At 35.7% G+C, this 72,089-nt stretch overlaps 1 long non-coding RNA gene across 1 annotated transcript; it reads left to right on the top strand.

Moving 5' to 3' along the window:
• The first annotated feature begins 17,166 nt into the window (after nt 1-17,166).
• LOC119867012 lies at nt 17,167-70,524 on the top strand. Its single transcript, XR_005381991.1, has 3 exons — nt 17,167-17,273; nt 18,774-18,954; nt 70,474-70,524. It is a non-coding gene; the product is annotated as an uncharacterized LOC119867012 (long non-coding RNA).
• Nucleotides 70,525-72,089: the final 1,565 nt, after the last annotated feature.

The raw sequence follows: 72,089 nt of genomic DNA, 5'->3' as shown, positions 1-72,089 counted from the left end.
CTACTCATTAAGAAGTGGGAGAAAAGGAATTCTCATGTACTTTCCAGGGGAGGGTAAATCAGTGCAGCCATGGTGGAAAACAGTATGGAGGTTCTTCAGAAAATGAAAAATAAAAATACCATGTGATTTAATAATTCCACTACTGGGTATTTACTCAAAAAAAACAAAAGCACTAACTTGAGAAGATATATGTGCCTCTATGTTTATTGCAGTGTTATTTACAATAGGTAAGATATGAAAACAATCTGTGTCCATCAATAAGTGAATGGATAAAGATATGGTACATACATACACAATGTAATATTACTCAGCCATAAAAAAGGATGAGATCTTGACATTTGCAAGAACATGGATGTATATAGAGGGATGCTAAGTGAAATAAGTCAGACTGAAAAAAGACAAATGCCATCTGAGTTCACTCATATGTAGAATCTAAAAAACAAAACCAAACAAATAAAAAACAGAATCAGATCTATTAATAAAGAGAAAAAAAGTGATGACTCCCCTCCTAAAGGGGGTTAGGCAGATGGGAAAAATGGGTGAAGGTAAGAGGGAGATACAAGCTTCCAATTATGGAATGAGTAAGTTAACAGGAATGAGAAGTACAGCATGAAGAATACAGTCAATGATATTGTAATAGTGTTGTATTCTGACAGTAGCTACACTTGTGGTGAGCATAGCGTAATTTACAGAGATAGTGAATCACTAGGTTGTACACCTGAGACTAACGTAACATTATATGTCAACTATACTCAAACAAAATTTTTAAAAAAGGATGGATGGACAGATAGAAGAAAGGAAGAGAGAAAGAAAAAGAAAAAGGAAGTGAGGGGAATGCAATGGCAGAAAGGGATCTGAACCAGATGTCCTGAATGCTGGTTTCTGTTCTGCTATATATAAGCAAGTTATTGAACTCCTAGCACCTTAATTGTAAAGGATGTTCTCTTCTTTTAGATTGGCTAAATTGTTTATTTAGGAGTCAAATTTCTGGGACACCTGGTGACTCAGTAGGTTGGGCATCCAACTCTTGGTTCCATCTCAGGTCATGGTCTCAGGGTCATGGGATTGAGCCCCAGTGCAGGCTCCTCACTCAGCGGGGAGTCTGCTTGAAGATATTTCCTTCTGCCCCTCCCTCCACTCACATAAGCATTCCCAAACTCTCTCTCTCTAAAAAAAATGAATAAATCTTTAAAATGTTAAAAAAAAACAACAACCCAAAACAGTCAACTTTCCAAGATTATGTGGTAAGAGGGAGGGCTCACAAATTTACTAGACAGATATACACTCAAATGGACGAAAACTTAGTTCTCTTAATTTACTATAACTAATATGATCTTCCTCATTAACAGCTGCTTTATAAGTAGGAGGGGCTGAATTATAACTTGGAATTAATAGTATCACAGTCCCTTCCAGTTTTTTTTTTTAATTTTTATTTATTAATGATAGTCACAGAGAGAGAGAGAGAGAGAGAGGCAGAGACACAGACAGAGGGAGAAACAGGCTCCATGCAATGAGAGCCCGATGTGGGATTCGATCCCGGGTCTCCAGGATCACACCCTGGGCCAAAGGCAGGCGCTAACCTGCTGCGCCACCCAGGGATCCCAGTCCCTTCCAGTTTATATAGTACTTTTGGATGCATCAGTCTTCTTTGAACTAGGGCTTAGTAGTTCAGATTTTTCTTCTTTTCTCCTCTTCCTCTACATGTGCATATGGGAAGGAAGAACTTAGGTGGCAGCATTCTCTAATCTATCAGATGTCTTCTGAATCCTGCTGGTCTCTGTTAGCTAGGGGCTTTTACGATCTCTTCCTTGAACCAAGGACCAGTGAAGTGGTTGGTTCTGGTCCTATTTGCTATGTGGCCAGTATTCCTTTCCCCATTACTGAAGTCCATAGTCATGGACATTTGCCAGTGGCGGTGACATTTTTGGACATTGTGGCTTTTAGCCAAAGTCCCCCAAGACTCCTGCTTGTTAAGTTTCTCTGCTTTGTTACTGGGCACATGGAAACTTCTACATGCCATTTATTCTATGGTTATAAGGAGGGACCCTTGTAATTATTGATCTAGGTATCTTTCCCAGTCAAACATGGACATAGCTACTTGAAGTCTTTCCAAAGTACACTCCAGAAAGTACCAACTATACCTCCCAATGATACTGGGTTCTCTTCTCACTGAGCTGGGGTTTCTTTTACACCCTTTCTTCTGTTTACCCTCTGCCTTTTCACACCAGAAGGAAGAAAGTGAAGACATTCCCCCTTAACTCCCCTCTTTTTCTTCCTTTAGAGTTTTCCATGTTTTCTTACTACCTAGAAAGTTCCTTCCTTAGATAGATTTTGTCTGTACTTTGACAACCACTGGGCATATACTGATCTGTGGATCTAACCTGAAGTCTGAAGGATTAATATAGGTATGGAATGATGAGGTATAACTATTACATTAAGGAGAATAATGCAAAAATCATTTTACGAACATAAAAGAGGAAGAAGGAGAAGTTGGAAGGAAAAGGAGAGGGAGGAAAAATAATATTTGAGATTTGAAATCAGGACAACTCTTTGCCACCCTAAGGAAAATTATATTAAAGCTACTGTTTTATTTTAAGCCATCTCAGAAAGAATTCCTCCTTGTATTCAAGTAGTGAATAGTAGCCATTTGAAGGAATGTATAACTAGTATGAATCGACATTTATGTCCACAATTGTTTTATCTCTTTCTTTGTAATACTCATCAATTTCCTTCTTCATGATAAAAATTTACTCCTTTAAAACATAAAAGCAGTAGAAATAGGGCAGCTCAGGTGGCTCAGCGGTTTAGTGCTGCCTTCAGCCCAGGGCCTGATCCTGGAGACCCAGGATCGAGTCCCACATCAGGCTCCCTATGTGGGGCCTGCTTCTCCCTCTGCCTGTGTCTCTGCCTCTCTCTCTCTCTCTCTCTGTGTCTCTCATAAATAAATGAATAAATCTTTAAAAAAAAACAGCAGCAATATCTTTGGAACAATACTGATGTATGCTGAGCAAACCAGTAAATGATTGCAGTAAATTATATTTCCCATGCACTCTTATAGAACTTTGCCTCTCCTAATAAAGATGTAGAACTTATCTCTCATTCCCTTAAATCTTGGTGGTGCTTGTGACTACATTAGTAAACAGAATTCAGTGGAGGTAGCCTTGCATGACTTCCAAGGCTGCTTCTTGTTCTCTCCCAGAACACTACTCTCTGAAACCCACCCACTATTCTGTGAAGACTCACTTTAGCTGAGTGTAGGCAGCCCCAGATAAGAGCTCAACACATAGCTTACACCAGCTGTCAGGCATTGAGTGAACAAACTGTCAGATGATTTTCGGCTCTGGTTTTGAAGCCGTCCCAGTTCATTCTGAGTGGAGCAGAGACAAGCTATTCCCTCCAAGTGCTGTCTAAATGTAGATTCCTGAGCAAAATAAACAGGGTTTAAGAAGCTACTCTTTTTTGACCCAGTCCTATTCAATTGAAGAGAAGAGATGAGAATTGTGATCCAATAAATAGCCCCCAGCATGACATGGTACTAACTGAACACACAGAGAATGGTTTATGACCTCAGGTAAGAATGGAATTATGGAAGCTCCTTAGCTTTCTGTGATAACATTCCCTAAGCTTAGAGACAATTTACGATGAAATTAGCCCTTGAACTCATTAACTCACATTTTGTAAATTACACACATAATTACATATGAATTAATATAAAATATATAATTTACATATAATACTTTCAGTTGGAGAGAGGGTCATTCAAAATTACAGGCTTCATATTGCTGTGTACTTCTCTTTGCTCTCTTCCATGGCCCTTGAAAACTTTATGACTGTGATTACTGGCTAACTTTATCATCTCTCAGGTGAACCAAGACATATTACACCTAAAAACATGGCCTTTTCTACTACTTTTCCAACACTATGGTTTTCTATCACTATTTCCATTAGTAAAATATTATACCAGTTTCCTGTTTGAAACAAAATAAATATCAGAAGATCTAAGAAAGAGAGAAACATACCAAAACATAAAAAGCTTTTACAGTTGGTTGGTCCTGCATCTTTAGCATTTCCATTAATTTTAGGATTCCTATACATGCGTATTTAGGGACATCATTTTTGTTTTGTTATGGCAGAAAAAAAAGACAATTTATTGGCATTTTGCTGCACATTAGAGAATATTGACTCTCTTGGAATTACTCTGAGGTTGAGAATGATCTGGAAGGAACTAGCCTGAGCAGAAAGTAAGACTAGAGTACAGGCCCAGAAAATAGGGTCATGAGGTTATGTTTTTATATTTGGTCATTTGAATTAGAATGTGAGTCTGTAAAATATAAAACCAATTTAGAATTTAACCAATTTGAAGGAAAGGAAAAATGAGAAGTTCCCTTTTTTCTTTTTTCTTTCAGGCAAATCCACACAAATAGTAAATAAAAAGTAAAGCCTAGCCATGGTTGGCTTCAGCCAAAGGTATGGGCTCTCAAATTAACTAACATCTTTAAGGGATTTAGGCCAGTGCCTTCTACTTGATCCCAAAAGGATTTTACTTTGATACCTCTATCATCTTATGGTATCCATAGTTGTTTATCTCTTTTGGATGGTGAAACTGATCACCATTTACTTGGCTTCATCATATATCTTTTTTTTTCTTAAATAATTGACAGCTAAGAACAATTATAACAAATAATGTCTGTGTACTTCTATTCTTTCCCTAAGTAATTTCATCTGGTCTCATGGCTTTAATTAAAGCCTATCTAAAAATTGATGACTCTAAAATGTATACTTAAGTCCTAACTACTCCCCTGGGATGAAATCAGACTATCCAGTTGCCTGCATGTAGGTTATTTATTAGAATGCTAAAATCAATCTGTTTGAAACAAAACATTGCAGTAAATGGGCAAAATCTGTCTCTTATATAATGTGTAGAAGTATTAATGCCAATTGTCAGGTACAAAGAGATATTCCTTTTTTCCTTTCATAAAACAATTAAAATGTTGGTCTGATATTTTTCTTTTGCAATAATACACCAAATGTGGCAATAATTATTATACAAAACAGTTATGCATCACAGATTGGATACTTTTTTTTGTTTCCTGTTTTCCTGTCATTATTTGAACCAGACTTTATAACTAATTATAAGAAGAAACATTCACAAACTAAATCCAACTCCCACGAACTGAATGGATTTACCTGACACAAAATAAACTAGAAGCATTTGTTTCCAGATACCACAAACTTGTGGATTCTCCCATTGAAAAGTTATTTTTATCTATCAGCCTCTCCAACACCAACTTCATCTGCTGGCATGTTTTTTCTTCTGTTTTGAAAACTGGCTTCATTTTAAAACCAGATTTAGAAATGCAGTATTAAAACCATTAGAATGGGAGAAATCTTAAGAAAAAATGAAAAAAAAAAAAAAAGATGTAAGGGGCAAAGTACAAGCAAAAACGTAACTTGAAAAGAATAAACCTGGAAAAGGGGAATGGCTAGTTTAAAGTCATTCCCAGCATTGACAAGACTCTATTCGAGGGACAAAGACAGTCGCTTCAAATCCCCAGCAGTTGAAGTCACCCCAGAGTATGTAGAAACTCAATAATACACATAATATCATTATTGGAAATAATAACAATAACTCATGTTAATAGAAATATATCAACAATCACTTAAATGAGGGCAATGAGCTTATACCAGACATGTATGGCATGATATCAAAATTTGTCAGTTAAGTTTAAGAGACAGATATTATGTATATTTTACAAATGAGGAAATATATTCCCCCACTTTCTCCCTCCTTCCCACTCAGAGTGACTCCCACCACCATCAATTTTGTTCAACCCAATAAATATTTATCATATGCTTATGATGTAACACAATGAAAGATAACACAATTACTTTTAAAAGACAATAATTTAGTTCAGAGTGACAAAATAGCAAAGAAAGAGTGAAAAAAAAGGAAGGGAGGAAGAGAGGGAGGGACAGAGAGAGAAGAGAAGGGAAGGAAAAGGAAGGGAAAGAAGGGAAGATTTAAAAGACTTAAGTGATCATTGTGATAAAATGTGATAAAAACCCATTTACAAGATAGAGCTACAGCTCATGTAAGGTGTGATCAGCTGTTGGGTTGGTTTGGTTTGAAGGTTTGGTTTGGGGGCATTTGAGCAGTGATGATTGAGAATATAGTAATTGAACTGTGGCTAACTCTTAACAAGTAACTGAAGATGATAGCTCTTCCTTCTATTGTTTACATTTCTTAGCACTCCAACAGAGACATCCTGTGAGGTTCATCAGAGTCAGTGAGTAAATCGAACATTTGGCCATATGTTCCTAGGTCACATAATGATTCTTAGCTCTCCTGAGAATTGAGTAGTGCTGGAAGGCAAGGACTACTAAAGAAGAAAGAGAAGCCTCAGTGATGGTCTTCCCACAGATCTTGATTTCAATGGCCTTTGCCCTAATGACACCCCTAGACACAAATGCATTGATGGTTAAGTTCTGACTTCAAGCTTTGCCTTTCCCTACTCTATTGTGGAATTCTCCCCTCAAATCATGATGAGCTTACCAGCCCTGGAGTCATTTCCTTACTATACTATAATTGCCATGTAGTATAATTTCTTCATCCTCTTTTAAAGGATTTTAATATTGAAGGCTTATTTTCTCTTCTTTTTCTGGCAAAGTTTCTTTCCATTGCTTTCAGCTTTATTGTCTTTAGAAATCTTTTAAATTCTATGACAGAGCACTAGAGGAAATGAGGCAAGAAGCTGAGTATATACCACCGGAAACCAGCCCAAAGTTAATGCCTACATCATTTCTCTTGAGTGGATGTCTGATTTTATAGCTTCACCCAAAGCACAAGTGATGAAATGAGTTGTGACCGATTGGAAAGGAGAATTCCAGGAACCCAGCTCTCTGTCCATCTACAAAAGGTGGTGGGAAAAAGCTCTCTGTGGGAGCTGGATGCAACGGGGCAATGGCTGCATTTCCCAGACACTCAGGGGTTCTTGTAAGGGTTCCAAGAGGTCACCCTTATTCCTGGCTAACTGACTCACTGCAGTGCAAGTACACATCTAGCTGTGAATGAGGTAGGCAGTGGAATGAGAGAGAGCAGCCAAGCAAGGGCAAAGAAGAGTTATGGCTCAGGAGTGTGCTTTGATACCAAATCCAACAGAAATATCCTAGATTTTACCACTATCTCAGAGGACTCAGTTAATGCATGAGGATTGGAACAACCTGTGAGTTTTATTGGAAATCACAATACACATTATTTAACAAATGCCAATGTAGGTTCTTTTGCTCTCTGATTCTGAAATAAATAAGGAATTCTAAGTCCCTTTATACACCAACAACTGGAGGTAGAACCTATTGCTTTTGAAATAGAGGCAAATTTTAGTGTCATAGGCTTGCTCGTGTCTTATGAAGCATGCTAGTTAGCTACCAGTGTGGAAGATCTTAATCATCAGGTATATTTTTCTTTCACTAAGGGAGAATGATCTCTAACCAAAATGTTATCCTCTTCCTAAAAGGAGACTGATTGCAATCTTTTTTAGAAATCAGTTTCCTTTGGGATGCCTGGATGGCTCAGTGGTTGAGGGTCTGCCTTCGGCTCAGGGTGTGATCCTGGGGTCCTGGGATCAAGTCCTGCATCGGGCTCCCCACAGGAAAGCAGGCTTCCTGCTTCTCCCTCTGACTATCTCCCTGTCTCTCTGTGTGTCTCATGAATAAATAAATAAACATCTTTAAAAAAAAAGAAATCAATTACCTTTTATAACAACCATGGTAATTAGGAAATCCTGATTATCTAAATTATATTTCTTCTGCAGATGGTGTCATTTGAACCTATCTATTTCCATTCTATCTCCAGAAAATACAGAGAATGGTGGGTCATCATCTTTAAAAACAACAACAACAACAAAAACCTGACATAGTTCTTGGGGGTTATTAAGCCATTCATCAGCTTAGGTCTTTATTCTAAAATAGAATAATCATTATATATTCATATGAAATCATAGCTTTGAACACCAATCAAGAGCCTTAATTCATTTCTTTTCTCTCTCCACTCTAGCTGTTAGCATTTTCATCTTAAAGTAATAGAATCATAGGAGACCATGCAATTCCAGAAAAAGCAGGTAGTCTTTGACACTCCTTCTCCCTCCAACCCCACAAGTGCTCTCCTGCAGACATGAAATGAAAAAAATAAAACTGATATGTGGGGGGGGGGGGGAAGGGCAACCATCCCAAGACTTGAAGAAGCAACTTCACTTTTAAAGAGATAGCCTAGGCCTTGCCTGATATGTCTTGCTTGAGAAACAGCCATTAAAGTTAGCAGCAAGAATCTGAATTGAATTGCTCCCTGGGTGGGAAAATTTGACCCAGTTCAGGACAAGTTTGAAGAAAAAAGTCATTTTTTTTAAACATTTTTGGTGAATTAGATTGGTGAATGGTGCTGTATTTGAAGTTTTTAAAGGTAATTCTCTCTCTAGAATGGACATAATAGATGTCTATTATGCATTAATTAATTCTGTCTATATAATTATGTCTATTATTAATTATAAATAATTAATTATTCATGTCTATTATTAGGCATTATAATTAGAATAGACTAATCCAAGGATGGCAAAAATGGTGACCTCTGTAGCCTTAAATTGCTATTCATGGAGTTGCAGTGGTCTTGTTAACACTTTCTCTCTGGCTTCTGCTGAAACTGTAAATTACAACCCAAAGTCAGTCTAGCAGATGATTTTCAAGAGTCATGAGAGAAAGACTAACTTCCCAAATTTACATTGGTTTTATTCCTCATTATTATCTTCTCACTGGAGTGTTCTCTTCCCTGCCTTTGCCTCATGCTCACCATCATTGGACTATCCTTGACTTTCTCTACCAGGAACTCCTATACCACTTAAACATGATGAAGGACCACCCAAGCATTGCTCTACAACCCTAAGTTGTTCCTCTCCATATAGTATTCCATAAAGAGTTGGTAAAAAGAAAATAGAAGTTTGTCCAATAAATCATTTTTAGTTCTTTTATCTCTTGGATTCTGAATTGTTTTAACTCCTCATATCATTTCTTATTTATTTTTCGGTATTTTACTGTAAAGTCATTACACATTTCTTCTCAATATGAATTTGATAATCCTAATTCAATTCACTAAATGATATAGTTTTTGTTTTTGTTTTTGAGATTTAACCTTTAGGCTTTGGCTTTTAAATTTTTTTTGAGCATAATTGACACACTCAATTCACTAGTTTCAGGTACATAACAGTGATTTGACAAGTTTATATATTATGCTACATTCATCACAAGTGGAGTTACCATCTGTCACCGTACAGCACTATTTCAATATCTTTGACTTAAATGATATAGTTTTAGATTTGAAATGAGGCCATTATCAATAATGAGCAATCTGTAGTCAGTGCTTCTACAATATCATCCAGTGTATAATTTTGTTAGGATGCTAATGTTCACAAATATGATGGTAGTAGTAGCACTTTAAAAAAGATTTATTTATTTATTTATTTATTTATTTATTTATTTATTTGAGAAAGAAAGAGCTCCAGTATGAGTAAGGGGAGGCACAGAGGGAAAGAAAGAGAGAGAATCCCCAGGCAGACTCCCCTCTGAGCATGAGCCTGACATAAGGTTCGATCCCAGAACCTGAGATCATGACCTGAGCCGAAACCAAAGGTAGGACACTTAACTGAGTGAACCACCCATGTGCCCTCCCCCTATTTTTCAAAGCTTTATTTATATATTTTAGAGAAAGATTATCAGCATTTTTATCAAAGTTTTACAGAATCATAATTGTGGACAATGATTTCAATGCTAAAAAACACCCTAATAACAATGGTGCCAATTTTCAAATTGGTATCCTTTTAGTCATAAAATATTTCCATATACCTAAGGAAAATACTGTCTTTTCATATCAAAATAAATAACTTATAATAAGAAAAATGTGGTCTATGGGTACACTGATATTTAAAAAATTTCTTCCTTAAAAATGATTTCTCATGGTAGCTCAAAATGGAATTTTGAAACCTTATTAAACTTTAGTCAAGTAGAAGTTGGACTTGGTATATTTTATTATGTATTTTAAAAATTCCAGGTTCAAGATAGCATAAACATTCCCAGAATTTTGCAAACACAGTTACCGAAAGTTCAAAACAAATAAATAGAACAAAAAAAAAAGTCAAAAGATTATTGCCTAATTCTGGGGATAGTAGGCCAAAGGAGAAAAGCTTTATTTAGCCAATTTTTATACTTCATTGATTATATTCCTTTTATACAAAAGACTACTGATCAAACACTTATGTTTAATAAGGATCTATCAGAATTGAAGCAGGTAGAATGTCTCTCATGAGATTTGACCTACAAGGTTATTTAGTGATGGGAAGGATTCTGTGGCTTTGTTCTGAGACAGGCCCTTTTCAAGAGATGCTCAGCACCACAGGGATTCACTTGAAGCAGCTGCAGACCCTCTGCTTTCCCATCTGTTGGCTTGGACTTTTTGTATTTTGACCAATGTGTCAAATTCATGGCTTCTGCTGTCTTCCTAGACAAATCTTTCATGACAAAGGAAAAACATTGCTGTAGTATCTGAGATCTCTCTGATTGAGCTTCAAAGGGCAAACAGTTAAAAGCCACATGGCAAAGTCTGCTTTCCGTTAGATCTTGTTGGTCATTCCGCCTTCCAGCTCTAAATGAGCATAGTCCAAGATTCCGCTCAACAGCAAGCCACACTGAATTCCTGAGGATGTGATCAAATCAAAACCCTATCTATTGTGTCTGGAAAAAAAAGTGACATAGTGCTACTAGGGCTTGATTCTAATTCTAGGTCTGCAATCAAATAGTAACTGAAAGGCTCTTTTCCCTAGATATAATTTTAAAACATGTGTCTTGAGTTATTAGTAAATCAAGTATATGTATGATTCCAAATTATGTACTTTTTATTTCTCAAGGAAGTTCCTTCCCACTTAAGCTAGCAATTAGAAAATGTTTGAGAACAGGGCATGAGGAAATCTCAATTTCTTAAAATACTTGTTGGTCATATGTTTAAGATGGTAAATTTGAAATAATATGTCAGAATATTTGTAGATTTTGTACATGTATAATATTTGTTGATTATGCAACTTATAATTTATACCATTAATTGAAAGACTTGTTTATTTATAGCTTTAAAACTATCCTTCCTTTTGTACTTATGTCTACCTAAGACAAGTCAGTTATTCAAAATAGCACTTCAAATATCTATAATACAGTGTGTATATTATATAAGAAAGCAAAATGGATATTTTGTCAAATTTTCAGAACTTGAATTAATTTTTTTAGTGTTACCTTATAACTATTAAACTTTCCACCATTACAGATTTCAGTAACTTATTTGATGTCTTTCTTCTTACTATAGCTATAAAATTGTAAAATAAAAAGATTTTTTTACACGAGAAACTTCATACCTGGTAAATCTGGAGGAACACCTGGAGTTTCTCAAACTGTATCCTTGGAATTTATTTTGGAATAGCTAATTCAAGTGTAAATATGATACACGGGCTTAAAAAGCAGTGGAACCCACTCTTTCCCTCTTAATACTGAAAGAAATGCACCAAAGTCTATGCATGAAAGTGTGAAAGTGTGGAATCATCCAGTTAGAATGCCAGGAGAAAAAAAAAAAAAAAAAAAAAAAAAAAGAATGCCAGGAGAGTCCAGAAGAAAAGCATCCTACTTTTGCTTCCTGGAAGATGATGTCGAACAAAGTTCCTTTTGAACATATGCTATATTTGAATGTAGGCAACATTTGTCAACTGAAAGGCCATCTCTATTTCTTCCCTTTTTTTTTTTTTTACATTCTCTTATGATTTCTAGTTCCATCATTGCTTCCTAAACAAGGTTTTTGTGCCATCTTTATTGTCAATTAAGAACCAGTGGTCTAATGCCTTTTTAAAAAAATATTTTCTTTATTTATCCATTAGAGACACACACACACACAGAGAGAGAGAGAGAGAGAGAGAGAGAGGGAGGGAGAAGCAGGTTACATGCAGGAAGCTTGATGTGGGACTCGATTCCAGGACTCCGGAATCATACCCTGAGCCAAAGGCAGATAGATGCTCAACCACTGAGTCACCCAGGCATACCTCTAATGCCTTTTTTGAGGGAATTTTTCCTTACAGGAGTGGTTGTGTTGCCCAATGTAGGTTCAAATCTCTGATCTAAAAACCCTGAGACTAAATTTGGGGATTCAGAAATTTTAGAATTTTAGATTTAGATAGGTGATATATGTATCCCCCCAACCTTGCAATCAAATATACTAGTATTTTTTGCAGTGAAGTGTAGGAACTAGTTGAGATAAAGACTATAAATAAAGACTATACATAGCTTCAGTTCAGACTTTTTTCCCCAAAAGAATTAAGGGAAAAAAAAACCCCAAACTTTCAGTTACTTGGATTTCTGAATGGCCAATAAACATCTATGGACCTGTACAAACATCACAAGGAAATACAACCAATTGAATGATTGTGTGGGGAGTTGGAATGTTAAAGAGTGACACGTAGATTTGAGCTTTCCCCCTTCCAATGTTCTCTAAAACACATGTAGGTTTTTCACCTTATCCACAAGGGAAGTGGGTTCTGATAGGCACCCAATTTGCTCATTTCAGGGAGATCAAGATCCTGCTTCCTTTAAAAAAATTCTTAAAGCATGCTAATACACAGTCCAACCCCCAAATATGCATGTTTGCACATCCACACAGAATTACACATATGGAAATTAAGTGATAATAAGCCTATTTAACAGCAGATATATTCTTAGCAAATGACAATGATAGTTTAATTGTAGAATACAGATACTATAATAAAAGCCCAATTTTGTTGAAGCCTTTAAAACATATTCACATTTAAGAGTGAAAATATTTGCTCTCCTTACTATTTATTTTTTAAGATAAATATTAGTTAAGGAGAGAAGGGCTTTTTAAAAATTATTTTTATGGGTATAGTGAAGGAATCTTTCTTTGGTTCTTTTTGAAAGAAATTGATATTAGCTTTTGATACGACTACAGTCAGAAATGTATTGAGATCAATCAGGAAGAGCCAAACCCATGTCAACTTTAAAAGATGAAGAAGATTTGAGGTCATAAAATGTGCTTTTGGTAAATAAGTAACAACAATGAAATTTTCTTTAGAAACACAGGGTGGTTAAAAAATATCCATGTGCATTTAACTACTTTGGAATGAATAGGAGGCATTTTTAAACAAAAATCACTCCTTATCCCAACTTAAAAAAATCAGGGAAAAGTACAATTTTGCCATTCATGTTTATAATCATACATTTTAGTGAAGCAAATGTCCCATGGATACAGGCTTGTTCTGCATATTGATTTTATTGACTTCAGCATGGGAATAAAAGCCACTAAGAGCTCCATGGAAACTTAATGATGCTCCTGCCATCCTGGGAGAATTACTGCAGAGAAAATTGGGACTGCTACTTTTTTTCTCTCTAATATAGAGTAGGGTCAAAAGTTATTTCAGCCTCTTCAAGGTGCTATGGATGCAGAGAGCTTATCCAGAGGCAGAAAGTAATTGAGCTACCTTGCCTTGATTCTGGCCACTGGTCAGTGTGGGAGGTAGAAGGGTGGGCACTTTGGTTGTAACACTTTGTGGTGTTGCTCAATATAGCCTGGTCAAGCTGCAGGGAAAATAATCCCCAAATCCTCAAATTCCTGATAGAGAGTTTAAGAACTTCTCCTCTTTCCCCTCCTCCCCCTCTTTCTCCTTCTTCTTCTTTGCAAGGCTGATGTTCAGGGCCTTGTTACAAGGGAGGTCCTGATGGTGAGGAGGAAGTCTAGAGTAGTGTCAGCAATGACTTAAAGTTCACTGGGAGTCATATCAGTGGAAGGATGTAATAGGTTAACATTGGGGCTGCAAAGAGAAATTTCGAGAAAATTTCCAGCCAATGTCATTGGAAGGAGAAAGGATGCTGCAGCTGCAGAATCAGGTCATAAGGAAGTGGAGTGGAGAGCCCAACCACCACTGGAGGGAAAGAGCTGCAGAAATTGCCAAAGAGAACATCTACACTCTCAGTCTGGGGTGGCTGGGGAAGCGGGCACATAAACAGGCCCTTGGTGGCAGGAAATTGGTCTTTTAAGGTCTTTTCCAGCACCGTTTTTGTGATTTCTAAGCAAATTTTGGGGCGGATGTAACAAAATCAAGTTTCCACTGTTCGAAATGAAAGATTTTTATGCCTGAGCTCTTTTGTTATGTGATTACTGATTTTTCCGCTCCTGTGCTTTGTTTTCATTGGTCAAGGAGCATGAAGTGGAAGGAAACGTGGCTGTACAACCATCTATCAGTTCCTGCAGCTCTTCCTCTGGGATAGGCCTATCAGATGGGCAAACCCAGAACACTGCGGTGTCCCAACAACAGTTCTGCCAACTCACAGTACTAGGCTGCCTTTGAGCGAGAGATTCCAAAAAAAGGGAGAGGACACTGATCTCAGAGATGTTTGTTAATGGAAGAATGGTTCAGACTAGAGTCTTAAACCCTGGCGTGTTTTATTTTAACTGAGGCTCTTGCTGGAGATACATCTTAGATGCCTTGAGAAGTCCTATCTTGAATAGGAAACCAGTTGTGGGGTCAAAGACCGAGATAAAGGGTGAATTAATCCAGAAAATATGAATAATGTTTCTCAAAGGAAGGTTTTGACTTAAATACACCTGTCTCCACCATTCTCACGCCCCAGGTAAAAATATGAGGAATGTTTCTTCTGAGAAGATGATTTTATTTGTGCTTATTTTATTTATTTTTAAAGATTTTATTTATTTATTCATGAGAAACACACAAGGAGAGAGAGACAGAGAGGCAGAGACACAGGCAGAGGGAGAAGCAGGCTCCATGCAGGGAGCCCAATGTGGGACTCCATCCCAAGACTACAGGATCACGCCCTGAACCGAAGGTAGGAGCTAAACCGTTGAGCCACCCAGGGATCCCCCTATTTGTGCTTATTTTAATACTAATTATTGCCTCTTATTCTTTTAACTGTAGTGCTAAAGTATGACAGCAAATTCTACCTCTCTAGAAAAGCAGTTTGAAATCTTACAGAAAGCACTGAGTGATGCTCTGTGCACAAAGGTTACCAAATCAGTGTTCTGCTACTGCAAATCAGGTTCAAGATAAGTTTCTTAAGTCCCTTTCCAAGCAAGGAGCTACTTTAAGTTCCCTCTTATATAGAAATTCCGTGCTGGCTGGATAGACTCCCATAATATCTGCTACAATCTTTGTAAATTTTCCGGAGATAACTTTGTAGTAACAATACTGAGAAAGAAATTTAATATTTCATCCCTCCATTGTGCTCCAGAATACACTTACTACTCAGGACTGGTTGCCAGCTCTCTCCAAACATTCACTCATACAGTTGACAAGTTGATAATATTCAAAAATATATAAAGGGCCATGAGTGTGTGGAATTGGCAGGTTAACATTGGAACTTTTGTATTTTCTTCCTAATGTTTTATGATTAATCTTAATATTTCTTAGATTTCAGGGATATTTAAGGGCTAAAATCTCTTTCTGAACACTTACATACAGTAGTGAAATCAACACATATCAGTTTGGCCATACAGCTAGAAATCAGAAGGCTGAGAAAATTCTTTTGTTTTTATGCAATAGACATGAGCATTCTTTGTGTAGTTTCTTTTTTTTTTTCAAGTTGAAATGCATAAACTTTAGAAAGTTTTAAAGTTTGGCTTACGTTGGGTAAATATACAAAAACTTAGAGAAAATGCTAAGGCTTCGAAATTTGAAAATTCTTCACAGCATCCATAGTGATATCTTGCCTTCACCTGTAAAATGTTACTAATCTAGATGTCCTTTTGCATGGGATTCCTGCCAGTTTTAGTTTCTGCTCCAAGCATAAGAGCCATTTAAGAGTAAAACTTTTGAGGACAAATCTTTAATCATGAAAAGTCTAAGCTTTATGAAAACTTTTATGTTATGAAATTTTAGTGGTGTATTCAGTAAGGGATCCACAGACTGAAGTTCACTCTTTTTCTATGTTCCGTTCTTTACATTTGCAGAACCCTATAATGCTGTATTATGATGTTGAATTCTGTCTAGAAGAGCAGTTTGAGATCCATTGTTCCAACTAGCACTCTTGATGAAAACAGAGATACTAGCTAGACACAAGATGGCAGTAGCATACCATGTAAACTGTTATGATTTTCTCATAAGGCTTAGAGTTGTGGAAATTAGAGATATTTTTACAAGATTATTTTTGTACTTTTTTGGGGGGAGGGATCACGGACCCCTTTGATAATCAGATGAAATTAATGATTTCTCTCCACCTCAACCATCATATATATACGTTTTTGATAAAACCCTAGGTTTATCATTATCAATTTTTGATAATTCCAAGGTTAAAAATACTTGATTTTAAGTTTGGTCCTATGAAGACTAACTTATATCCTCCTTTTGAAAATAAATACATAAAAGAAGCAGAATAATACAAAGAGTTAAATAATTCAAGTATCAAAGGAAGAAAAGACTCAGAAGTCAACACCAACATTTGTGGCATTCCATCTTTCTTTCTAGGGAAGAATGATAAATTGGAGGCCTTGAAACAACTTATTGTTTCCCAGCACTTTACACTGTAAGAGTAGAGATACATCAACTAATTTAGTAATTATCTCTTTGTTATTGATGGGTTCTTTTTTGTTTGCTTTGTAATCCCATGAATGAAAATTTTACAAAAAATTGAAGGTTTACTTCACTTAATTATCTGAGTTCTAAAAACACCCACAATTTGTCCTAGATCCTGAAAGTTGCATTTTTTTTTGAAAAAAAAAAATAAACTTGTTTTCTTCTGTTGTTCTTATAATTATCTTTTTAAAAAATATAGTACAATATAATCACTATAGTTCAGAATATCAACTAGTAATTCAGCAATTCAGGTGTACAAATACATCCTAAATTAAAAAAAATATGTTTGAAATAAAATAAAATAAAATTTCAAGCAGAATAACATATGGTTTCAATTAAAGTTTTGTTATTTGGCTTTACAAATCTTAGTAAAAATCCTGAGGAATGAGTCCTAACTTTGGCACAAGTACAGATAAAGTTACCAGCTTCCGTGATTGGCTTGTGCAAACTTGGGGGGAGGGGGAGGGGAGGGGCACAGTTGATTATTCTAGAATTCTGATTCAGAGCTACAACTTTCAAGTTGGCAAGAAACTACTGGCGATTTCCCAGAAGCAAGCGGCAACTCCAGATTTTACAGGACACCAGATGGCAGACTTGCTCTTTGTAAGTCACTAATCTTTAGCTTCAAAATTTAGAAAATTTAGTAAAAAAAAAAAAAAGGAAAAAAAGAAAAAAAGAAAAAAAAAGTTGGCAATTGTCGAGACCTAAATATCTAAAAATTTTAAGGTGCTATTACGTGTAACAAAACAAAATATGGAATATGAAAAGCTCATTTGATACTTGCTTCTTGTAATTTATATGAAGAAAGAAAAGTGAATAAATTATGATTAGTTTTATCTTTAAAATGTGTTTAGTAGGTTACTAAAAAGGTGACTTAATGAATCTTTCTTATAATTTAATAGTGACTTGTGCTGTTTTTAGCAAGTTTCAATGGTTTTAATAATCAAATTTAGAAATGATAACTGAACAGGTGTCATTTTGGCAAATAATTTTATTTGAAATTTCATCTAAAGGCTAAAATGTATGCTGACACAGACTTTCCTACCTAAAAATAAAATAAATTTTGTTTATTAAACAAGTAGATCAAAATATCTTGTGATTATGGAAAAGATTGCAAAACTATGAAGGCTATACATTTTCAAAATGTCATCAAATTAATAATTATTAATTAGTAATGTTAATAAATGTTTGTCATTCTAATGGACATTGTTTTCTTACCTAAAAAAAGAAATTTTATTTATCAAATGAATGCATCAAAATACCATATTTTCTCACCTAAAAGTAATTTTTTTACTAAACAAATACATTAAAATATCTTATAATTATGGAAACGGTAGCAAGACAGTATATGTGAAGACTATACACCTTCAAAATGTCAATAATTGTGAATTATGCAACTTGTAGTAAATGTTAGTCATTCTTAGTAGATGTGACAAAAGGCATGGTTTGGAATGTATCTAAAAATGTTAAATCAATAAGATTGTTTATCAATAATGCCAGTAATAGTAATAATAATCAGTACTACCAGTAAAATAATTAAAAACTTTTATACTGTAGCAGAGATTGTCAAAGTTGTGTACTAGGATTAAAAGAACTTTGAAAAGTTCAATCCAATGATTGAGCAGATATAGACAGCCTCTATTTTATTTCCTCACTGAATATTTATGAAAATGTAATTGGAAGTATAATAGCTGGAAATCAAACAGTACACTTGGAATCTCTTAGGGGGTTTGATTTCTGAAACCTGAAAAATGCTCTCAGGTCTTTAATTTTGGAGTGTGACAAGGTAGTGTCCTTCAGGCCTGGGCAATCCTTTAGGTAGATGAGAGCCCCAGGGAGAACCAATGCCCTGGGTTCTGGGACAGGCTCAGATTTAGTCACATCGTCCATAGCCATATACCATTCACCTGACTGACTACTGGGGAAACCCAACTGGACATCTTCCCTTCCCACACGTCTGTAGCTACTTCTTGGCCTCCAGTCCCTCCAGGGGAACAGAGGTAATAATGTGGGCAGTTTTCAGTCTCTCACCTCAGCATTAGGTTATATACTTTACAATGAGGAAAGGTCATAGAAAGATCCTGTGTTTCTTTTACCCTGCAGCATGCTCAATGAGTTTGAGGCCTCATTTGTCTACCTTCTCACATGGCCAGGAGACTACTTGTGTCAATCCCTCTGCTTCCCACCATACTTCATGCTACTCTACTCTGATCCCAAAGAAAAGAGATGAGAGGGGATCAGGACTAAGAAAAAGGACACCGCCTCCCAGTGCCACACTGCACAAGTGAGTTTCAGGTGCTTTTGGGGTCCACATTGGCCCAGTGGAAAGGAAGTCTTTCTATTTGACACTAGTCTTTGTTCACAAGTACCCACTCCCATGCCCCAGCCTCTCAATCCAGCCACATGAGATAGAAGAGATATGTTTGTGTGAGTCTATCAATAAACAGATAATATCTGAAAAAAAAAACAATGTACTTTAAAGATAGGCTTAGTTTGTCAATGTACAATTTATATAGGAAAGAAAAGGTCAATATATCTGAAAGATAGATTTAGAGTAGACATTCCATGGCATCTGTATATGGAATATCACATATAAAGAAGTGGTACATTTTTTCTCTTAATAAAGGAAAATTTATATTTATATATACTGATGTCTTGGGCTGCCATTTTGGTGTTTGGGATGTGAAAGACGTGTGAGGAAGAAGAGAATTAGAATTTATTGAGGATATACCATGTTCTATACACTATGCTATTCATTTTATTCCCTTTACATTGTGATAGCCACTCAGTAATAACTCATCATGAAGTCTACAATGGCTTGGTCTCTGTAAGTAGGACTTGAACTTTTGCCTGTTAACTTTTCTATCTCTCTCCCATATTCAACTGTTATTTAAAAAACACTTAATGAGAGCCTACTTTATGGCCATTAGTGTTGACAGTATAAAAATCATGATCTTTTTTAAGAGTGCTGGGTCATACAGGAAAGAATATGTCTCCACTGGTAGAATTTCCAATCAGTGGCTGATGAGGAAATGGTTTTGGGTAAGAGGAGATAGCATGGGCCAGGATAACACTAATAAAACCAACAACTCTCTAGGCATAAGGTAGGTGCGTTGCAAAGAAAACCATCAACAAGATGAAAAGGCAACCCATGGAAGGAGGCAAAGTATTTGCGAATCATATATCTGAAAAAGTGTTAATATACAAAAGATATAAAGAACTCATAGCACTCAATAGCAAACAAACAGACAAACAAACAAAAACCAGCAACCCAAAGAATTCAATTAAAAAATAGGCAAAGGAACTGAATAGACATTTTTCCAAAGAAGACACACAAATGGTCAACAGGAACATGGAAAGCTGTCCAACATTACTAATCATTAAGGGGAATGCAAATCAAACCCCAGTGAGGTATCACCTTATACCTCTTAAAATGGCTCTTATCAAAAACAAGTGGTGGTGAGGATGTGAAGCAAAGGGAACCCTTCAGCACTGTTGGTGGGACTGTAAGTTGGTGTAGCCACTATGGAAAAGAGTAAGGAGATTTCCCAGGTTAAATATAGTTCTACCATAGGATCCAGCAATCTCATGTCTGGGTATATATTCCAAAAGAAATGAAAACAGAATCTTGAAGAGACATTGGCCCTTCCAGGTTCATTGCAGCATCATTCACAATATGGAAACACCCTGTGTCTGTCAACAGATAAATGGGTAAAGAAGATGTATATTATTCAGTCATGAGAAAGGACATACTGCCAGTTGCAGCAATGTGAAAGGAACTTGAAAGCAGTACATTAAGTGAAATAAGCCAGAGAGAGAAAGACAAATACTGATTGATCTCACACATGGAATCTAAAAAAAAAAAAAAAAAAAAAAAAAAAAATCTAATCATAGAAACAGAGAGTAAAATCATGGTTATCAGGGGCTGGCAGGTTGGAGAAAATGGAAGATCTTTGTCAAAAATTACAAACTTACAGTTATAAGATGAATAATTTTTTTATTTTTTTATTTTTTTAAGATGAATAAATTTTGAGAATATATTGTACAGCATACTGATTGTAGTTAATGACACTGTACTATGTATTCAAAAGTTGCTAAGAGTAGATCTTAAATGTTCTCACAGCAGAGAAGAAATAGTAATTAGGTGATACAATGGAGGCTTAGCTAATGCTATGGTGGTAATAATTTTGTATATAAAAGTATATTAAATCAACACATTGTACACCTTAAACTTGCACAATTTTAAATCATACTGATGTCAATTATATGTCAATTATGTCAATTATATCTCAATAAATCTGAAAAATAAAAAAATAATAAGGTAGGTATGTCATGTCCTCACATTAACTTTTAAAATACATTTCTAAGATCTTGCAGATCAGTAATTAATATGGTACAATTTTACCCATTCTTACGGTGCGTTTAAGTTAAAAGAAAATGTGTGTTGCTTTTTCTCTTTGAGATAGTGTTCACTCTTCAGTCTCTAAACTCTAAGTCTTTGAGGAATCTCTGTACATCCTAATTGTGCAACTCAAAATTCTCAGTTTCTCACTGTATCCCTGAGTTATTGTGAGTACAGCTGATGTACAAAACAACCATAATGGTTTAACAGAGCACAGAGCCCTATGAGATGAAAGAAGCAGACTAGTGTTTTATGGGTATTTTGTCTTGATTTATATTACCAAGAAGTCTCCAGTAAGAGATAGAAAGGTACTTTTTACATTTAATCCAGTTCAAAACTGTAACATCTCTGTTTAAGACTAAACATCTCCCTGAATTATGTTTGCCAGATTTTATAGTTTTAAGAAAGAAAAACAGTTACCAAAGATCCTTGGTAAACACTATTTAAGTCATTCAACTATAACTTATTCCCTGACATATTGCCAGAGTTTTCCTCCAAAACAAGTACGTGTTTCAAAACAAAAGAGAGTTACATTTTAAATTATCAATAAAAATAAGAACATTTGAAGCAAATGTCCTTAGGCCTGAACTCAAATATACTAATTAGTCTTTTATCAGTCCAGTATGTTTTGCCAAAACAATCTTCTGCCTGATTTTGGTGTTGTTTTTCAGTGAAGATCAGTTTTTGGATATCTTTCATGAAGAGTTAGAAGGAAGAATATGGAAAACAAAATTGAACACAGAGGTTTTTGTCTGATATGACAACGCAAAGGTTATTACTTCATTAAAAACATGATATATAGCTTTTTGTACAATTTGAAACGAAGAAGACTATACATGCTTATTTCTGCTTGAATTTTAATCAAACCCATTTTTATTATAATCCCACCACGGCAACGAAAGTCTATGGATTTTTTTTTATTTTATTTTATTTTATTTTATTTTATTTTATTTTATTTTATTTTATTTATTTATGATAGTCACAGAGAGAGAGAGAGAGGCAGAGACATAGGCAGAGGGAGAAGCAGGCTCCATGCACCGGGAGCCCGACGTGGGATTCCATCCCGGGTCTCCAGGATCGCGCCCTGGGCCAAAGGCAGGCACTAAACCGCTTCGCCACCCAGGGTTCCCTATGGATTCTTTTAAAACCTTCTGTTCTTTCTTATTAGGCCTCACCTACCACACTCAGAATACTGGTATGATTTATGGATGTGAACAAAACTAACCAAGTACAATATCTAGAGGAATTATGGAAAAGAAAAAAGGAAGCTCAGAGGTGGCAGGAGGGCAATTATATGAGAATGTCTTTGTTCCCCGGAAAAGCATACTAAAGTATTCAAGAAGTAGGGAAGTATGGTATCTGCAACTACTGTGAAAGCTTTAGATTTACAGATATATACTGCTATATTATTTACAAATATGTAAAAAGAAAAGGGAGGAAGAGAGAAAGAGCATGAGTAAGCAATTTTGGCAAAACATTAATTATTTAATGAAGCTGAAGGATTTAAGGGAGGTTTTTTTTTTGGTATGTTTTTAACAACTTTTCTGTAACTTAGAAGTTATTTTAAAATAAAATGTTAAATATAAAAATGGGAGCATGAAGGAAACCATTACGAGTTGAGAATAAAAAGAGAAGTCATTTGGCATTTAAGTGCTTTTGATATGTAGTTGCTTCAGGGTTGCCCCTTTGGTGAATTAGCATTCTTTTTCATTTTACCAGAAAAGCCCTGAAATCAGACATAATAAACAAGTATAAAGCAAATAAATGTTGAGCTAAGATGATTGAACTGGGACCAAGCTGGCATATCTATGTAAATAGTCTTTATAACAGTGTCAAGTTGTATGATATAATCATGTCTCCTTTTCTACAGTGCCACGGAGACAACTCCAGTGACACTCCTAGGAGAATGTTCAAATCAATTCTCATTTTTTATTATACTCCAAATGCTCAAAATAATGACCTATTTAGACTTCCTTCATAGTTTTTTCTTAAATTTTATGTATTCATGAGAGAGAGAGAGAGAGAGAGGGAAGGAGAGATATGAGTGAGAGGGAACAAGCTGGGGGAGGTTCAGAGGGAGATGGAGAAGCAGACTCCCCACCGAGCAGAGAGAGCCTGATAACCTGGGGCTCTCCCAGGACCCCAGGATAATGACCTGGGTTGAAGGCAGATGCTCAACAAACTGAGCCACCAAGTGCCCCCAGGTTTCCTTCATATTTTTATGAAGCTTTTTGTTACTATCTGGAGCTTCTAAATGCTTTTATTTTGTTTTGTCTTTCTTCTTAGGAAACAAACAAACATGTATTTTCTTTGTCATGTCCCTAAGATCATCTAACTTTTGTTCAGCCTATCTATTTTTTAAATATATTCTTTTTTTCCTCTAGAAGGCTACTGGATTCCTATTCTAATTTGGACCAGTAACTTGTTATGTGGGCCATAATTGCTTATGCAGATGTTTGTTTTATTTGGAGTTTCTGATTCATTTCTTTTTTTCCTCTTTTATTTCAGGTTTTGATCTACTGTTGTCTTTCATTTTGACATTCTCTCCCTCCTTTTGCTGCAATAGATTGTGTCAGTTAAGGTTCAATCAGAGAAGCAGAGCCACCATAGACTAGAGAATATATTATTGGGATCAGAACACACATAATTGTGGGAACTGGCAAAGGAGTTATGGAAGACTGTTGCTATGAGTGCCTTACAGTAGGAATAAGTACCTTTCACCTGGGAGAAAAGAACTCCTATCTGAAACTAAAGGAAGAGATAGAACAGGACCTGGAAGAGCCATGGGTCTGGCTTCTTCCACATGTCCACAAGGTGATCCAGTTGGGTCAATGACAATGTATATGAACTCCAGGGGTGTCTGGACTCCTGTAGGGGTAACTCTGACTTTCAGAGATTAACTGCCACTTCTTGGCTTCTGGTGTCCAAATTTTGTGCAATTTCCTTCTTGGCCTACCCAGATCTACAAATATATGAAAAACAGAATTGTGGAAGATCTAGTTCTAAATTAACTAAGTTGACATCATATGAAGCTCCCAGAGGCTTCCTCTTGTCAACTTGATATTCGTATATGACTTCTAACTCCCAAATAAAGACACAGAAAAATCATGTTTTGTCTAATGAATGAGCCCATGCCATCCATATAACTCATCTTCGGTTATCTTTGGGTGATGACCTTTCATTTTCTACATGTCACATTCCCTCTTGGATATCCCCTTGGAGGTTAAATACTGAGATAAAAGATTAATTACTGGAATGCCCGGGGGGCTCAGTGGTTGGGTGCCTGCCTTTGGCTCTGGTTGTGATCCCAGGATCTGGGATCGAGTCCCACATCGGGCTCCCTGAAAGGAACCTACTTCTCCCTTTGTCTGTGTCTCTGCCTCTCTCTCAGTCTGTGTCTCTCATGAATAAATAAGTAAATCTTTAAAAAAAGATTAATTACTATGAATACATTTGATATTAATACGGGAATGGAAGAAGAAAATTTTAAAAAAATTATGATATATATACTAATATATTTGTGTTAAAATAATGAAGAATATTCATAACAGTATAGTTCTTATTTCTGTAACTTGTCATGTTGTCACTACACATTTTTGGAAATACCAGTGTAATTACCTGTCTTCTTCACCAGAAGAAATGCTTTGCGAAAAGAGAGGCTATGTTGGACTTATTTATTCTTCAATTCCTGAGCACAACAGCTAATACAGAGCACACATTTAGATGGCTTTTAATTAGTGTAAAGTCAGTGTGTTTGTGTGTGTGTGTGTGTGTGTACATGTGCACATACATTCCTTGATGTCCCTGGGTGCTTTAATAAAAACATATTTCAAAATGAATGCAAACTGAATAAATTTACCTACTATGTAGATATAATTTCACATGCTATTTCCTACTATCCACACCTACAAATGACTGCTTTTGCTTTTTTGTGCCAGTTTAGAGTGGTAGCCACTTGAAGTTCTGCTGTCTAAGGGTTTTATGATCATGTTAGTGCGAATTTCTCTTCATAAACATTTTCTTTCTTTTTTTTTACTTGGAGTTATTCTAGGAGGTACTCAGAACAGCTATTATTGTTGTTGTTGTTGTTGTTGTTGTTGTTGTTTTTAGGAAAGATTCAGAAAAGACATAAGTTGTGTTATCAGTTCTAGTAAGAACTCAAATTCAGATCTTTGCAGTCTTAGTCCAGTCCTTCCTACCCCTACAGCATCCTAGTATTTCATGATTTAAAATGTTTACTAATGAACTGAACTTAAATAATATACTACTGGGAACATCATATGGATTTCCTTTCCTATAGCTGTGGTTTGAAATCACGTAACATTGCTCAAGGAATAAACTAAATGTAGATTTTTTTGCTCTAGTTCAGTCAGCTGACATGAGATTAGAGGCAAATAAAAATTACTAATAAAGATGGTTACTGAAAGTATTTCTAGACATTTGACATGACCCATTTTAGCACTGTAAACTATTTTTGAGTTTTGATCTTCATTGTACAAGATTTGGCTCTTTCTCGACCCTATGTCACTAATTTTGACTCTTTGGGTATATGCTTCATACCCCCACATCTCTGTGTTTTGGAAAACTGAAAGGAGCATCTCATTTTCTCTACTAAAGGACCTTCTTCATCATTTTGAAATGTTGATGACATTTATTGAACATAACCCTGAAAAAATAGCCATATGCTTTTAGTTTGCCAAATTCTTACCCAAAGCAAGTGCTCCGTATGCAAAAAGATACTTTTAAAATGCCAACACAGTCGTTTTTAATTAGTGGGCATTCTTTTGTCAGGAAGGTAAGTTTTCACATTCTTTTTAGGTGTGAAGTTATATGTTAATATGCTTTAGTTTCTACTTAGAAAACAAACAAAACATCTCCACTTTATGATTAGAGAGAGAGAACTTAAGCTTCAAATTCAAATATTTATATTGTTGTGTGGGAATAAGTCATCATTCTATTAAATCTGTTCCTCATTACAAAGGGGTATCTATTACCTGAATAAATATTTTCAAGGTCTTTTTCCATGTCACTTAAATCGTGCCTTTGCCATGAGCCAGGGCACCGTTGCATTGCACAATCCAGATTATTCAAAGGAACCCAGAAACAGAATTTTAATGACTTTTAAGACGAATCATAACACAGTGATGATTTTGTTTATTCTCAAATGTTATTTACCATCTTGAAAAGGGAGTACTAAGATTGACTTTGGCTTAATGTGTTTCTATATTTTTGAAATGACAGGAATAGATCCTTCTCACTGCTTAAACATCCAGAAGCAAAGATAGCAGCTCATGAAACAAATATGGGTCAAATAACCTAGTACTAAATCTTGCTGGGGTTATAAACCAGTATTAAGCAGGTGGCTTCCAGGAATTAGACTTCTCCTACTCATGATAGAATCCAGGAAGAGATACTGATTGTGTGGTTTTGCCCTTCCTGGCTCCAGAATTTTGACTTTAACAGCCAGGTAACTCTGTTTTCTGAAACTCACATAGTTCATACCGATCTAGTAAGCCTCCATCTTTTCTGTGGTTTGATCCTTTTTGTCTCAGTAAAATCATCATATTCTATTTGCCCTTATATGGGTCATTTGCTTAAGGTCCTTATTTTGAGTCATGCATACATTTGGTTAAAGTTTCCTCCAAGTATGCTTTTGAAAATTAGTCTTTCTCATAAAGATTTCTGCTCCTGGAAAGATGGAGTAGATGTACTCCTATGCCTACAGCTTAAAGCTCTTGACATTAAACATAAAGCAAAAATAAGAAGACTCTGAAAGATGGAGAGAAGAAGGCAAACTAGCTAAGAATGTTGAAACTCAAGAATGACATGGTGGTGAGTTCCCTGTGTTTTCTTTTTGCCTCATATATCTTAAACTTGGAGCTGAAGAAGCTGTAAACCCACATCTGCCAGAAGATGTAGAAGCAAAAATCCCCAACAAAAATCTGCTCTTTCTAGCCAAAGGGCCAGCAAAGAGGCATGCTATCAAAAACCAAACCAAATCAAAACAAAATTTTTGATAATAACTGCTCTATTCTGGCCAAACACTACAGAAAAAACCTGGCCTCACTCCCACCGCAACCAGCAAAGGATAAGTGTGGGAGGATAGATTTCCCCCCTGCAAGACTGTAGAGAGATACTACAAACTCTCTCTAGGGTGGTGTCTGAGAAGACTGAATAGGAAATTGTAACTTTAATCCATGCTAAGGGTAATTTGTCACCTTTACTTCTCCTGTGGTATCAGTGAAGATCACATGGGGAATTTGGGCTTTCATCCTGACCTAGCAATAAAGAAAATCTCTGCTTCCTTTCTGAAGTGATATAAGAGGAAGCCTGTAGGAGAGTGAGGACTTTCATCATTGCTCACATTAGTCTCTCTGTGGTGTCAATGAAATCCCCACAGGAAGCTCAATAAAGCACACCTACTCTTTCCAACTAGGCTGGTATCAGCAGATGTCTAGTGGGAAGGTAGAACTTCCACACTCATCCAGCAGTAACAAGCCCCTCTCCCCCTTAAGAGGTAATAGAATTTAAGTGGGAAATCTGGACTTCTATACCCACTTGGCAGTAACAAGGAAAACTACCTCCTGTCCCTGCAGAAGGAACCAGATAAAACAATTTTAAATAAGATCCATAGTCTCCTAATATAATACCCAAAATGTCTAGGTTTAATAAAATATCACTCACCATGCCAAGAACCAGGAACATCTCTAACTGAATGAAAGAAGACAAATTATAGGTGCCAATACCAAGACAATGAAGATGCTATAACTATCTAACAAAAATTTCAAGGTAATCAGCATTTACATGCTTTGACAAGCAATTACAAACATACTAGAAGCAAATAAAAAAGTAAAAAAAAAACCTCTCAGCAAAGAAACAAAAGATATGAAATATCTATAATAAGAACAGAAGATGTAAAAATTTTAAAACTGAAGAACAGAATAATCAAAATAAAAAACCCAACGTATGGCTTAACAGCAGCATGGTGAGAACAGGGGTAAGAATCCACGCACTGGAAGAAAGACCAATAGAAATTATCTAATGTGGGATTATAAAAAAGATTGAATATTTGTCTCATCAGAGTCCCAGATTGAGAGGAAGAAGAAGGTGGAACAAAAAATATCCAAAGAAAAATAACTAAAAACTTTCCAAATTTGGCAAAAGACAAACCTTATTATAAATATATAATTAAGACACTTATGGGGCACTTGGGTGCTTTAGTCAGTTTAGCGTTCCACTCTTGGTTTCAGCTCAGGTCATGATCTCAGGGTCTTGGGATTGAGCCATGCTCAGCGGGGAGTCTGCTTCAGCATTCTCTCTCCCTTTGCCCCTCTCCCTGCTTGCTCTTGTGCTCTCTCTCTCTAAAATAAATAAATTAACAAAACATCTTTTTTAAAAGAAGCTTAGAAAATTCCAAACAGGATAAACTCAGAAAAATCCATACCAAGACACATCACAGTCAAATTTCTGAAAACTAAAGGCAAACACAAATCCTAAAAGCAGCTAAGGAGAATTTACATCTTGCCTTTAGGAGAAAAAAATATGAACATTAGCTTTCTTAACAGAAATCAGTGGCATATCATTATTCCAGTACTGAAAGAAAAGAATTATCAGCTCAGAATTCTATATATAGTGAACATTTCCATCAGGAATGGAGGAAAAATTATGTCATTTCCCAATGAAACAAAATTAAGATAATTTATCACCAGCAGACCTACCCTAAAAATAAAATGGTTTAAAGAAGTTCTCTGTATTAATTAACTTGGGCTGCTATAACAAAATACCATAGAATGGGTGACTTAAATATCAGACATTAATTTTTGTATAGTTTTAGAGGCTTCAAGTCTGAGATCAGAGTGCCAGCTTGGCTAGTTTCTGGTGAGGTCTCTGTTCTTGGCTTGTAGGAGGTGGCTGCGGTCTCACTGTATGCTCCCATGACCCTTCTTCTGCGGGCAGAGGGAGTAAGAGAATGCAAAAGAGTCAGCACTAGCTCTCTGGTATTTTTACTTATAAAGGACAAATCCTATCATATCAGGTCCCCACCCTTGGGACTTCACTTAACCTTAATTACCTCCTTAGAGGCTCCATCTTCAGATACAATCACACTGTGTGTTAGGGCTTTAACATATGAATTTTGGAAGGATGCATTTCAGTCCATAGCATTCTCTAAACAGGAAGGAAATGATAAAAGAAGAAATTTATAACATCAAAAAGGAAGACAAAAAATGGTCAAACAAAAATATGATAAATAAAATATACTTTACTTCTCCTGTTTAATTTTCTAAGTCATGATTAATGGTTGAAGCAAAAATTATAATACCTCCTGATGTTATCCTAATGTATAAGAATTATTAAGACAATTATAAGGGGGAAAAGGGAAGTGATATAAAGGGAAGTAAGTGATCATATCCTTCAACACTTCATTTGAACTGGTAAATGTTCAAAATTAATAGAATATAATAAGTTATGTATATATAATGTAATATCTGGAGCAACTACTAATAGAGTTATACCAAGATATATACCAAAAATCCTGATAGCTAAATCAAGAATAAATTATTTCAATATGTCACATTACCTAAAGGAAGACAGGTAAAAGAAAACACAGAAAACAAAATAAGACTTAGATAGCAGACTTAAGCTCCAACATATTAATAATTACATTAAATATAGATCGTCTAAATACATCAATTAAAAGACAGAGATTCATAGGGTAGATTAAAAAACATGAGATAAATATGCTGTTCATAAAAATTCACTTCAAATATAATGCTATAGGTAGATGGAAAGTAAAATAATGGAAAATATATGTCATATAAATATTAATCAAAGAAAGCAGGGCTGGCTATAATATTATCACATAAAGGAGATTTCAATTCAAAGAACATTAGCAGAGAGAGAGAGAAAACATTATATAATGATAAAAGGGTCAATACATCAGTATGTTTCAGCAATACTAAGCATACATATATGCTTGAAACAATAAAGGTGCAAAATATGTGAAACAAGAGATGATAGAACTGAAAAGATTAATAGACAAATTCACAGTATTGTAGGGGACTTCAGCACCCTTTTCTCAATAATTGACAGACTAACTAGACAGAAAATCAGCAAGGGTATAGAAGAACTCAACATTAATTTTTAAGACCCATAATTTCTGTTTATAGACTTATAGAACATTTTGCACCACAACAAGAGAATAAACATTTGTCGTAAGTGCCCATCGAACATATACCAAGTTAGATCTTATCCTGGCTATGAAGCAAACCTAGAAAAAAAATTTAAGATAATTAAAATCATACAGTATGTTTTCAGTTTATAATGGAATCAAACTAGGAACCCAGATGAAAAATTCAATAGAAAATCTCCAAGTACTTGAAAACTAACCAGTGCATTTCTAAAAAAAAAAAAAAAAAAAAAAAAAAAATTCCATGGGTTAAAGAGAAAGTCTCAAGGAAAGTGATAAAATAATAAAATACATGAAATGCAAAGAAACGAAAGTATATCAAGTTTTATGGGGCACAAAGAAATTTAGTGCTGACAAACTTGTAGCACTAAATACATATATGAGATAAGAGGAAAATCTCAAATTAATAATCTAAGCCCTTACTTCATGAACCTAGGAAAAGAAAAGCAAAATAAGCCCAAAGCAAACATAAAGAAGAAAATAATAAAGGTAAAAGTATGAATTAATAGAATTAGAAAAGTAATAGAGAAGAAAAATGAAACAAAAGTTGATTCTTTCAAAAATAAATACAATTGAAACCTCTAACAAGATTGACAAAAAAAGAGAAAAAAATTGTCAGTATCAGGAATGAAACAAGGATATCACTACTGACCCTGTAGACATTAAAATGATACTAAAGGAACACTATTAAAAACTACTTACATAAGTTTGCCAATTTAGATGAAATGAGCCAATTACTCAAAAGGCATAAACTGCCACAACTCACCCAATATATAGTAGATCATTTGAGTAGCCGTAAAATTATTAAGGAAATTGAAATGTAATGAAGTCACATTTGTAACTAAACTCCAAAAAAAAAAAAAAAGAAATCTTCAAGAATGGATGGTTGCCCATAGAATTCTACTAAATGCTTAGAGAACTAACACCAATGCTACACACTTTCATCCAAAAGAAGAATAATGAACATTTAAAAATTCATTTTATGAAGTGTGTATTACCCTGATACCAAAAATACACAACTACCAACAACAAAAACTACAAACCAATATTTCTAATGAATGGATGTAAGAATCTTTATCAAAGTATAATTAAAACATAATTCAGCCATGTAGAAAAATAATTGTATACCATGACTAAGTGGGATTTATTTCCATGCTTGGAGACTCATTTGAATATTCAGAAGCCAGTCAGTGTAATTTTGCATATTAATAGGCTAAATGAAAAAAATCACAAGATCATCCTCCTAAGGCTGCTGGTTTTCAGGACTGCTGTACAGCTATGGGGTTATAAAGAGGTAAGACAAAGTACAGACACGACAAACTTCAATTGTTTTTACACAGATCCACTTCTTTTTTTCATCAACAGGTTATAGATTATTGAATACTTTTGATTATTTCCAGAGTTGTGAATATGTTGATTTTGAAAATTTCTGCCGGTGTTCTCATAGTTTTTATGGAGAAATGAATTTTCAGAGGTCTTTATGCTGCTGAAAGTGTTTCTGCTTTTCAAATCTTAATTACCCATGAAAATCAATTCCAGGGTTTTCCAACATTTACATAAAATACATGTCAATTTTGCATCATAGGAATTAATTCATCAAATACAAAGATTTTGTTTGCAAGTGTTAGAACAATGATGAGATATGTGGTAAAATCTTATGTCATAAATGCAAGTTGGCATCAGTAATAATTAATTGGTAAAGTGATCTGAGGTTAATTTCTTCTATGGGTATTGGAACTATCAGTGTCTGTACTGCAATGTGTTTATAGATGCCAAGATGTCTACAGACCTAGCATGGGAAAGTGTGAGAATAACAAATAGACTTACCCGAAGTAGACATTTTTTAGAATGAATATTAGTTCTTGTACAAAATCATAGATTATAGGAATGCCCTTTAAAAAGACTTAGCTTCCACGTTTTGGTCTATTCTTTCCTTCAAATGCATCCCCAACCATATAAAAGTTATGTATAGTAAAGCACTCAAAGACTATGCCAGAAAAGTCCATCTCCCTCTAAGCCCAGATTAAGTGTCTCCTTTCATATATAAACACCTATAATACTTGATTATTCACTTTAGAAAAAAATGAAAAACAATTGTTGATTCCTGATATGAACTACTTGGTTCACTTCCTTTAGCTTCTCATCTTCTCTCCTTTACCCATGTTTGGCATCAAGTTTAAAAATAATTTTGGACTATTTTAAACATTCTGGAAGATGCGGAGACTATTCTAACAAGCACAATGTACTCAAACGTTTATTTGTAGAGTTTGTGTCAAATATGTATTTTAGCCTCACTACTCTGTCTTTTCCTCCCCCTTGCTTGCCAACTGTGAGCCTGATGCCTCAGAAATTCCATTAGGAAGAGAGGCCCCCACTGCTTCAGCAGCTCTCCTTGTCTGGCCTGTGGTTATCTTGACCTGTTTCGTTTGTTGACTCATTTCTTTACATTTTCTGACTTCTACATAGTGGTTGACACCTTTTATTGATTGGAGATGTTTCTAGTTATCTTCACTTTTATTGTTAGTGTTTATTTTCCCTTTCTACTTTGAACTTCATTCATTTTAGTGAGATTTCAAAAGAAGAAGAAAAAGACATATATGCTGCCCTATGGTCTTCTTTTTAACAAATGAAATGAGGTCATTCTATTCAAATTTGTTTAACTGGCATATATGCTTATTATAAGGTCCTTGTACATCAGGATTTTAAAAATTTGTCTTCTTGTGTTCTATCTTTTGGTATATTTATATAATAGTTTTTCATCTTTTTTCCTCTTTAGTGTTTTGGAAGGTATAAATCTGGCCATAGTCCTTCTCAATTGAAATAATATTTATCTGTCTATGATCAGTGACACTCAAATAGTTTGATAGTCACTCATGATTAGTGAAAGGGTCAGGGTTCAGCACCGGGAAGAGTACAGGAAAGGGGAAACACGCTAGGTGTTTCAAACAGAATGGAATTTAATCTGGGGAATTTGATTCTTAAAAAAATGTAGAAATGTCTGGAAAAATAGAAGGGCATATTACTTTTCAGGAACATGTTTTTGCACTTATAAAGCTGATGACCAGGGAATATGACTTGAAGTCAGGACACTGAGAATACTTATTTGTTCAATAATGGGAAGGTGGCTTCCTTCTCAGGCTGACTTCTAAATTACCTTTGGCAGAATCTTGTATCCAAAACCAGTCTGGAAAATATAGTTTTTAGTTTTCAGTCTCTCTAAATAGAATTAAGGAGAAATGAGTAGACTGAGAGCCAATTCGTAGTCACCAGGTGGATGCTGGGCCAGCATCTAGGTCTTTTGAGTTCTAACTCATTCCTTCTACAAACTGTACTGTGGCTTCTCTCTTGATTTTCAAGGCACTCATGTATCACTCATCGCCTTGTTTTATCTTTCCCCCATCACTTATGTGGTGTCTGCTCCATTTTTTCCAAAGGCCAAATAAAATACTAAAAATGTGTAAAGCTTACATTATCCTATAATCATGTATTAACTATCTATCATATAACTGAAATTCAGGTATTTCATCCTAAATACAATTGCCTGCCTCTTTTGAATTTCCTTCATTCATATGGATACTAGAATATTGATTTCTTAAATTATATCTCAACCTCTATCTTTCTATCTTATTCTTTTTAAAAAATCTATTATGCTGAGTGAAATAAGTCAATCGGAGAAGGACAAACATTATATGGTCTCATTCATTTGGGGAATATAAATAATAGTGAAAGGGAATAGAGGGGAAGGGAGAAGAAATGGGTAGGAAATATCAGAAAGGGAGACAGAACATGGAAGACTCCTAACTCTGGGAAACGAACTATGGGTGGTGAAAGGGGAGGAAGGTGAGGGGGTGGGGGTGACTGGGTGGCTGGCACTGAGGGAGGCACTTGACGGGATGAGCACTGGGTGTTGTTCTGTATGTTGGCAAATTGAACACCAATAAAAAATAAATTTATTATTTAAAAAAATCTATCTTCTATCCATCATCTATCATTTTTCCATGGGAAAGCTTTTATTTGTGAAGGGAGACAGAATTTTTCTTTTTTCTTTCTACATACCCATGTCTTATATTGTCTAATAATGATGTAAGATTTCAAAATGTTTTCTTTAGACAAGACAATGTAATCATGCAATTTGTTATTGTCTAAGGTTTAGGTCAATGCCTGGAACACAAAACAGTCTGAAACATGAATGATATGGTTACTATTAAATTAGCAAAATACTCTTCTGAAACTTTATTTCTCCATCAAAGTGAAAGAAAGATAGTCTTTTTTTTTGAAGAAAAGCTATTATTTTCACATTTAAAAAGAGTGCACCCACCATTCTTAAAGATGACTTATTTGTAGGAAATTTTATTGCTTCCTTAAGTTGAATTTGAAACTGCTTTTAGTGTCACAGTAAGTATAAGACACTTCTTAAGTAAAAAGTCAATCCTCTATTGTACATTTTTTCCAGTTTTAGTTTCTTTTCTTTTTTTAAATCTCTCCATTGTAGACTAATAGAATATATAACCCAACTTTTCTAAAAAACCCTCCAGATTTCATATATTTAAAAATATTCAGACAAAAATATTTTCTTAATTTTGGAGTTTTTACCTTGGAAGTGATTTTAGAGATTATTTTGAGAGGAGAGTAAACAGATAGCTCATAGATAATATGTCATTTAGGACAAAAATTGAGATATCAGGAAAAATGCAGTCATGTTCTTGAGTCATAAATTCTTTAAAAATATTTTGCTAGTTTATATATGAAAAAATTCATTGTAATTTGATGAGACATTGTAAAAAAGTGACACATTGGATATATCATCACATTTTAACTTTAGCTTAAATAATAAATCATCTGTTTTCATGTTAACCTGTTTCGATGACTGACGAATTTGTAAATACTGCAAGTGTATTTAAGGACATGCAGATTTTGCATCAAATCAGAGATTTAAAAGAATCAATTACAAAATGAAAAATGAAACTTGATTTTAGGACCTAAGAGATATAATTACCAGGGTGCTAAAATTGTACTTCTGAGTGGAAATTCATCAAGAAATCAGAATGCCTAAAATAACATTTAAAATAATAGGGAAAAGTTATATGTAACCATGACAAGTGTCCTAGTCTATTTAGGCTACCATAACAAAAATTCCCTAGACTGGGTGGTTTAAGAACACTTATTTCTCTCAGTTCTAGGAGGCTGGGAAGTCCAAGATCAAGGTATTTGCAGATTTAGCAACTGGTGAGGACCCATTGTTTGGTCCATAGACAATTACATTCTTGCTGTATCCTCACCTAGCTGAAGGGAACATAGCTGAGGGAGTTATCTGGAGTCCCTTTCATAAAGATGCTAATCCCATTCATGAGGGTCTACCCTCATGACCTAATCACTTCCCAAGTGCCTCACCCCCCAATATTATCACATTGGGCTTTAGTATTTAACACATTAATTTAGGGGAGACACAAACAGTCTATGGCATGATAAATGAAATTCCATCCATATATAATATTGACTTTTCATATCTACAATTGTTCTCAATTAGTATTTTGATATTCAGTGACAATATTTATATGAAATTAAAAGATATCTCACTCTCTAAGATACTACAAGTCTCTTCATAGTATACATTGGAAATTACCACAATTATACATAATTTTCACCTCCTCTTTCAAAAGCAAAAATCCCCCAAATGTGCATCATATTCCATAGTTCATTGCATATTTGTTTCCTCTTAAGAGACATTTACAAAGAATTTGTTAACATCATGCTTTACTTTGAATAAATAACATCCTCAAATGATGAAACTATAATTTGGATGATAGCAGTAAACTTTGATAACAGACACTAAAATGATATAAATGGCTCAAATACAATACAACTTTATTTCTAGCTCATAAAATAATTCAAGATGGCTCTTTTCCATGGAGTAACTCATGGTGCCAGGTTCCTTCTGGATTGTGGCTCTACCTGGCATTGTATACTTGTATACATTATATACAAGTACAAGAGGAAGGGGAATGTTCAAGAGGGAAATCGATTTATTGAATTCTTTGCCTAGAATCATTGTCTTCATTTTTTGTTCATATTATTTAATGAGAACTGATCACATAACCACATATAGATTTATGCAGGGTAAGTAAATGTTTTTCTGAACTGGATAACTGCTTCCCAGCTGCAAGTGGATAGTTAAGGATAGGGGAGAAACAGCTACTCCCACAGTCCAGTTTTCTGACTACCAAACTTACCCTTAGTTCTTTGGGTGGGAAATGTGTATCTTTCCTCCTACCTGAAGTACACACCTATTCTGTTCCTAAGGAAAATATCCCAAATTCTGATTAAGAATTTGTATCTGGCTCAAAATTAATATTAAGAACTGTATCTAGCTCAAAATCCAGAGTCTCTGGGTGATGTACAGTCCTCTTTGTGGTCCAGATGTGGCTTCATTACCCTTCACTAGCCTGTTAGCTAATTGCACCTGTCTTCCCCCTTACCAAATACACAATGGTGTAAGAAAGGTAGACCATTATTGTCAAAAATCCCACAGTAGGCACTACTTCTTGTCATAGTCTGCTGACTAGGCATTAAAATATCCCTGATAACAGATTATGGATTAGATTTGTATTCTTCTTGAGAGGGATTTTCTTGTTATTGTTCTACATGGTCCCTGATTTAATCTCTAGAATTTCTTTCCTCATCCATATCCTCCATGGCATCATTTGAAATGGACCTTGGAGATTCTGTGCCTTTGAGGGCTAAACAGCTTTCATAGCTGATTTCTTGTTCATCCACACTGGATGAGTCCAAGTGTTAAGGCTTGCCCATTAGTCACTGGCTCTTAGAGGGCAAGTTCATACTTTCTTTGTCAATATAATTTTTTCAAAATCTTGAAAGACTTCAGAAATATTTGTTTCTAGTTCGTTTGTTTGGCCTCGCATCATACCTCAAATTCTTTCCTGGACATTATTCTTAAGTCTCTCTTATAATTTTACTTTCTTTCTCCTATGCCTGTTTCTCTAAACTTAATATGTGCTTCATAAAACCATCTACAACAATAAGCTTGGGCGGGAAAGCAATGTTTTTAATCTGACCTTTGCCACATGGCTGAGTTCTTTTTTTCTAAAAAGTCTTAACAGAATCTGGAGAGCAAATATTCTGTGGGCTCCAACAGCCACTAACTTTTCCAGCCCTGCTACTTTTTGGTCAGTCATATATGAGCTAATTTTGTTCTTGAAATACTTTGCTAAAAACAGCATGTAAAGCCAACACACTCTAGTGCTCAGGCTTCTTCCAACAATTTCCTTAGAACTACACTTTTATGTATTCTGCTTTCCAAGTCATCTCCAGCAACAGCTTAACTAAATAATTTGACACTGAATATCATAGGTCCCCAACTTCCTACCCTATACTATCTTTTTTCCCCCACTGCCTAACTGCTAACTAAGCCCATACCATATATCCTAATGGGTATTTTCCTCCTAAATAGGAGCACTTCATTTCAAGGTATCAATTTCTGTATTAGAAAGAGTATGCTAAACAGTGATAAAATATATGTGGAAAATTTATAATACAATGGCTCAATGTTGTAATAGTCTTAGATGTGTATTCCTGATTTGTGGGCAATTCTTTTCTATATTGTTATTCAGAGACTCAAACTCTTCCCATTTTCTGTCAGTTCCTGGGGCCATAATCATTTTTATCTAGTTTGTAGGAAGAGGAAAAGAGAGCAGGGAGGATGTGTATGTTATTACCTTGGTCAGAAAATGGCACCTGTAATTTTCATTCCCCTGATATAAACTAGTCACAAGGCTGTAGCTAGGTTCAGGGCGGCCTTGGTAATGGAAACCCTGCTTTCATTAAGCAGTTCCAGCTGTATACAACAGAAGTGAAAGTGAAAAGGCAATTTTGATGGACAACAGCTGTCTCTACCTCATTATTTAATTAACATTTTTATATGCCTGTCTAGATTATAAAGCACTATAAATATAACATTGTATAATGTGAATTATCTTAGCAATTCTATAATATAAGAAAGATTATCCATAGAGAAATTAGTGGTTTGCCTAAGATCATAAACTTTGTAAAAGTTAAAGCTTGGATGTGAACCCAGAACTTCTCTTTCCAAATCTTATGCTCTTTCTGAGAAATTGGTTAGGGGAAAGAAAGGGAAAGAAAAGAAAAAGAAGTGAGTCTTCAATATGATATAAATTTTGAAATTAATACCTTCAAATCACCTAATAGCTAATGAATTTTTGATTAGTAACACATGGCCATAAATCTCAGATAGTTTAATATTATATTTTCCTTATAATAATATAGAATCTAATCCCATTAGTGAATTTAACATGGGTGTATTTTTTCTTTCATGACCTTAAAATTGACCAGTTTTCAACTAACCTTTTTTTCTTAAATGAAAGGAATAGAATGACTTTTTTTGTGAATGGGAACTCACAGTTCATATTTGCCAATCTCTGAATAATAGATATATTTAGAGGTTCATTTAAGACTTCAAAATCAATTTTCCTAATGTGTAGTATATATTAGGAAATTGTTTCTTATTAGTCATTTATTTCTCTCCTATTTTTTTTAAGTCATTGAGAAATAACTGCTTGGAAGGAGGCTATGTACTAACTGTTCCAATATTGAAAATACATAAAAAGTCAATGAAGATAAATTTTCCTCTTTTTTTGTATTTTTCAAAAATCAAATATAGTCAGCATTATGGAAGGAGTTTTATTTGTTTTTATCCCCCTCTCTTATCTATATTATACTCTAAATCTATTTGACATTCACAGCATGAGAAAATTTAAAGTTGGAAAAGAGTTGTGAGATCATCTTTTCTGACCTCTCATTCAACTTCAGCAGAACTTAATATAGTTATAATAGTCTTAACATAGTCTAAAGAAATTAACTAATAGCATACAGACTTTTTTCTCTCATAGATTATGCAATTTGAGCTTATTTCTCTGGCCAAATGATTATTGATGATAACTTTCTAATTTTCTTGGCAGGACAAGGAAAGTTCTAATGGTCTGCCCTTCCATTGGACAATACTTTTGCCAACTGACTTTTTTTTGCATGTGGGAAAGGTCTTATGAATTCTGTGACTTTTCTTAGTGTTTATTATTGCAAAGGATCTGAATATATCCTTTATGTGGAAATGATATTTTCTAATTTATTAAAAGCAAAATGTATTTAATGATCTGCATAAGGGAATCCTTTTTGATGGTGTTATCATAGCTCAAGGATTCCCTGCTGACTAAAGAAAAGATGAAAAATTCAGCACTTTCTTTGTACAATCTTGTTGACATAAAGACATTTGCATTCACTATTAAAAATTACTTGTTTTTAGACCAAAACTTGCTATCTGTTTGTAAAGTTAGAATTCTCCAATGAGTAACTATGACTTCTCTAGATTAACCTAGCTTTTCTTAGATATTGTGGATTTGCCTATACAACAATGTGGACTTGGTAAATAGTCAATTAACAAATGCTGTGTAATAATGTTTTTACGAGCTTGACAGGTTACTGTATGGTAAGATTCATCTTAGATTTTTAATATCAAAGATGCATTGAATTTGGCTATCTGTCATTTTATGTGATTATAGATAAGTGTTATTTGACATGAGTTCCAACTTTGTTAGAGATTTATTATTCATGCATTTTTCTTCAATGACTTTGGGAGAAGAAATTTATTAAAGTTATGTAACTACAGAATAGCCTCTACATTGGGATTTGTGGCTCACTGTCTGGAGCATGGTCTAGACAATAGCAAATTCCTCAGTTCTGAACAGGCTGCATATTGCCAACTTGAACATTGATTTAGCTGAAACATTGCATTTCATATTTCAATGTTGCATTCCATTTCATTATACTAAAATGTTGGACACAGAAGTAGAATTCTGGTGTTCTGATCCCATGGTCTTTCTACGAGTTTGTGCTGCTTGGATACAGCCCAGAAAACCTTGAAGACTGCCCAGAACACTGAACACACCAACTGCTTGACTGCAGGCACTAGACTGTGTATGCTTCTTTCCTGTTTGTTCCATGTGAAACACCAAAGTGAAAAGCCCAGTACACAATGAATCACATTCTTCCAGTGTGTCAGTCATATCCTAGAAGCTAGGCAGGCCATCTTGGTAATTGAGTGAGTTCTCACCAAGGATATTAAAAAGTTCATTTATTGAGAGATATGGCTCCCAAAGTTATATACTTTTCTCTCCAAAAAATTTATACTAAGAAACTAAAGTCATGTAGGACCTGAAGCAGTATCTTCTTCAAAACAAGATTTTGATATAATATGTCAAATTCTTGTAATTCAATCAAAGAATAACTTTAAATGACTTTTGTATATCAAATTAGGACTGCTGCTTAAGGAATATATTATCACGTTTATCTTTCTTTCTGATTTCTAATGAATGCATTAAAAGAGATAAAATCCATGTAGTCAGAAAGAATAGGAAAGGAGCCATCACTGCAAGTGAGATTTCAATATAGATCTTCCTTTTCTTACAATGGGGTCACATCCTGATAAACCCATTGTAATTTGAAAATGTAAGAAGTCAAAAATGCATTGAATACACCTAACCTACCGAACATCATAACTCAGATAACCTACATTAAATGTGCTTGCTTATAACACTTACATTAACCTACAATTGGGCAAAATCATCTAACATGAAGCTTGCTTTATGATAAACTATTGAAATCTCATGTAATTTATTTTCACAGTAGTGAAAGTAAAAAAAAAACAGGATGATTGTATGGGTACAGATTGGTTGTCAGTGTATTGCTTGTTTCCCCTTGTGATTGGTTGCCTGGGAGCTGCTGGTGGCCGCTGCTAATCACATCACAAGAGTATTAAATGAAATATTACTAGCTTAGAAAAGAATCAAAATTCAAAATTTGATGTAGAATTTTTACTGAATGCATATCACTTTAGTAGCATTGAAAAGTAAAAAAAAAAAAAAGTAATTTGAACCATCAAAAATCAGGGACCATATATAATCCTTAACTACTCACATAAGTGAGACCATAGAAAGTGAGGTAGTTTGTTTCACATAGAACAGGATATGGAGTCACCATATCTTTAGCGAGTCAGGGTCAGACAGGGTGCTCATTATAGGAGAATTGGCTGAAAATCTGCATACAAATGGATTTTTTTGGTATCCTCTCTAATTCCTGGCCCCACACAAACCCACCCAAGAATGCTGTGTAATGTAGAATATCTCAAGTCGATTCTGCAGACAAACTGAGCCTGAGGTCATATAGAAAGTGTCTTAGCTCAAGCTACCAAAACAAAATCCATAGACTGGATGGCTTAAACAATAGAAATTAATTTTCTTAGTTCTGGAGGCTGGGAGTTCAAGATCAGGGTGCCAGCACTGGTGTGGGGAGAGCTCTCTTCCTGGCTGCAGCAGCCACCTTCTCACTTTGTGAGCACAATGACAGAGCACTCGTTTTTCTCTCTCTCTGTTCTTAGAAGGTCATGGTGTGGTCATTTTAGGGCCCTGCACTTATGACTTCCCTTAGCCTTAATTATGTCCTATAGACACTATCTTCAGATACAGTCACATTACGGGGCTAATCCGTAATTCAACATGTGAATTGGGGGTGGGAGCACAATTCAGTCCATAGAAGAATGCTAAGTACGTAACCAGTGTAGACAACTCTTGAGTCTATATGTGCTCATTATGTGTGCAACCTTGTCACTGTGTAATAATACACCTTATTTTTAGAGGTTTCAAAAATGCATAATTTCTTTTAAGTCCCTTGCCTTTCATTCTGAGAACTGTTGAGAGGAACACACAGATTTTACCCATGGAATGTGAAAATGTGGTTTATTTTATAAGAATAATCACTTGATTTTTAATCAAACACATGTATCCTTTAGAGTTCTGCCTATAAACAGGAGAACTAAAAGTTTATTCTAAAAAATAAAGCTTATAAACATGTAAAAGGAGCTGGGCATGTGAAGGTCTGGAACAGGGAAGTGAAATTCGGCAAAAGTCACTAACCAAGGGAGCTTGTTATGGATGAGCAGGTCAGAGATGTAGAAAAATTCCAGAAAATGTGCATGTCTGGCCGCTGAATTGGAGTTTTAGCAGGGATGTTTGAGGAGAGGTCTGTGAAAGCTATCACCTTGGTACAGCTCAATCTTTGCCCCAGAGGGAGCATTATCTTTAAAATGCTGGACATAAAATAAATCTACCATCTACTTTGGAAAGATACACTATCTTTCTCCTCCAACTCTGTTTGCTATATAAACATCCTTGAAAAGATAGTCTGGTAAAAAGGCTGTCAATGTTTCTTCTCAGGAGACTTGAAAAAACATGAGACACCTAAAGAGAATTGTCTCCTAAGATCTAGATAGTGTCTAGTACATAGGAGGTTCTCAACAAACACTTCATTAAATGGAGTGTATACATGTACATATATATTTGAATACAATATTTTCATATCATCTTCTATTGATACCAAGAAGTTAACAAATCCTGAGGATGATGGAAGTTTCATGTTTGATATCCTTCCAGACTTTGTGCTATGTGTCTTTGTCTATGACTGGTTCTAATTTGTATCCTTGGCTATAAAAAATGTGACTGTGATTATAACTGTTTTCAGTGAGTTCTGTGAGTCTTTCTAGTTGAATTATTGAACCCAAGAGTAGTTGTGGTAACCCTGGAATTTGTAGCCAGCTGGTCTGAAATGAGGGTGGCCCTAGGGACCTTCAAAGTTACAGCTGGTGCCTGAAGTGAGAGATGTCTTATGAGGACTGTGCCCTCAGATCATGCAGTTTGCCTAACTCTGGATAACTCAACTCTTTAAAGTAGGATTAAAGGCATTTGTATTTATTTGATAGGCTATAGAGTGTGTTGAATTTTTAACATGGTAGTCCTACTACTAAATTATTTACTTATTTTATTTATTACTTTATTTATTATAGTGATTCTAATTAATTGAAACTTTTGCCAAAATGTGACAGCAGACACAGTATGCCTCATTTGGCTAGCAGTTATTCTTGCACACCTGTTCCCACACACAGATGGTATAAACTCCTCATCAACTGAAGCAAATCCAGTCTTGCTCAGTTAATGTTTCCAACCAATCTGATGATCCAGTACTCTCTAAACTTAAAATACAACTTATCTGCCTCCAACTCAGTCAATACAATTGTGGAGTAGAAAAGGAAAATGACAATAACATTTCTCTTTTAAAAAGTACAATAGTTGGAAGGACACAGCAGTCACTGGTCCAGACTATGTTCATCCAGTGTTGGGCCGAAATAGGGAAGAAAATAGCAGAAAGATTTCCTTGTGGGGAGAAGAAAGTTAACCCATCTGAAATCTATAATAAAGGAGAAAGTCCTTTATTGGTTGCTTTCCTGGCTCACTATCTTCTGTGGTGACTCTGAGGAGGACATTGGAAAATTTTAACTATTTGGGGTGGTATAGCTCTTGACCCCACGTTCATTTTGTGATTTGGAGATTACTGTAGGGGTTAAATGGCTGATGCTAATTAGATTTTAAGGTTACCTTAGTTATAAAATTTCCTAAAAACTTATTTTAAATCCTCTTGTCTTTCACCTCAAGACAAATCCATATCTGAGTACACAGACTTAAAGACCTCATTCTGGCATAGTTTTTAAGCATGAAGATTTCAATCTTTTTCTTACTGCATTCCGTGCTTTACCCATCTCTCTTTCTCTAAACTTAGTGTTATTCCTAGAAAATAGTTGAGACAATATGCTTGGGTTGGAAAACAGATGTTGATCATGGTTTTGTCAGCAGAATTACTGTTCATGTTATCAATTGCTTTGTAACAAATTATTCCAAAATTTGGTGGCATTCACATCATTATTCAAAAGATTTAATTCCTTGTGGGCTGTTGAAGTAAAGTCCTCCTTTCATTGCCGTGTCAGCCTCTCCAACATGGCGTTTGGTTCCTCAAAGACATGATGATCTTTCTTTTCTTTTCTTTTCTTTTTTTTTCTTTTCTTTTCTTTTCTTTTCTTTTCTTTTCTTTTCTTTTCTTTTTTTCTTTCTTTTCTTTTCTTTTCTTTTCTTTTTTTTCTTTTCTTTTCTTTTTTCCTTTCTTTCTTTTCCTTTCTTTTCTTTTCTTTCTTTTCTTTCTTTCTTTCTTTCTTTCTTTCTTTCTTTCTTTCTTTCTTTCTTCTTTCTTTTCTTTTCTTTTCTTTTCTTTTCTTTTCTTTTCTTTTCTTTTTTCTTTTCTTTTCTTTTCTTTTCTTTTCTTTTCTTTTCTTTTCTTTTCTTTTTTCTTTTCTTTTCTTTTCTTTTCTTTCTTTTCTTTCTTTCTTCTCTTCTCTCCTCTTTTCTCCTTTCCTCTCCTTTTCTCTTCTTTTCTTTTTGTAATACCAAACCAATGTTTTCGATATTAACAGTATTGAGAAATATGAAATAAAGCTAAGATTAAAACTTAGATTCACATGAAGAAGGTGAATCTGTATTTTCTGGCTGGATCTCATTTATTCATTTCATTTTGGTTTTGTGTCCAATCACTGCTTCAAACTGAAAATTCTGTACATGATTTATAGCTGCCAAATCACAATCAGGAAGAAATCTGTCTAGTATCATATAGATATTGAATATGGTAGAACATATTTTGAATCTTTGGTAACCTATTCACAGGTGTGACACTATATAATGTTTGTTGTATGCTATTCATTAGAAGCAAGTAACTAGGTTTTGTCCATAATTAAGGGGAGGGGATTATACAAGAGTATGAATATCAGGAGGCAGAGATCATTGAGCACCATTTGGACATCTACCTACCATACGGCTTCTATTTTATTGGTTAGAGCTTTAGTACAAGGCTGCATCTAGCTGTAAGAGAGGCTGGGAACTTTCATGTTTATTATAGGCTGCCATGTATTTAGCTAAAAAATGAGAGATTTGTTAAGAGAAAGAGAGAAAAGGAAAATTTCATATGACTAGAAGTTTCTGCAATCATGGCCTTGGCAATTTACTTTCATTTTCTAAGGCTTAGTAAATATTAATAACATTAGGAAAGTAACATATCAGGAAATGCAAAGTGCACAGCACATGGGAAGCAGCACATAAGTTGAGTTTCTTTCTCTTCTTAGTTTCTCATTTCTGACCTGACTTAACCTCCCCAATATGAGAATTCCCTTTCCTATATTCTTGAATATAAGCAGTTGTTTATATCATGATTCCAATGATAAAAAGTCTATTTTATTATAAATTGAATCACTCCGTTGTTTAAAATCTCCTATGTTTGGATTGTGCAATGCATATTGAACTTAAATTAGTTTTCAGTAACTTTTACCAATTGATTTCTTCTATACATACTTAACAATGAATTTTATTTACTTATGTTTATTCCCCTAATGGTACAAATAGTTACAAAAAATGTATATCTGGTTTCTTAAATATAAACCATTAACATATTTTTACTTGGTTTGTTACTTTGGATTTTATCTTAATTAATAAATGCAATACCACAAAGTTAGGAGGTTCTTCACAATCACATTAGGAAATGAGCTGTTTCTGGAAGGTTTCAGCTTTTTCCCCCCTCCTTATTTAAGAGTTTCTTTTGTCATTAAAGGTTGTACTTGTTCTCATCCTTTCTTCTTAAATGGTACCTCTTCTACAAAGTATGATCAAACCTCTGGTTCTGGAAGAAATGCCTTGTAACCAGTTCTTTTTGTTTCTCTCCATACCTGTCACAATGCTGGACTGGTGCAGGAAGCACTCACAGCCTTTTCAGTCTGCAGGGTTTATAGTCTGTTACTCCAGACTCAGAGCTACTCTCTCACTGTCACTTCTTAACCAAGACCACCTGCTCTAAACTCTGTAAGACAGTTCCTCTAGAACAAACCCTGTTCCCTCCTCAGGGTCTTTCTTCTATCCTCAAGCAGCAAGAGACTGCCTCCTGCCTTTGCTGCCTTTCTTCAAACCTTACAGCAGCCCTCAAGGTTTTGTTTTGAGAGCAGACACTGTCTTGTACACTCAATCACTTGTAACATAAAGACAACCACTAATCTTGTCTTATTAATGTACTCCTTATTCACCAAACTAAAGGCATCTGCCCTACCTTGTACTTGCTCTGGACTTCTTCAACTGTGACCTCCCTCCCCATTCGTGATGCTATCTGCTGTTGACTTGTAATTTGACTGTGAATAAACTCTCCAACATCCTTGGGTTTTCTGAGAATGTCCCTTTATCCTTCCTCCTCCTTCCACATGAAACCTGAGACTTCCCTGAGGACAATGCAAAGACCCTGTTTGTGAAAGTTGATCATTGTTATATACCTGACAAACCAAGTAGTAAGGTGAGCTAGTCAGCACTCCTCTGGCTTCTGAAAGCTTCTGTCAGAATATCACTCCTTCCACCCTGAGACCTTTGACTAGCCTCTGTCTTTTCCCTTTACGATCATCTATGGATCTTCTGGACACTTCTCCTCAAATGCATGGATATTGGAGAACCAATCTCTTACAAACTTGCTCTTCATCCCCCTTTCTGCCAAAATCTTCAGGGATTTCCACAAGTGAACATCTCACATTAAGTAGCATCAGACTTCTGGGCTTTCTCTTCATCTCCGTGGGACCTTCACTCCACTTCATTTCAACTACAACCCTTAAGAGAGCAAAGAAGAAACTGATTACAATTTGAGTAATGTTTTAACTTTTTAAAATTTGAAACAGAATCATAGAGATTGAGAAAAATAAGCACATCAATTGCATGCTCTTGCTCCTTTTGAGATGGATATCAAACCAGAATTTCCATTCCATCCCTGTGCCCTGATCCACATTTGTAGTTGAAATGCAGGTGGTGTTCATAGTCATTTTAGATGACTCAGTTCCCTAAATCTGGTCAATCCTATTTTTTCTTTACTGACTTTTATTCCAAATTTCTTCAGAGTCATACAGAAAGGCTTTTATATGCCAAGAATAATAAAAATCAGAAGAAGGAATAAGCCAGGATGTCAACTGTCATGCAATATTTAAAATAAGTGACAATTTGACTTCTATATTTTTGCTAAATATTTATGATGCATTTTTAGAATGACTGGCTTCAGGAGGCTTCACAAAGCACGTAAGAAATTGAAAGGAGACAAATATTTTGTAACAAAGCTTTTTTTTTTTAATTTTGGGGGATGAGTTAGTTTTTTTGTCATAAAAGCTTTGGTTTATAATCAGGAGAACTCATGCCATAAAAATTTCAAAACCTAGAATTTGTTTTCATAACATTTTTGTTGTCCTGATAACAAGAGCTTGACACTTCAGTTTGGCTTTTGTTTTTAAACTTTCCTGTATATTGCCTGCCAGAGAAAAAACTGGAAGTGCCAGGTATAATTTTTTTACTTTTGAAATAAAGTCTTCTTTGGGGAAATTTTTATTTTTTTGAGAATGAACAAGCATCTACTCTGCTACTAATGAGTCTAAGGAAGAGATTCTGATTCAAACAATGATAGTGCATAGCATGGCCAAAAGAAGCAAAACTCCAGTCTTTTGATAATAGGCATTCTAGCAGATGTGAGGCGATAATCACATTGTGGTTTTGATTTGCGTTTTCCTGATGATTAGTGATGATGAGCAGCTTTTCATGTGCCTCTTGGTCACTTGATTTATTCTTTGGAAAATTGGCTATTCAGGTCCTTTACACATTTTTTAATTGCGTTTTTTTTTTTTTTTTTCTATTGAGTTGTATATAGTCCTTGAATATTTTGAATATTAACTGTTTATTGGATGTATTGTTTGCAAATATTTTCTCCCATTCCATAGGTTGCCTTTTCATTTTGTCGATTGCTTTGTTTATGTGCAAAAGCTTTGAGGTTTGATGTTGTCCCACTTGTTTATTTTACTTGTGTAGTTTTTGCTTTTGTTGTCAAATTAAAAAAAAAAAAATCATTGCCAAGACCAACTTCAAGAACCTATCTTCTATTTTTTTTTCTAGCAGTCTTATAGATTTTAGTCTTACATTTAAGTCCTTAATCCATTTTTAGTTGACTTTTTTTGTGTGTATGGCATAAGATAGGACATGGTTTTATTCTTTTCTTTGTGGATATCTAGTTTCCCCAGCACCAAGGAATTAGACTATCTGTTACTCATTGTACATTCTTGGCTGTTTTGTTGACAATTAATTGACTACATATATGTGGGTTTATTTCTGGGCTCTTTATTCTGTTCTGTGGATCTATGTGTCTGTTTTTGTGTCAATACCACACTGCTTTGACTACCGTAGCTTTGTAATATAGTTTGAAATCACGAAGTGTGATGCCTCCTGCCTTGTTCTCCTTTTCCAAGATTTCTTTGGCTTTCCAGGGTCTTTGTGGTTTCTGAGAAATTTTAGGACCTTTTTCTATATTTTTGAGAAAACTGCCATTTTATTTTCAAGAAGGATTACTTTGAATCTGTACATCACTTTGGGTAGTATGGACATTTTAACAATATTTCTTCTAATCCATGAACACAAGATATATTTACATTTATTTTTGTCTTCAATTTCTTTCATCAATGTCTTTTAATTTTCAGTATAATGGTCTTGAACCTCCTTGGTTAAATTTATTTCTAGGTATTTTATTCTTTTTCATGCTATCATAAATAAGATTAGTTTCTTTCTTTTTTTTTTTTTTATGATAGTCACAGAGACAGAGAGAGAGGCAGAGACATAGGCAGAGGGAGAAGCAGGCTCCATGCACCGGGAGCCTGATGTGGGATTCGATCCCGGGTCTCCAGGATCGTGCCCTGAGCCAAAGACAAGCTCCAAACCACTGCGCCACCCAGGGATCCCTAAGATTAGTTTCTTAATTTCTTTCTCTGATAGTTCATTATTAGTGTATAGAAACACAACTAATTTTTGTGTATCTATTTTGTATCTTGCAACTTCATTGAGTTCATTTATAAGTTGTAGCAATTTTTTTTTTTTTGTGGAGTCTTCGAGTTTTCTATATGTTAAGATCATATTATCTGCAGATAAAGTTTTCTTTCTTTCTTTCTTTCTGATTTGTATGCCTTTATATCTTTTATTGCTTAACTAGTCTGGTTAAGACTTCCAACATTATTTGAATAAAAGTGCAAGAGTAAGCATCTTTGCCTTGCTTTTTAGAGGAAAAAGCCTTGAGTTGGTCACCATTGAGTCTGATACTAGCTGTGGGTTTGTCATATATGGCTTTTATTATGTTAAGTTACATTTCTTCTATAACTAGTTTGTTGAGAATTTTTATCATGACGGAAAACTGAATTTAGTCAGATGTTTTTCTGCATTAGAGTTAATCATATGATTTTTATACTTTGGTTTGTAATGTGGTGTATCATATTCATTGACTTGCTTATGTTGAAACAGACTTGTATTTCTAAAATAAATCCCACTTGATACTGTTAATTTGCTTTGCTAATGTTTTGTTCAGGAATTTTGCATTTATGTTCATCATGGATATTGGCTTATCATTTTCTATTCTTATAGTGTTCTTGTCTGCCTTTGGTAATAAGGTAATGCTGGCTTTGTAAAATATATTTGAAAACATCTTATTTTATTTTCTTAGAATAGCTTAAGAGAGATTGGTATTAATACTTTCTTTAAATGTTTGATAGAATTTACTAGGAAGCCAGCTGGTCCTGGATTTTTTTTTTTTTGTTAGGAAGTTTTTGATTACTGATTCAATCTCCATACTAATCATGGTCTCTTTAGATTTTCTATTTCATTCTATTTCTTTATGATTAAATCTTGGTAGATTGTGTGTTTCTAGGAATTTATCTTTTCTTCTATGTTATTGAATTTGGTGGTGTATATTTGCTCACAGTAGTTTCTTATGATCTTCAATATTTCTGTGTTACCTGTTGTAATGTCTCTTTTTTCATTTCTAATTTTGTAATTTGGGCTTCCTTCCCTCCCCTCTTCTTTTTTTTTTTTTAATATTTTTTTCTTTATTTATTTATGATAGTCACACAGAGAGAGAGAGGGGCAGAGACACAGGCAGAGGGAGATGCAGGCTTCATGCACCGGGAACCCGACATGGGATTCGATCCTGGGTCTCCAGGATCACGCCCTGGGCCAAAGGCAGACGCTAAACCGCTGTGCCACCCAGGGATCCCTTTTTTTTTTTTTTTTTTTGTATTTGGAAATGCTGCTTTCTTTTGGTTTCCATTTGCATGGGATAGCTTTTTTCATCCCTTTATTTTCAATGAACGTGTGTTCTTAATGCAGCATCTAGGGAAGTCAGATGTGCAATGTGCAGATTAGCCCCTATCAGGAAGAAGCTGAGGCTGAGTGTTTTTGCTTACTCACTCTGTGGTGAACCAAAAGAAATAGTTACTGGGAGTGCTTCTGAGCCCTAATAGAACCTCTTTGTTTTGTATGGTCTGTGAGGATCATGAATGCCAAGCTAGGTAGGCTCCCAGAGCAAGGTGATTTGGGGGGCCAGCTCTGTGAGTGACAGCCGTAGCAGCTGGTGTGCTAGGTATATGGACAGATTCATTTTGAAGGTGTTCTGACTCTCAGTTTTATTTTTGGCACAAGCCAGATTGAAAAGTGGGAGGAAGTGCCCTCTGGCAATTTCAGATTCTAGGGTGAATCACAGTCAGCACCTAGATAAGTGCTAACTAGAAGTCAAACCCTGGGGCATTAGTTTATAAAATATGCAGTCAAGTCTCTTCCAGGGAAAGACTAGGAGATGGGGGACATTTTTGCCTGCTCCCTCCACACTGGGTCTTGGTGTATAGCCATGATGAGTGTATTGTGCTCATTAACGACTGCTTCCTTGTTTGCTATAGTCCTGTGGGACTTGTAAACTAAGTCCTGTTGGCTTTCAGAGCTAGGTGATTTGGGGCCCTGTCCCTCAGGTGGCAGTCTTAAATGTTGAGGTGCATCAAACCCTTTGATTCTTAGAGAGAAGCTGGGAGTTGGGGTTCCCTCCTAATTGTACAGCACTGTGCTGAGGGTATAGTTTATGGTGTAAGAGAGCTTCTCAGTCCTTCCTCTGCATTTCAAAGGAGATATTTTCTCTATCACCTAATATATAGTAGTCACTCAGCTAGTTTTGGATTTCTCTCTGATAGAATTGCTCTGTGTGTGACTGTTCATTGCAGGAGTGTGTTGTGTTCATTGGAGGAGTAAATTTCGGAGAGCCTCCTGTGTTGTAATTAATATTGGTGACCAGAAAATACAGTGCTAACACAGACAAGAAAAATAGACAAGAGAAGCAACTAAACTCGGAAAATGATGATCTAGTCATAAAGAAAGAGATTACTGACTCATCTCTTATAACTTATATGTAATTTAAGCCCCTAGACCCAATCTGGCCATCAGTATCTGTCTAGTTCTGATGGATATAATTTTCTTATGGCCAAGTTAGTGGAGGTAAATTTTTTGTTGCCATGTAGTGGCACATAGTTGTGAAGTGAATTGTATGATATTTTGTTTAGATTAGATTAGAATTTGTGTCAATTTTAGAATAAGGAAATGAATCTGAAGAGTAAGATAAGTGAGCATTTCCAAATATTAAAAAAAAAATAGAAAGCAAAAATGTGATTTGGACTTTACTTGATCTTCTATTGTCATCATATGAAGAATTCTTCAAGTTCTTCTGAAGAAAGGGAAAATGAGTAAACATGTTTCTTATACTTAATGAATTTTGGCCCCAAATTGACAAATGTTTTTGAAAATCAATTCAAAGCTATATGACTGCCAGCAATTGGCAATTGCACATTGTAAAATGAGTTTCAGTGGTCTGAAGGGAAATTCCAAGACTCACAGTTAGTGTACTAAATTCAAGCTATGTCCATAAAGCAAGACAAACACTACCTTGGAATAACAAACTGTCTGGTATTCCTCACCATTTTAAAAACACATTGGAATATTTAAAAAAAAAGTTAATCTGGTATAAATCGTGTTGTTTGAAGTGGTTTCCAATTCAATATTGAATGGACATGGTGATTTGGTAACTATGTGCAAATCCTTGGAACAACTGGTGCCTATGCCAATCAAACCTTTTGAGTTTGCAGTTTAATGGGACAATGATTAAAGCCTTAGCACTGTGGCTGGTATATAGAAAATCTTTAAGGAATGTCATCTATTGTACCACTTTCACTAAAGGCCCAGTCCCAGAGCAGAATGCAGAAGAGGAGAAATTATTAATCATGCCATTCTGCATGCTATTAGAGATGCCACAGATTTCTCTTTTGATCCTGCAGTAAGTTAATAGTAAGTATTTCCTTCTATCATGGAGGAAAAAAAATGGAGGCTTTTTTTACATGTATAGAGGATGAAGTTCTAGAATTCAGCTTCTTAAGAGAAATAGGAAGCATAGCTTATTTGCTGCTTATTTCAGGATATGTCTTCTTGGATATGCAAATCAAAGTAAACAGAGTTGAGATTCAGCATGGTGTGAGTAAGCCTTAGGAAATGAAGTAAATGTGGGAGAGACTTCTGGGAAACACCATTGTCACTGCTAACCCACCAGCTAACATGGAGAGCCTGAGTAGAGATAGAATAGAGGAGTAGGTTGACAAAGGCAGATAGGCTTCATGTAATGAGCCAAGCCTGAAAGAAGACTCTTTTGTAAAAGCAGAAATCAGGGGACAAGAACCAAGTAATTGCACTCAATGCTAATTAAAGAGGTCATTGGGTCAAATAATGTTGGCAATGAAAATTAGAACTTAGAAAAATTCTGAGTATTTTAAGAGGCAGCTACATAGGTGCCATAAAAAGGTTCAAAAGATTAAAAATAAAGCAAGGAAAAAAGGAAATTGATAAGGACAGAAGTGAGAAATAAACAATCTCAGCAAGCTATTGGGTCACTGAGGAAGGAGATGTACAAAAAAAAAAAAAAAAAAAAAAAAAAGAATGCAGTCATCTGTCTAGATAGAGCCAGAGGATGAGCATTAGGGGAACATATGTAATCAAAACCTATTGAAGTCCCGGGTAGGAGGCTACAAAGGTTGGAATCAATTCTATCCTGGAATGTGCAAATGAGAGCTATCCCAGTGGGTTCCTATGCTAGAAAAGGAAGCTCAATGTAAAGGCACTCAAGGGCTTGCTGGGGGTGGAGACAGAAAAGGGGAGGAGGGCACAGGAGTCCACATGGGTGTTGTGATTTTCATTCTGGCCATCAGCCTCAATAATCTGGTTGACATTGCCCTCAGGATGAAGTTGGGGAATCTAGTTGGAGTGAATCTGAGAATTCTCCAAGAGAGTAGAAACAGTCTCCTTCCCCAAATGGAGAAAAAAGAAAAAAAAAAGTATGTTTCTCTCTCTTCTCATTATCAAGCTGATAAAACATCTGTTTACAGTTTCGCTCTTCTCAGCTATGTGCCCTCAATCTTAAGGTTTCACCTGCAAGAATTGACCAAAATTAGTCTAATTTTCTATGCAGGTTGTGACAGTGGCCCTTTCTCTTCTTGATTCCTGGCTTAAGATAATGGGAGAATAGAGTGAGCCAACCTCTCAAGAGGTGTAGGGCAGCTGATCGGCAGATTCTTGGTCAGTACTACAATTTCCAGCTAGCAGATTTCCAGGACTCCCTGACACCCTACTGGCCTCTTCATCTACCTGTACATGGTTCCAACTCACAGGGCATATAAAGCATATGGGGATCTCTTGGGCAAGACTACATAAAGGTTAAGAATATTTAAATATCTGGATTTTACGTATGAAGTGAAAAATGCCAGGTACCACCTTCTTTGATTAATGGAACATATAAAATTATCAAGGAAGAGAATTTGCAACATTAGCTTCAAATATAATTTTAGAAAGTGATCTTGTTCAAATCGAAGAACAAAGGGAAGTTAATCAAATATGATCTTGGAACATACACATAAAATTATTTATAAAATATTCCTGAGCCTCAGAAATGTTAAAGCTAGTAATAAAGATAAAAATACACTCAATGCCATTGTTACATGTATATTAAATGTTAGCTTGAAAATGTGGGAAGAGGAAAGGAATAAAAAGTCAAGTCAGTTTGGGTGAAAAATAACTGTTAATGGTCAGTGAACTGATTTTAAACTTTAACATACATTTGGCATAAAAGGGAAGTCATAAGTGCGTGTATGTATGGACAATATCTCCAAAGATGGTAACACTAGTTAAATCAGGGAAACACTGAGTGATGGGGGTTCAGAATGGTAGGAAGATGCACATTTTGCTGTATGTAATTTTGTACATTCTCATTTTTATGCAATGTAAAAGCTATTTAAAATTATTACAAACTTAATTGAGTGAAAACAGGAAGGTGTAGAGTGGTATCATATTAAGATAACACTTAAGCATATTTAAAAAAATCTTACCAGTTAAGCAGTGATGTATATCAGATATGTGTAATATTTATGTAAGTATAAGTACACAAAGTGACGTGCAAGGATGCAGAGCAAAATCATAGCACTTGTCTCGGGTATGCACATAGTGGGAGGATAAGAGATGGGAGAGCTATGATGGTTAAAGAGAAATTTGATATTATCTATAGGATTTTAATTCTTAAAAAAAAAGAAAGATTGGAAATGTTTGAAAATGTTACCATTGCTAACTCTAGAAGTGTGAATACGTCTATTTGTTATAATGTGCTTCTCCATATAGTGAGTTTTTGTAATTTCAAAGGGTTAGTTAATATTAGTTGACTTGATGATAGCAACAATTCATCCTTCTAGTATTTTTAGCTTTGTAGTTGTTACCTGAGGTTGGATGTGTTTATAGGTGATATACATTAAGGATCAAATGATAAAGAAGTGCCTATCCCCCAAAAGACACATTGCTGCAGAGTTTCTGGTTGTATGATAATTGCACTGGAGTCTTGTGGGTCCCCATAATTTAGGAGCATAAAATCAAAATAACAAACCAAAAGTAAAGATAAATATTTTCTTCTTTTTTTAAGATTTATTTATTTATTTGTTCATGAGAGACAGAGAGACAGAGAGAGGCAGAAACACAGGCAGAGAGAGAAGCAGGCTCCATGCCGGGAGCCCGACGCGGGACTCGATCCTGTGACTCCAGGATCGTGCCCTGGGTCAAAGGCAGGCGCCAAACTGCTGAGCCACCCAGGGATCCCAAGATAAATATTTTCTATTCATCCTGCAGAATTCATAATTTTTCTCCCTTTCTCCCTGCTCCTGTACATGTTTTTGATGATTTTGTTGCTCCATTTAGTCTCTTTATCCATCTTCTTCACTCCTAGCTCTTACTTTTTAGTGCTTTTAACATGCATCTTTTTTGTATCAGTGCTTTTGAAAAATGTGCATTGTGTGATATGCATATAATTTCAATTCATGTAGGTGTGTTGCTCCTATCTACTTCTACTATTTTTCATTATATTTACTAAAAACTTTTCAATATCCAACCACAGTATTTTGAGTACAACAAATCCATTGCTTCTAACCATTCCATGAGATTGCATGGTGTCCATCCATCATATCTTGCCGACCCAGCCATACTCCCCATAGGAGATTAACAGGTGGTCCTCCAGTTTTACTACTGCAATGAACCCCATGGCACATCTCCTATGAACCTGTGTGAAAATATCTGAGTCACACACCTACCAGCAGATTTGTGGGGTTATGTAGAGTATCATCTTTTTATTCTGCACATCTATAGACAGGTTTGCTCTCCAAAATGGTTCTATTTGCCAGCGCTCCTATATGCCTGAGTTCTCACCAGCACATGGCACATCCTAGCTTTCTAGTCTTAATCTAAAAGGTACAAAGTGAGATCTTGTTTTAATATACACATGTGATAGTACTAATGATCTAATCATTTGAGTATCTCTCTTTTTTAAAAGATTTTATTTATTTGAGAGAGAGAGAGCATACAAGGAGGGGGAGTGGCAGAGGGAGAAGGAGAAGCAGGCTCCCCACAGACCAGGGAGCCTGATGCAGGGCTCCATCCCAGGATCCCAGATCATGACCTGAGCTGAAGGCAGATGCTTAATCCACTAAGCAACGCAGGTGCCCCCATTTTGAGTGTAATTTTATATGCTTTTCTGATTTCTTCTAAAAAATAGTCTGTTCATGATTTTTTGCTTCTTTTCTCTAGGGCCATCTTATTCTATTTACTTGTTGGTCTATAGAAATCTATTATATAATTACATATATATTTGTTTATTATATATTGCCTAAATATGCCTCTATTATACAGTTTATGCGCATCACACATTTATATTTATATATTTATTTGGAAATGTAGAAATTTCAAATATCTTCTGCCATTTTGCAATTTCCTCTTAACTTTGTCTATTTATTCTATGATTCACTGTCTAGAAATTGTTTTTTTTTTTTTTTGATATAATAAAGGTTACCATTTTTGTCTTATATCTGCTTGTTTTTGGTATACTTTAAAGATATCTTTCTAAGACCCTGCCACAAAGATACTCTATGATATTTTCTTTCTAACTTTATTGTTTCATTGTTCCTATTTAGGTCTTTAATTGATCTAGAGTTCCTATTTGCATAGGATGTTATGTGGAAATCAAGGTTAATTTTCTTTATTTACAGTATGAACCATCTCCAAACTGAGAGCTAGTTGTAACTATAGGTAAAAAAAAAAAAAAAAAAAAAAAAAAAGGATTATAACAACATTAACCAAAAATATGGCATTTTCAATAAAAATCTCCTGCATGGCCAAAAGAGGTACAGAACAAAGAAAGAGAATTACTTGGAAGACCCAAACAAATTTATACCCTGCCAAAATACCATTAGCCAAGCATCACTGCTTTATATTTGACATTTGTAGAATTATAGACCATTAGGAAAACATCAGACTAAGCTAACAGAAGCTACTGGCAGGGGTGGGATTTTTCTTGAATCTTAATGGCTTTCATGTGGATGTTGACTGATAGAAGGAGAAGGAAAACCTCTTTTTGATAAGGTACAAACAATTGTTTCAAACACTCTGACTTCACCTTGACCTGTTTCCAGATGATTTATTTGATCCTATAAATAGCTCCAGCTTAGACAACCCTTCACCCTTGGCTTTGCAACCCCAATTCCTTCCCTATTTATATCTTCGGAGACTGGCACTGCTTGTTCATGTAACAATGACTACTAAATCTAGATCTTTTTATCTTCTGCCCAACCTCACAAAAAATGCTGATGTTCAGAGTGTTGTACAGTAGACAGACTATCCATCAAGTCCGTCTTGCTGGCAGACTGGCTGACTTCTGTGTTTATGGAATTCAAAGACTTGCCAAGTAAATAAATATAGCAAAAAACACATCCCAAATTAGACATACCCCTAAATAAGTTATTGTAGGTAATTTGCCAAGAGCTTTCTTCCCTGACTTCCAGACTGCCTGTGTTTAAGGTCAAAAGGTTACAGCATTTTATGCCTGCCAGGATCTAGCATCCGGTCATCCCATCTGCCTAAAGAACTTTCCTGCTTATCACAGCAAGCCTAAGGAGTCTGTTTGAATTTATTGAAGGATTGTTAGCAAACCCGCCAGAGCTCCTGGCCTATTGTTCGTAACCAGTAGTATTATCTTTGAGTCCAGAGCACAGTTTATCTTTCCTCAGGAAGACAGATATTGAGACATTGAAGGGGCACACACTCTCTCTCTAGCCAATGATGAAAAATCGAGTCCAAAAAGTAACTCATATGAGGACTTATTTTGCTGTTTCTCAGCTACTGGATCAATCTGTCCAATTTCTAAGTAGTTCTTGCTTTTATTTTGTTTTTATTTATTTATTTTTTTAAAGATTTTATTTATTTATTCATGAGAGATAGAGAGAGAGAGAGAGAGAGAGAGAGAGAGAGAGGCAGAGACACAGGCAGAGGGAGAAGCAGGCTCCATGCAGGGAGCCTGACGTGGGACTCAATCCTGGGTCTCCAGGATCAGGTCCTGGGCTGAAGGCAATACTAAACCACTGAGCCACCCAGGCTGCTCTAGTTCTTGCTTTTACTGGGAAACGTTCCTGCTTTGCAGAGAGCAGTAAAGGGGAAGGTATAGGAAAGCTGGATGGGGTAAGGAAAAGAAACTGGAATTCAAAATAACTGATAATGAGATGCCTTCCTGTTCAAATCCAACAAAAAGGAAGCTTTTGTGGTTGTTAAACTGGTCCAATTTCAATTAAATTTAAATCGTTAACTTTTAGAAGAGTACAAAGCAAAGGAATTTGCTAAAAATGTGTTATTTTTAAAAAATGATAACTGTACTTTGATATATTTTTAAAACATAAAATATTTTAGCTCTAATTCTAGTTGATTCTAGAAGGGCATGATTAAGGGAGGGCTTCACATGCTGCATAGGGAAACCTAAGTGACTTTCTATGGTGACAAGAGCATAATTTAGTAACATCACATATATCTGGGGCTCAGAGGTCTAACACGCTTTTCCTTCTTGAGCACTGCCATGAACTTGGATTTAAGTTCTAAACATGTCTGATGGCTAAAACAAACATCACAAAGCCCTGGAAGCCAATATAAATCCCATAAGTGAATCTCATGCCCCAGTTTGGATGATTAACTTGATTTTTAAAATTACTTTCTCCATTTTACATTTGAGAAAATTGAAGCACAGAGGTGTAGAGAGCAAGCAGGGTCTGTATTATTCTATTTACCCTACAGATGAAAAAAACCCAGGCTTAACAAAGGAGTTTAAGTATAAAACCATAAGAGATGCTTAACTATAGGAAACAAACTGAGGGTTGCTGAAGGGGAGGTGAGTGGGGGATGGGGTAACTGGGGGATGGGCATGACTTGATGTCATGAGTACTGGGTATTATATGCAACTGATGAATCACTGAATACTACCCTGGAAACTAATAATACACTATAAGTTACCTAAATTGAATTTAAATAATACACTATAAGTTACCTAAACCAAGAAATATAATGCGGAAAAAAATATAGTGCCCAAGTTCTCACATCTAATATTTTAGTTTTCTAGAGAATGAATATGACTCAATTATGAAGAGATGCGCCCCAACAACCTTAACTCTTAGAAGCTTCCTTCTCAGGTTGTAACATGGAGGTGCCGCAGTACTTTGAGGCTGGAATATGTCCTAGGAAGGCCTGGCTTTATTGGCCCTTCAGCTGCCAGCTCTGTTTGTCAGTGTTGGTGGCTCCTCAGTCTTCCACCAACTTGTGATAAGTGATTGAACTAGATCAGAGGAGAGCCGAAGAAAGGCTAAGCCTGGGAAGTGGTTGGCTGAGTGGAAACATGAGATAGATTTGAGAAATGTTTTGGAAACAATATGTAAGATTGACTGAAAGGTAGACTTTCATCATGTACTCATTACCTCTCTGGGAAGTATCTCATGGCCTAATGGTGTCAGTTCAAGAGGTATCACTTCATTTGATTTATACTTCTTTAGTCCACAGTGTGTGTTTAATAAATAGTCCCCAGCCATATTTGCATCACAAGTATTAAGAATACACTTTGAATTGTTTTCTAGATGTATAGATTTTATGACCAAACTATATAGTGGCTGGGTTTCTACTTTAGAGAAATTAAATATCAGAAGATTACACTATACACTCACTGATGTCTTTTAATGATGTAACTCTTGATTAACACGGTCCTTTACAAAGTTGACCAGCAATGACAATACTATTGTATTAGTTCAGCCATCGGCAATTTTTAAAAAGTTATTACTGCAGCATAACCGACGTGCAATGTTATACCAGTTTCAGGTGCATGACATGTTGATTTGATGATTCTACACGTGACTCTGTGCTCACCATGATAAGTGAGGCAAGCAGGTTTTCTGCAGTGAACTAGATCTCTCCTCAATGATTGAGGATATTACTAAATCATTTTCTTTATTGTGACCATTATTGTCATAACACAAGCAAATGCACCAAACCCAGATTCATCTTGCTTACTCTTAATCTTGCAGACATTATGGAGATCAGAAACACCTAAAGAGGCAACATGCCCTTCATCCTTCCTCTTTCCAGTAGCATCTTCATCTCCATTCTCCTGTTCAAAAAGAGCCAATTGCCCATAATAGATCAGTTAATCCTCATTATTTGTGATTAGGTATTTATAATTTTGTCTACTCCCTCCAATAGACTTGTAATCCACAAAACAATGCTTGCAATGTTTCCTGTCATTAGCAGACCCACGCTGAATAAAAAATTGGGTCACCTGATGCGAAGTCTCCTGAGGGTGACGAAGGTGATTCTCTATTTTCTTATTTTGGTTTTCCTTTCAGTGAACAACTATGCTTTTTCTGTTCTATTCAGTTTCCATTCTTTTCCCAATCTTGTGTGTTTTACTAGTAACTTAACTGTTTGACAAGATCCCCAAGAGCAGTAGTGAAGTGCTGTCTAGGACTATTGTGTGCATGAGATTGGGATGTGTGTTAGAGAAGTTTCATTTAGGAATGAGTTATGGTGTCATTGGCTGTGAGTTCAATGTGAGTGACTAAGCAATAGGAACATCTAGAAAAAAGGAAGAGAAAATTCTCCACCACCATGTGAGGCCATTCCAGAAAGAGCTAGAGTTACATGTGGAAGAGCTGAATGCATGGGAAAGCTAGGGGAAGGATGGAAACCTGGCTGAACCTATTCTTGAGATGACTACTGAGAAAAAATGTGCAGTGGGGAGTTTGTTGTATTGCTGAAAGCCAAAGAAGTTAAAGGTCACATCTCCCAGGGTCAAAAATCTGTTATCCTTCCTCCACTAGGGCTGGAAATTAGTGCATTTCAAAAGGTGATATGTTGTGGGAAACAAAAAACAAAACAAAACCCCACATGAGGGACAGATTGTGCAGACCAGAAGGATGTGAAAGAATGAAAAATTCTATAGAAATGGGGTTTTGTGGAAGAGTCATTTCCATGCTGATGAGATAGGCTCCTTTTCAGAGGATGTGGGCAAACAAATCAATGTAATGCAAATGGTGTTTAGGTTGGGGAAGGTGTTTTGAATAGAGGCTTGTGAGAACCTAGCCTTGTGTTTCCCCTAGAAGTAATAGTTCAGTATTTGCAAAGTCTGTGTTCCAGGCAACTTAATAGTACAAGGTATTCCAAACAGAAGGGGTCTGGTGTATTTGTCTTACATATGAAAAAAGGGATACCTGTTTTACAAAACAGAATTTCAAAACTGAGTTTCAAAGAATATTAATAAGTGCTATTAAAAATGCTTGGTTCTGCAATAAACCTAGTACATTTTTAAGTACTATATTTTACTAAGCATTTTAAACAAAACAATATCCTGAATGTGAAGGATCAAACACAAATACTAGAGCTCAGTATTCCAGATCTTTTCTAATTTGGCCTTGACCTTGACCTACTTGTCCAGTCCTCTCAGGTCTCTTTGCCCTTAGACAAGCCCACATCCCTAAAGCTGGTTACCCATTGACCAAACCTCATGTTTTTTGTCATTGTCCATCTTCCATACTCAGATACTGAATGGGCTCCGTCAGTTCAAATGCCAATCACTCAGTGAAGCCTTACAGTACCCTTCCACAATGGAAAAGGGAGGAAACATAACTAATATGTGGCATGACATTGATATTAATATGACTGTGCTGACTGCAATGTGGAGAATGGCTTGCAGAAGTATATGATGTGGTGTTTGTTAGATTCAGATATTTATTTAATAGCCATATCTTGAGTATATATTCTAATTTACTAATCAGGACTTGAAGATGGGGATCATGGGTTTGAATTTTTTCCCTTGTGAAATAAAGGACGGCATCTTAGATGTAATATACTATCATACACTGTAAAGAAGTCACTTTATGTAAAAAAGTAACATACACTTTGGTATTGTGTACGTTAGAATGTTAAAATAAGGTGAATGCTTTTATTAGACAAACAATATGCTTATATGTACAAATGTCACTTTGTTGAAGCTTTTATCTCCTTGAGAATATAGTATTGAACTCAAAAAGAAACAATTTAAACTAGAATTTAGCAATAAAAAGAAAACAATACTTGAGTGGAAAAAATAATTCTCAAGTTTGTGTTAGTTGAGTCACACCATGAGCTAGTAGAGTTTGAATAACCTTTCACCTTTTTTTATGTAAATACAAAAGGATGTATTTTGGAAGAAGTCATAAGAGTTGGAAATTTTCATCTTCTTTGGAAATAAATCAACTATAAGAGAAGACATTGAAAAAAGACTTGGATAGTGATCAAGTTTCAGTTCACAACAAAAGGATATGCATCTGGCCAGAATTTAAACTTAATAAAATTTAATGAACATTTTTTTTTCTGTCTGGATTTAGGAGCAGGTGGTAGTTTATCATTCATAAATATTTACTTGGTTAATTTTTTCACCATTAGTGTATATATAGGAAATGTGTAATTCCAGTTGAGTAGACTGAGGCACTTGCCTTTTCCAAGTGTAGATTGGCTTATTTTCTGGCTGTAAATTTCCTACCAGTAGGATGAGAGACATAATACAGCTTGATGTCAGGCAGGCCTGGGTTCCATCTGTAACTTCCATATGTAGGGCCATTGAGAAAATTCCTTAATCCCTCTTACGAGTTTTCTATTCTGGTTGTAACAAATTACCACAAATTTAGTCATCTGAACGACACAAATTTATTATCTTACAGTTTTGGAGGTAAGAAGTCCTAAAATCAAGATGTTGGCACTGTTGCATTCCTTCTGTTGGCCTTAGAGGAGAATCTATATCTTTTCCAGCTTCTACAGGCAACCTACATACCTTGGCCCGTGGCTCCTTTCTCTATCTTCAAGGCCAGAAGCACAGCATCTGCAAATCTTTCCCTCTCTCTATTTTTGACCTCGTTTTCTGCAATTGCATCTCCTTTTTGACTCTCCTTCCTCCCTCTTCCGTTTTTAAGGACTCTTATGGTTAAATTGGGTTCACCTGGATAATTTGGGATAATTTCCCCATCTTAAGACTTTTAAACACATCTGCAAAGTCCACTTTGCCATGTAAAGCAATATATTCACAAGTTCTGGCGATTAGGAGGTGGCTATTTTTGGGAAGACATTATTCTGTGTACTACACCTTCTAATTCTCATTTTTATCATGTCTACAGTGGAAACCACAGATAGTGCCTCACTCCTTGAGGTGAAATAAGCTCTTAACATACAAGTTGACATAAAGAGGGCACTCAGTTGCACAGAATTATTGTGTAAGAGTCTATACTGTGATGCTCAATTTAGTTTGCATTATTTTGGAATAGAGTAGTATACAGATAAACATTTTCTAGGTGAGACATTTAATATTTTCAACTCTTATTTATATTTATTCATTGTAATGATTTTAAAAGTGAATCTAAGTGATGTACATGATTTTTCTTAAATAGTATATAATTAGATGATTATAATGACATTCTAACAAGAGGATAGAACTTTAAAATCCGGTAAACATGGGTTCTAATCTCAGTGTTGTCACTTGTCAGCTGGATAGCCCTCAGCAATTTATTTAACTTCTTTAACGTTGTTTCCATGTTTAAAAAAATAGGGATAGTAGCATTTACTCCTTAGGATAGCTTGGGGGGTTAAATTAAGAAAATATAAGATAAAATATCCTATTTATGTTTGAGGGCTGCTGTAACAGCCCTCTACTATAAGCTTAGAGATTTAGAGATTTAGAGATTTAGAAAACCAGAAATTTATTCTACCACTGTTCTAGAGATTGGAAGTCTGAAATCCAGATATTGGTGCATTCTAGGAAGGAATGCTTCCTTCAGTTTCTGGAGCCTTCTGGTATTCCTTTATGGCAACATTACTAATCTCTGCCTTCATCTTCTTCCCTGTGTGCCTCGCTGTGTCTTCTTTTCTTATAAAGACATAAATCATTGATTTAGATCCATCTTAAATTCAAGATAATTTCATCTCAAGATCCTTACCTGATTATGTTTGTGAGACCCTATTTTCCACTAAGGTCATATTTTGGATTCCAGGTAGGTATAAATTGATGGAGATGGGGGCTCTATTCAACCCACTATAATACTATTACGTTGTCTCATATAAAATGTTTTATTATTCTCATTTTCTAAATCTCAATATGTTGAATCATAATATTTTGAATTTCATTTACTCAACAAGTAGTAATTGTCTAGTGCAATGGACTGAATGTTTGTGTGCCCTGAAATTTAGATGTTGAAGACCTAATGCTCTTACCCAGGCTGTGCCCCAGAACGGGTGACCTACTTAGAATTGGCCTAACAAATCTTTCAGTTACAGGCAAAACCACAAAAGAAGAAGCGACTAACAAAAGCCAGTCAGAACCTGAATGATCCAAGATGGCAGCTGATTTGACCTTAATCAACCCCAGGCATAATTATAAGTGAATTATATTACATTAGCATGGTAAATGACACACCCTCAGGAGCCATGACAGTTCTGACCAAAGCCTATTAAGTAAGAAAAAGAGGTGGCACTCCAGTTCCAGGAAAGCCCTGCTTCTTTCCAAAATAGCTTATGCATAATCCTCCCCTTATCACCCTGACCTCATAAAACCCAAATGTACCCAAATAAGAAGTTGATTTATGAACTTGATTCCTGCTTCTCCATGTTTTGGGCACTGAATAAATTTTGGGCTGTTAAATGCTCAGCCTCAGTTCTGTTTTTGGCTTTGCTACATAGGATTGAAAGTAACTCACAAGGAAAGACAGGGGGTCTCCTCAGGGTTCCTAACCTATTACAAAAAGGGAAATTAGCAGCAATTCCCACTGTGATGATATTTGAAGGAGGGACATTTGAGGACTAACTAGGTTATGAAGGTGGAGCCTTCATGAATGGGATTAGGGTTTTTATAAGAAGAGTCCCAGGAATGAGCTCACTCTGTTTCTGCCATGTGAGGAACCTGGAAGAGTTCTCTTACCGGAACCCAACTATGTTGGCATTTGATCTTGGACTCTCCGTCTCTTCAGCTGTGACCAACAAATTTTTGTTGCTTATAAGCCACCCAGTTTGTGGTATTTTGTTTTAGGAGCCTGAGCTGACTCTGACTAATACACTCAGTAAGTCCTAGCACTGAATTAGGAGCTAGAAGCCCTGTACTCAGAGTTCCTTAATTTTTCCAAAGCTAAATTACTATACAATTTTATTTTTCACTTGGTATTTATCATATCCTTTACTGGATTCCAGCTTTCATACCCTCCTTCCCAGAGTTTGGCTCTTGCTACCTCAATTTGTGAACCCTGTGTTGTCTAGAGGAATGAGCCTTTTCCACAACCACACACTGACTCCATAAGTGTGGCTTCAGGCTTAGTTTTTTTTTTTTTTTTTTTTTAATTTATTTTAATGATTTTTTCGGTGTATTTTTTTATTAGAGTTCGATTTGCCAATATATAGTATAACACCCAGTGTTCATCCCATCAAGTGCCCTCCTCACTGCCAGTCACCCAGTCACCCCACCTCCTGCCCACCTCCCCTTCCTCTACTCTTCGTTCATTTCCCACAGTTAGGAGTCTCTCATATTCTGTCACACTCTGATTTTTCCCACTCATTTTTTCTCCTTTCCCCTATAATCCCTTTCACTATTTCTTATATTCCCTGTACAAATGAAACCATGTTTGTCCTTCCCCGATGGACTTACCTCACTCAGCCCAATACCCTTCAGTTCTATTCACATTGAAGCAAATGGTGGTTATTCATCGTTTTTAATGGCTGAGTTATATTCCATTATATATATAGACCACATCTTCTTTATCCATTCATCTGTCGATGGACACCAAGACTCCTTCCACAGTTTGGCTGTTGTGGACATTGCTGTTGTGAACATTTGGGTGCAGGTGTCTCAGTCTTTCACTTCATCTGTATCTTTGGGGTAAATACCCAGTAGTGCAATTGCTGGGTCGTAGGGCAGGTCTATTTTTAACTCTTTGAGGAACCTCCACACAGTTTTCCAGAGTGGCTGTACCAGCTCACATTCCCACCAACAGTGCAAGAAGGTTCCCCTTCCTCCACATCCTCTCCAAACATTTATTGTTTCCTGTCTTGTTAATTTTCACCATTGTCACTGGTGTGAGGTGGTATCTCATTGTGGTTTTTTTTTTTTGTATATTTTTTATTGAAGTTCAATTTGCCAACATATAGCATAGCACCCTGTCAAGTGCCCCGCTCTGTGTCCATCACCCAGTTTTTAGAAATGACAAATACCCACCGTTTGCTTCAACGTGGATGGAACTGAAGGGTATTATGCTGAGTGAAGCAAGTCAATTGGAGAAGGACAAACAGTATATGGTCTCATTCATTCAGGCTTATTTTTGATAACAGGTCTTTGGAAAGCTCTCCTCCCATCATCAGCCTTAACTCATCACAAGGTCCCGTCTTAACCTCTGGGGCTGGATTCTTGTCCTGATAAATGTAAGGAGAGGTGCAAACAATTAAATGTGCTGGTGGTTTAGCAAGGAGTCAAAGAGGTGACAACATCTAGAAGAATGATTAGGGAGGAAAGAGTACCAACAAAGGCAGCAACAAATGTAGGGGCCCAGGGAGGGGATAGAATTCTGGGTGTTGAAGGAAATACAGGTGCTGTTTTTGGTGCACAGCAGTAGGTGAGGTGAAAACAGCAGGCTGGTGCAGCTTCACTAGAAATGTCATTGCTGTGAGCAGTGACAGACTCACAGCTCTTTGATCTGCTGGATTTGGCACAGCTCAAAGGAGTTTCCCTTTGATCCTTTGCCTCACAGTGAGGCTCTCAGAGGTGTTATAGCTGGTTTCGTGCACTTTGTGGCTAAGCAAAAATATAGTTGGACTCTCCACAACAGGAGATTGCTCTGGAGGAAGGACTACCAGACACAGATTACTGTAATATTCTTGATGAGAAAGGTTGACCCAAAGTCCTGGGAATAGAAATAGAATGGAGAGTCCAACATACCTATGAAATCTACTTTGTGGATGTGTAATTGACATTAATTAAGCAGTTATCTAAATGTTTGCCAAACTGCTTGATTCTAAGATGTACACTATTCTTTCTTCTGTTTTAACATCTCTGAAATTGCTATACATCTTAATTACTGATGGCCTGCCAGTAGCGGTGATGTAGTAGTTTTCCTTAATTGCTTATGCATAGACATAAAAAATTCTGGAATGCATGATAGCATTTGGGAAGAGAAAGGTGAAACAACTTTTTTTTTTAAAGAAATATTACACCATCAACATTCCTGATAACACAGAAAATGTTATTGTATATAGACACCAACCATTCTGACCTGAAAAGTATTTCAGATTATTTGGGCTGTGAATGAATATGGAGACATTTTACAATGTTTTATTTTTGTGAAAAAGATATAAAAACATAGGCATAGATAGGCTTTTTAAATACGTATAAAATAAAAATTTCAAGTGATAGGAATGCAAATGCCGTAGTTCAATTGGCAGTATTTTTTGAAAAGAATGCATTTTAAAATTAAAACTTTGATTTGATGAAAATACAGTGACAATGATCACAATTGCACTTGTGATATAAAGACACAGGGAACACAAAGCAAGTCTAGAATGGAATGATAAATTTAGTCTTCTAATTTAGGCAGAGCTACCCTGAGGAAATAGTGCTAAAGATAAAACTTTACATATAAGTAGTTCATTTAGATAAGAAGTAGAGGGAGAGCCCCTTTAAGGCAAAGAAGCACAGAAACTGGAATAGATGGGGAAGAGAGCCTTCTCTAGAACAGGTCCTGCTCACAACTTGATTGCAGAATTCTGGACTCTAGAACTGTGAGAGAAGAAACTTCTTGCTTTAAATCACCAAGTTTGTGATAATTTGTAGTGGCAGTCAGAGAAAATGAATACAAATGCTTAGGATGAGCTTTTAGGGAGAGAAGAGGACCACTGGGTTTGAATGAGACATTCTTACATGTAAAGGACTCTACAGAAGAACAAGTTGACAGAGAAATAAGAAATAAGAAATGAACAGAGAAAGAGAAGCATGGTGTCATGGAAGCCAAGGGATATAATGCTTCAAAAGAGAGGGAGTTGACAACTGCATCAAAAGCTGCCCAACTATGAAGTGGCAGGGCTCTCGATATGGTCCTTGGGTTCAGCTACGTGGAAGATATTAGACCCCACATGGATGTAAAACAGATTGTTTACCAGGAATTATGGTGCCATAGAGTATCTCCCTCAGTATTAGTCACCTCCTCTGTGACTACTTGTGTATAGAATGTGCCAGAAATGATGCTGTGTGACTTCTCAGGCTAGTTTTTAGAAGATTACTTTCACTTTGCTTGTTGGAATCCTTGTGAAGAGCCTTGAGCTGCCATGCTGTGAGGAAGCTTGCAGCCCACACAGAGACACCTATGAAGAAGGAGAAGCCATGAGACTATATAAAGAGAAAGAGGCTTACAGCTACTCCAGGCTATGGGCTGCCAGCTCCACTGAACTGAATATTAAGAGATAACTGGATCCATCAAGTGGAACCTCTTCTGACTCAGAAAAACCTGGATAGATAATAAAATAAGTGTTGCTATTTTAAGCCACTGTTATTTAATACAAGAAAAGACATGAACAGAAATCTCACAGAGGAAGACATAGACATGGCCAACATGCATATGAGAAAATTTTCTGCATCACTTGCCATCAGGGAAATACAAATCAAAACCACAATGAGATACCACCTCACACCAGTGAGAATGGGGCAAATTAACAAGGCAGGAAACAACAAATGTTGGAGAGGATGCGGAGAAAGGGGAACCCTCTTACACTGTTGGTGGGAATGTGAACTGGTGCAGCCACTCTGGAAAACTGTGGGGAGGTTCCTCAAACAGTTAAAAATATACCTGCCCTACGACCCAGCAATTGCACTGTTGGGGATTTACCCCAAAGATACAAATGCAATGAAACGCCGGGACACCTGCACCCCGATGTTTATAGCAGCAATATCCACAATAGCCAAACTGTGGAAGGAGCCTCGGTGTCCAACGAAAGATGAATGGATAAAGAAGATGTGGTTTATGTATACAATGGAATATTCCTCAGCTATTAGAAATGACAAACACCCACCATTTGCTTCAACGTGGATGGAACTGGAGGGTATTATGCTGAGTGAAGTAAGTCAGTCGGAGAAGGACAAACATTATATGTTCTCATTCATTTGGGGAATATAAATAATAGTGAAAGGGAATATAAGGGAAGGAGAAGAAATGTGTGGGAAATATCAGAAAGGGAGACAGAACGTAAAGACTGCTAACTCTGGGAAACGAACTAGGGGTGGTAGAAGGGGAGGAGGGCGGGGGGTGGGAGTGAATGGGTGATGACACTGGGGGTTATTCTGTATGTTAGTAAATTGAACACCAATAAAAAATAAATTAAAAAAAAAGAATAGTAATCAGAACATGATGTATGGAGCTAAGTGAAGAAAAGTAATATGCTCTCATTATTTGAATCTGTTCTCAACAAGATCACAAACGGGAATTTCAGAACCACTTTGAATTCTTTAATTTTATGGAGCCAAATTGGCACTTGAAAAACTTTTCCCATCAAAGTTTTGATCACACTGCACTCTGGGATATAACTGAAAGTTGTTTTATTTTCTCATAAGATTCATAGTAGATGGATCTTACGTGTACAACTTAGCAATTTACTTCTTAGTTTTCAGCACATATTTGGCATCAATCCTGAGTTTGGGTTGTGAAAAATTAAGCTTTTGGGCAAAATTCCAAAACTAAATGGATGCTTATGCTAAATCTACAATTGCTTATCAAAGCATATTGATTCTAAATGTAATTCATAATTCAGATTAAAAAAATGTATAACACCTCTAACAGGGTCTAAGGTAATACCCCATAATCTAACATAAATTAATGTAGCAAAATGTACCATATTCACTCTAACTTAAACAAATACAGACTATAAAGATTTCATATCAAGCCATTGGCTTATAGCCAGAATAATTTGAAGAAAGAAGTGGTTTTTTTCAGGACATTTTGTGTTTTGGAATTATGGATAAAGGATTGTGCATCTACACCTGCCCTATTTCCCTACCCATGACCACCCACCATACCTAAGGGACTGAGCCTGGGGAAAGTTGCAACCACAGACTGACTGGTTTCATTATTAATTAATCATCACCATGTTCAAAGGGACCCTTGAAATTGCCTGGTAATTCCACCATGTTTCTTTGGTCTCTCATTAAAATTTCAAAACAATTATTTTTCTCTTTACTTGTAGTGGCAGACTTTGTTTTATAATTTCCAAAGAAAACAAGGCCATTGGGAGAAGATTTTCTCAATTTTCTGATATCAAACATGACTCCTGTTATAATAGGCATTTTCTATACCTTCTACTTCAGGCCCACTTTGCCCTATGCTTACAATTCTGTCTTCTTCTCCTTCTCAGGAAACTCCTGCTATTGATTTGCCCTATTTTAAACAGGATAACTCTTAGTTTTCTGTTTTTCAGTGTTGGATAAGTGATGATGGACTAGGTTACACTGGAATACTGGAAGACAAGGTAATGATATATCAAGGGTGTTTATGTGTTTGGGAGATACTAACTAGATGGATGGAACTGGAACCATTAATTCATAAGTTACCCATGAAGGTTATTACTGAAGCTTTGGACATGGGCACAATTGGCCAGAGCGAAATTGTATAAAGTGAAAAGGGAAGAGGATCCAGACCTGGGTCATGAGTTAAATAATCAGTAAGCTAGGGTGCTTTCAAAAGAGATTGATAAAAAGTATCCAGAAAGGAGGGAAACCAACACATTACGCTCCATACAGAAATGACAAACTTTTCCAGAAAATTTAATTGTAATGGGGCAATTAAAACCATAAACTTGTAGCTGGAGATGAATGAACGGAATATGTAGGGGTTTTCTTTATCCTTTTCACATGGGAGCACACTACATTATATGGCTACAAATGGGTTTCTTCCAGGGCATTATGAACCCTTAATTAAGGTTATGGTCAACAAACCTATTATGTCTTATTATTTATGTGCTGTTCTTAATTAAGTCCTAATAATTATTTCTATTAATTATGGTCAATAAACCTAATCCCTAACTTCTTGGTTCATTTGGGTTACTAGAAGTTGAATAAAGCATATTTGGTATTCTTGGTATGGTCACAGTCAAGTTGTATCTCATCATCTCATGATATTTGTAGAGTATTTTGTCCCTATGATTGTGGGTATAAATGCCACCACAAAGGAGTTCAGGAAGTGAAGATTGAAGACATCTTAAAAAAAAAAAAAAAAGGGAAAATATAGTTCCATAAATATTGCCCTTTATTTTGTGATTAATGATCCACCTCCAAAACACCTTTGAAATTAGAGAGACTGAGTAAGGGAATAGTATAAAAGAAGGTGCCAAATCACCCTGGTTATGGCATAACGGTCTGCAAATGGACAGACTGCAAAACCTCAAATCCTTGTAATTAGAGTCATATGGTTCAGGTCACTTTTCTTCTGAAAGTACTATTTTTGGAAAATAGATCTTTAGTAAGTATTGTCTCTACATTTTCACCATAAAAACAACAATTTAAGATAAAATACAATCTCAGGAACCAATATCATGACACAGTGAAAGCACATCCAGTGTGCTGTAGATCCTGTATATCCTGACTTTTTGCACAATACATCTCCAGGAATATCTGTTTTAAAAAATAGATTCGTTTTCTCTGCTTTCCTTAGGCTTGTTTAATATTGTGTTACAAACAAAGACAATTTCAGGAAAATTGTTGTATGTAAATTTTTCCAGGTTTCTCAAGGGAATGCTCAGGATTTATGTTCTAAATTATTTCTTAGTTGGACACATATTGCTTATCTTTTGAATTTCAAACCTTCTGGAGTAGAGAAATAATGAATTTTTTGTTATCTTTTAGGAAGGATAATTATCATGTAATAAATGATCTGTTTATAGTTTCTGTGGATGTTATCTAATGTAAAAAGTGAGTGATCAGTGTGAAGCAAAGCAGATGGTAAAGTGTCTGGTTTGTGTCTGAGAATAAGTGGGTTTGAGAGCTGTAAAGTCCTCACACAACTGTGGATCATTGTCATGCCTTCTGGCAGATTCTG

The sequence above is a fragment of the Canis lupus genome, chromosome 31, assembly GCF_011100685.1.
Source record: "Canis lupus familiaris isolate Mischka breed German Shepherd chromosome 31, alternate assembly UU_Cfam_GSD_1.0, whole genome shotgun sequence".
Classification (NCBI taxonomy): Eukaryota; Metazoa; Chordata; class Mammalia; order Carnivora; family Canidae; genus Canis; species Canis lupus.
This window is presented reverse-complemented; position numbering and strand designations above follow the sequence as displayed.